Here is a 67,794-nt window from a genome sequence, read left to right on the forward strand (position 1 = left end):
TCATAGGGCTAGTTTTTGATGGGTCAGGGGTCCAGACGGAAGGTTTCTTAAATGGCGTTACTTCAGTGCGTGCACTGCCGTGAAAAAATGTTTGCAAGTGCATTCGTCTACCTAAATTTTGGAGATCATTTAGAATTTCAAATTCATCAACACCATGGGGAGTGGGGACAAAGCTCAGTCCTTTGGATAAAACGCTGGTTTCAGCTTTGCCTAACGTAACGCAGTGTTCCACCAACAAGTGTTCTCGTTTCCTGTGTATAAGCCCTTGGGCTCGCGTTGTTTCGCTTCCGATACCCCTGCTTTTGTATTTATGTTCTTGTGATTTTTATCTGTTGTTTGCATCCTTTCCATCAACCTGTTACCCTCTCATGCCAGAACTCCCCCTTCAACTGTATATATGTACCTGTACCATGTTTACATTTTTGTAACCTGAAGAAGTGCAGTCTCGTGCACGAAAGTCTTGTTTACCATGTGTAAATAAATAAGTTGTTCCTACCGTTTAATATCACTCTTTGATTTTTAATTTTAGGTAACCAACATACTTCCTCTATGCTGCTACGTTTTGGGTCAGAAAGTGCGCTAGGTCTGCGACTCTGCGAGTAACTACACTCTTACAAATGAACTTCACCGCATAGCACGCTGCTAGCCAGCCATCGTCTCGAATGATATCGTTATATGCCCTGATTTGTTGAAAACGGGAGGCGTAAGCCTTTTTTGTGACACTTATGCTGTTCATAATTGTCACAAAAAAGGCGTACACCTCCCGTTTTCAACAAATCAGGGCAGATAACGATATCATTCGAGACGATGGCTGGCTAGCAGCGTGCTATGCGGTGAAGTTCATTTGTAAGAGTGTACTCCAATTATTGACGGAATAGAAATGTGGGGCATGACGATGATAATGGTAGGAGAAAAATATGGGGATGTGAGCCCGCTCACCGCGGGACAAGCTAACCCAGATCTACAAATGAAAAAGAAACCGTCTATAGACTCTTTTCATCTGACGTCACTGTCGCAGACGGCATAGCCTTTCCCCCTGCTTGTGGCAGCCATACTTTTGTGCATGGCGCGTGCACGCTACCAGCTTTAACTGTGGTGCGAGCGCGTGCGAAAACAAAAGTATGGCGGACGGAATGAGGTCAGTGAAAAGGGTCTATACACTGTTAAAACAGAACTTCACCACATAGCACGCTCCTAGCCAACCATCATTCCGAATTATATCATTCTGTGCATTGATTTGTTGAAAATGGGAGGAGGTGCCTATTTGGGACAGATTATCTTGTCCCAGATAGGCGCCTCCCCCATGTTTTGGACAAATCAGGACACAGAATGATATTATTCGGAATGATGGTTGGCTAGGAGCGTGCTATGTGGTGAAGTTCTGTTTTAACAGTGTAGAGACGAGAGCTCTGCTATGCTCTTAACGAAGGTGATGAGTAAGAGTTGTGCACCCTTACGATGAATCGCCAACCATTCGCCCCGCATTTTCACGACGTCACAAGGTCTGCTATCAAGACGGTCCAGCACACTAAGAAGAAAGGGTGTGAAAAGGTGGTAAGTTCTATAGTTACCACCAAGGGCAGCAAAAGGGATAAAGGGAGCAAGAGGGTGGTAAAAGATATTATCATATATCAAACTTGCTACAAAAAGGCGTACCCCCCCGTCGCTCACCGAATCAGTAGCGGTAACTCTATCATTCGTAGGTACACTCTAAAAACAGAACTTCACCGCATAGCACGTAGTGCGCCAATCATGGCCGCGAACGATACCGTTGTCTGTTTTGATTCGAGGAGAGAGGGAGGCGTACGCCTTTTTGTGGCAATTACAATATATCCAAATTGCCACAAAAAGGCGAACGCCCCCCTCTATCCTCGAATCAGGTGCCAGCGCTAATGATAACCCTATCGTTCGTGGCAATAGTTGGCGCACTGCATGCTATGTGGTGAAGCTCTGTTTTTAGAGTGTAGCAGGTAGAACTTTGCAACCTTTTAGGCACAACATATGCGACAACTATTACCTCCTAAAAGGTGTAAATGCTCCACCCTTCTTTTTTTTTTTTTTTTTTCTGAGAGTTAGGGATCTCTCAAGTTGCAAACGGGCACTGTGAAGCAGCGCACATTCGAGAAGAATATGTTCCGAATCTTCTCGCACACCACATGTTGAACACAACGACGAAGGTTGGGCGCATACCTTGAACAGAAATGCGTTGGCCAGTGGGACATTGAGTCCAAGTCTGTGAAGCAAAGTTTCGAGCGGCATCGCTTCCAGTGATTTTGATATTTTTGGGTATATGGTATAGGCAACTTCCTGCCCTGGTGGTCGAAATTATCTGCACTCCTACACTTTTCTTTTTTGGGGGTATAGCAGCAAGCCTCTAGTATCGCTAACTTCCCCCCCTCCCCCCTTGCAGTAAGACGCAGCTGATATAGTCAACTCATGTATCCTAATCTTGCGCATAAAGCTATTCGCGTTGTAGTTATTACTGTTACGTAAGGTATGTAGGTTATAATGACTAGGCAGGGCTTCCACCAGTCGAGCCAACGAGATTACGGGGATTTCATCGGGTGTACCGCCGTGCTCGTATAGTGGAAAACATTTACGTGAACACACGAAGAACGTGACGCCCTTTGAAGTTCCTACCTCAACTCTCTTACTTTCGCCAGAGTGCTCGTAAAAGTGAATTTGACTAGCCCATCGAGTTCGGAGAGCACCGTATACATGAGGGCACACACACATACGTGCTCCTATAATCCCACGTGGTCAGTGCGAAGGTGAAACGGTTCGACCTTGTCAGCTCTGAAGCAACTGCTAAGGACCATTGTGGAGCACCCGGATGAAACAAACCATCGGGGTGAAGACGCAACAATGGGCGTAGGCGGCTTGACGTTGATGCTCCTTCACGGGATCAAGGTGCATCGTGCTGCTTGCACAGCGGTATAGCACAAAGCTCCAATACTCCGCGACTACGTAAGAGTTGCAGTCACAGAGACGTATGTCTGCCAGAGGAGAATGTAGTTCGTACCTTCAGAGTGGGGCATACGGGAAGATATGGCGGAAAAGCTGTTTCGATTTCTTCAGTAACTATAACAGCGCGTTGAGCTTAATAGATTTTGAGGTTAATTATTTACATTTGACACGCTTTATATGTGTATTGCATGCGTAGTTGCAAAGAACAAATAGCGGGCGTTTGTTATTTACTTATTCCTACAGTCACTGGTGTAGCTATTTTCATGACTTCTATTTTTCTGACCATTCTCATCACTTCTGTCATTCATCTATTAGTTTACAGCGTATTGAAAACGAACGAAGATACAGTTTTCTTCCTTTCCTTTTTTTTTTCCGTAAAGGGTTTCTTTCTTTTTCCTGGGATTTTAAGGTAACAAATGTCGACTGGTTTTGTGACCAAAGTTGTACTCGGCTGTGAGGTATAAGTACAGACGCCATATGCACATTTTCGTTGCACAGAACCTACTTCATAGTTTTGAAGATAAACGAGAAAAAAGAAAAAGCGAATCGCAATTTTCACTTCCGGTTTCGGTTTAACGGTGGCGCGAGCACGAGATGCCGAATAGCGGAATTCGATGATTGGCGGAGCAAAAGCTGGAAGCTGCGGAAAGGGGTGAGCATGTGCAGGCTATAGAGTTCAACTACGATTAATTGGATGAAAAGTTAATGAAAATATGTCCGATGGGGACTCTGGCCGAGTACCAATAGACCAGCCTCATTCTCTCAACAATACTCAAGCGGAGGATGCGCAAAACGCCATAGCTTTTGGCTGCGTCATGTCTTTTTCCTGCTAACTAAGGGGAACATCCTGCGGCTTAGTCACGTGAGATTCCGTAGCAGACGACAGGGATGATGGTGTCGTCTGCTGTGAACACAGTACGGGACTCCTGATATTTCGGCGCAGTACGAATGCCCAACATAAGACGCGGCAGAAATTCCCGCCGTGACGAGCTTTCTGCTTTTTCTTCCACAAGAATATTCCGTAGGGGTGTCCGGGCTGTTGCTTTAGATCCGTTACGAGGGAAGCGAAAGATAATAATGCAGTCGACAATGTGGTGGAATGCGATTCTCACATACTGCTTTTATCGCAGGAAAAGTTCGCATATCTCCAAGTCAGCGTTTTTCTTTTCTAAAGCACCACCGACCCTTTTGACGCGTGCGTTGTTTATGTGTTGTCGTAACATGAGGGCGGAGGGGCAGGAGAGGAAGTCCCCCACCTGCAATACGTACGCAGGATAATTGTTACGACGATCTGTTGCATCATTTACGCTTCGACAGTGACGAATTCTGGGGTGACAGATTCTTCGGTTTCTCCCGTGATTAATCGACGGAATGCCTCGATGTTGCTTCCGAAACACCTGCGCTGGCTCCAGGCGCCTTGCCCTATTGAGTCGATGTACGTTCGTGTGACTGTGTAGGGCTCTGATTGAAAGTGTCAGCTTCCGGGTTGCACCACCTATAACTACAGGCACGTGGACGAGCCTGCTATACAACGGCAGGGGTGTTATTGTTGTACTAGATGGACTTTTCGATGGAGCAGTTCGGGACGAACAGTTTGTCCCATTCCTTGTTACACGTTTCTCACCCATTCAAACACGAGGTAGGCGGCATCTTAGGTTACAAGCAAGATAATAAGTTTACAAACATGTGGCGTCACGAGAACACCGGTTCGAGGTTATATTTCGACGTGGTGGGTAAGAAGCGGGAAAAACGCGTCTGCTGATAGGCCGAAAAGGTTGATAAGGCTGATAGGTGCCCACCAGCATGCTTTGCGCGACGCCGAAACATAATCGATGACGTAGGGACACAGGTGGTCTACAGGGTGGTCCACCAACCATGATACAAATGCATAGTAAAAAACGTAGGCCCCGGAGAGACATGTGATCAAGGGATTTTTTTCTGCCAATAAATTTTGCCATATATTGGTAACATTTTTATTTCATTTCAATTGACGGAAAGTTAATTTCTTGAATTGAACTTCGAAATTTCTCAAGGCAACCTAACGTTCTCTTTGCGGAAATGGGTTCCCCGTCGTCATATTACTCAGTGTTTAGCACATTTATCAATGTAACCTCAATGTGTAACCTGTGTCAATGTAACCTCCTTTCTTCACAGCTTTGCGCTCAAACCACGAGCCGTCGAAAAAGAGGCGGAGCCAAGGGCTCATTTCCACGGATTTTCGGTGAATTTATTTCGTCAATTGCCATTGCATTACGAATGGGATTATGTGCAAAACTGAGTAATATGACGACGGGGAACCCATTTCCGCAAAGAAAACGTCAGGTTGCCTTGGGAAATTTCGGAGTTCAATTCAAGAAATTAACTTTCCGTCACTTGAAATGAAATAAAAATGTTACCAATATGTGGCAAAAGTTATTGGCAGAAAAAAAAATTCCTTGACCGCATGTCTCTCCCGGACCTACGTTTTTTACTATGAATTTCTTGTCATTGTTGGTGGACTACCCTGTATACCTATATCGGTCGGGACGGTCTGTATCTGTTGTAACCCTCTCAGCTATATTTGTCAGTTCTTTTATGTGCTGTCACCTGCTCCCGTGACGTAGTGGTTAGGATGATCGCTTTCCACGCCGGGACTGGGAGGTGACACGGGTTCGAATCCTGTCACCGTCTGCGCTGTCTGAGGTTTTCCCTGGGTTTTCCGAAGACTTTCCAGACGAATGTCAGCACAGTTCCGCCTGAAGTCGGCCCAGGACGCATACTAGCACCCTGTCCCCCACTTCTTCCTGCTATCCACTCTCCCTCTGTCGACGTCGGTACGCCGCTTATAGACACGGTTGCTTCGCGGCGTTAACACCGTAGTTAGAAAGAAAATATGTGCTGTCACTCCCCAGGCAGCACCCCATTATTTGTCCGAGGTTGGCCAATATTGGATTGGATTAAGGGAAAGATTAACCCACCGTGGACTTTCCTTACATTCGTTATGTTTGCACATGGAACTCAGAAGTATATAGCACCAAGAACAACAAATAAATGAGTGAGGATGAATGATGAAATTTTCCACTTAATTTTGTGACTCCAAGCCCCAGGGCTGGCCGGCTAGTGCAGGTGATATGAAATAGTGATGTGGTGGATGAATAACAATCCAAGTCCTTGGTATGACAGGGAAAGCAGTGTATTAGAAGGGAGTCTGGCCATTGGGAGGAGTTTGCTCGACCTGTCAATCACAGTCGTGCGCAGCCCCTCATTGGTTTACTTTTTTACCGCGGGGCCGCCATGACATTTGACTGCCACCCAAAATGGCAACGAACGCAATCATTGTGAAGCGGGAATTTCGTGACAAAAATTTGTCACGAACTACTCTGATTTTACGCTGCAGATGTAGATCATCTTATAAGTTTCTCGGAAATCAGTTTCAATTTGCTCCGCTATCGATACCTAAACGAAAATACTATGTTTTGGTACATACATCGGTATAGGCTTAGTGAACATGGCGGTCACAACGAAGTAATGAGAAAAACGACACTGTGGCATCAAATTTTAAATTTCATGACTGAATTTTATGATAATAATCATTATTGACTTTTTGACTCCAACTATAGTCGTGTTATTTAATTTAAAAATCGTACCGACGACAGGATTTTTACCAACAGGTGTTGCTGTCGGCAGCGGTACTACAATGTGGCATTCATCAACATTGGCACAAAAATCGCCTAGTTTTAAAATCACAAGAAGCACCAATTTCATTGGTGCCTAATCCACTTGCCACACAAAATGGCGCTACCCATGTAATATATATATAGGGGGCAGACATTGAGAATAGATTGATGATCATGCCCCGTATTTCAAGACGTCATTGGTCAGACAGCCCAAATTGTGGGTGCTGCATAAGGCATAGACAGGTCCCATTGATGGTATGACTAAGTTTCGTATGTAGCGTAACGTCCTGACGTCCGCTGACCCAGAAGTCAACGCATAAGCCCCATACCTACCAAGCCGACGAAGCTGACATTTGTGGCTGACATTTTCTTTTTCATTCAATAAACCTGAACCCCCCCCCCCCCCTTCATGACCAAGATGCACCAAAATATTCGTAAACGTGAATAGCAGAGGACGAATCAGCTGTTACGACAAAAGCAACACTTAAACCTCGCCAACGCAGAAACAATTATCTCAAGGATGGCAGTTGAAGAAAAGTCACAGAGAGAGCCTGTAGCGGCTGTCGAACCCACATTCCTTACACCCACAGCCTGCAAGGAGGGTCGTCGATAAATCAATCTTGAAGCCATGTCCGACAGTACGAAAGTATTTTGCTCGAAAACCCCAACTTGCACAATCAATGGGGGGAATATGTTTATCGAAAAAAGAAAAAAGAAAGCGAGGAAAGGGTGGTCATGCGTAGGCCGACTTGCTATTCCTTTAACAAAAAAGCAAAGAAAGAAGGAAAACACACACACAAAAGGGGCCGTAGAGGCTGGACGAGAGGCCGGTGGTACGAGGAAAGCTCAAGAGGTCGTAACCGCCCCCTGGTTGTGCAGGACCGGGCCGAGCAGGGTGGCCAGAGAGGCATTACGGGCCTATAAGAACTATGAACGGTTAATCTTGCGCGCTATAGGAAGTTATGAAAGACTATAAGCATGGGCAAGGAACCACACCTCTCTAATAGCGGCCGGTCAGGTGTGCTATATATGGTGCAGTGGTCGGCTGCGTAGTTCGGTTTTGAGTAATAATGGGCAAAGTATCTTAAAATTGTACTTATAGCAAAGTACAAAGTACCTGGCATATCTGGTTCTTAGGTTTGAAGAACCATATTGTAAATGTACTTGAAGTTAGAAAGTCTCTTAGAAAATCGAAGAAAAATACGGAGACTCTGATTCATGTATAAACTTTGCCATCATGGGTCTCATTATTTGCAAATGGCTCATCACTCCTCAAGCCGAGTTGATCATTTATGTAAACTGCAAACAGCTTTTTGGTTACACTAATTACTTTTATTACTCCCCATTGCAAACATCCATTCGTGAGTGGAATGCCCTCCCTGCGAATGTTGTAGCTTCAGAATCTCATGAAGATCTTATGAAGCAGTGCGAAATGTTCTATTTGTTATGATTTGTTTCTTAACTGTTTGCGAGCTATTTGTCTCATGTTCATCCTCTCATATTAACCACTGTGAAGTGGGGTAGTGTCCTGTGGCTACCACGGGGAAACATCCCATGTCATCATCACATCTTCATTTATTGTTGTTGTTGTTGTTGTCTCATGTTCGTTTCTGTTACTATTTGTTCCCTCTTTTGTCTGTTAACCCCGCTCATGTAATGCCTCTTGGCATTTGCGGTATATAAATAAATAAATAAATAAATAAAAAATAAAATACAAAGTACTGGGAAAAGTATATACTTTAAAGTAGAGATGGGACGAATCGGAATTCGAATTGAAGGAAGGTTCTGCGAATCCACGAATCTCGAATCTTTCGAATCCTTTCTTTAAAAAAAAATGTGAAAAAGCGAGGGGAAAAAGCACTTCTACAGAAAAGTTTTTTGAAGCAGAATTTGGTACCTTTACTTAGCGAAAAACAAATTAAATAATAGTTCACTTTCAGGAGAGAGCATACCCATATGCTTCTTAAATGTGATTTATTTAACACATCGACTACAGGAAATACACAAACTCTCGAGTCTGAATTCTTTCCATAAAATTAAAAAACAATCAAGAGCAAAACCATGTTACTTTTAAGAGGAGATATCACCCGTCGCGGCCCCATGTATTTTCTATGGGACAAACTTTTCCATTTTTCTCGATAAATACTCGTCCGATCTTCACAATATCGGTCTCATTTGATAGCTTTTAACAATTATGAGAAAATGGATTTTTCAAATTTTCAATTTTTGCTTGGATTTTTTGTTGAGACGTTGTAGAACGTATGGAAAATAGCCAAAAATTGACCGTGTACTTCTGAAGCGAATAGCAGAAAAAGAAATCATCCTAGGCGACATTTGCTCAATCCATTTTCTTCTAAAATGTGTCCTGAACGTTTTGGTACCACTATCTCGCGTGTAAAGTCAGCCGTTCAAGAGATAAAAGGAAATAACTGAGGGTATGTACAGCGCTTCCTCGGGACAACTTTTTCCGCCGCACGGTGCTGCCACGACGCGGTCTTTACGTCCAGAAGGTATTTATCCGCCAAGTGTGACCCTTATTTCAGCATACTATCCGAGTGTCCCGTTGCCAGGAAAAAAAGGGGAAGGGCGCTAAGCTCCACTACAGCGGGGCTATTCTTTTTCCTATAATGCAACAGTTCCTGCCTGAACTCTTTCAGTCCAGAGCAATGTAAACAAACAAACAAGAAAAACCCGCCAGCCAACCAGGCTTTCGGTGGACTCCGGAGGCGCCAATTTTAAAAAGAACCCAACAAACGAGTTTGATGGATTCGAAAGATACGATTCGCCGTTTTGGGCACTAGGGTTCGGATTCCCGAAGCTCGAATCCCTGCCTAGGATTCGCGGATTCGGTTAAAAAATCCCTAGGGGGGGGGGGGGAATATGGTTAATGCAAAGAAAAAAAAGAGAGAGAGGGAAAGGCTAACCACGGTGTAGGCTTGCAATTCCCAAAAGCTATCAAGCAAACAAAAGAAGATACAAGCAGCTGAGACACAGAAAATTATGAAAAAATACAGCCCTACACTCTTAAAAATGAACTTCAACCCATAGCACTCTCCTAGCTAACCATCATCCCGAATGACAACGTTGTCGCCCCTGATTTGTTGAAAACGGCAGGCGGAGCCTATTTTGTGCCCATTATCCACGGCACAGAATAGGCTCCGCCTCCCGTTTTCAACAAATCAGGGGCGAGAACGTTGTATTTTCGGGATGATGGTTGGCTAGGAGCGTGCTATGTGGTGAAGTTCATTTTTAAGAGTGTACATATTTCAAAGCATATTCGTCAATTACATTGCAACGTCAGTTTGCATAGCGCCACGTGTCACCGGTTAGTGGTGACAAAATTGTTTCGTTTTCGAAAGTGATTCTTCTGGAGCCCAGCTAGTTAGCGCACTTACCCTTGAATATGAACCGTAACAGATGGCATAATTTCCGTTTAGATCTGCACATGGAAACCAGATGTGCCAGTAGAAAGTATTTTTATTTCCCGAGTTATTCATCCGCGCACCACTTGGTACATTATGAAAAAGGAGAACAGCAATCACTTTTCCTGTTCGAAAATACTGCTTCTATATACATACTTACAAACTTACTTATTTCCATTTTTTGTCTTTGAGTTTCCATTTAAGCACATGAGAACTTAATGTGAAAGTACTAGAAAAGAGTACTTAAAGTGCAGTACAAAGTACACAATTGGATACGTGCTTAAAGCAGTACTTCAGGACATGGTACTTCAAGTACTCCCCATCACTGGGTTTAGTGTACTCCACGCTGCATCACACTATATCTTGCTTCGTTGATGAGAGCGCGTGATGTCTTCGCAGCGTATTTCTTTATATTCCGTGTTAGCGCCGCGAAGCAACTGTGGCGATGAGCGGCGTACAGATGTGGACACATGGAGAGAGGACAGCAGGAAGGAGTACGGGGACAGGAGGTGTTATAGTATGCGTCCTGGGTCTGCATCAGGGGGAATTACTGTGCCGACATTCGTCTGTAAAGTCTTCAGAAAACCCAGAGGAAAACTACAGACAGCACAGCCGGTGGTAGGATTCGAACCCAGCACCTTCCCAGTCTTCAGCACGACCTTGGCTACCACCAACGAGAGGGACGCGGAATACCTGACGGGCAATCAGGGAGTTTTGGATTTGCTTCCCGTCACCGACTTTCATCGACTCTTCCGTCAACTGTGCCGTCCTTCAGAAAATATTCGCAATTCCACCCATTGTTGCTAATGACTAGACCTCGGATCTTTAGGTAAATGCTGATTTTTCATACAAGAGCACGAATTGAGTGATAAGGATCTCATGTAAAAACTCCTATTGTGCCTATAAATGCCTATATCGACGTTTGCGCCTAAAACGTCGTTTTCTTCCCGTAAGATGCCTAAATTCATCTTCTTTCGTTCCTTTTTTTTCTGCCTGCGTAAAGGAATAAGACGAGACCTGTTCGACCAACAATGTCGCGTTATATATTCCGTCTCAAATAGCATTGTTTTCACCGCTGCCGGAAATAACGCAAATACGCATTCATAAACCCCCTCCATGACGCGCCACCCAGCAAAACATGCAGAGCTAGCGGGAGAAGTTGCACAATGGTAGCTAGAGTACTTTACCGTTTGGGGTACCACACATTCTAGCTACCATAGGGGCACTGACCAAAATGAAACTATAGCGAGAAGTACGCGTTCCATTGACGTCCGTCGTCCTGGCGCGTGGAGCGATGCAGCGCAACGCATTGCAACGTGGGCTCCGCGGACGGTCGCAGGTATTGCGCAATGCCGAGAATAAAAGCGACCAGTCTGGTTAATTCGTGGATTGATTGGTTTAACTGCTACACCACTGACGGTGTTGTGGTGCTCTGTCAGCCGTGCTGAAAGCAAAGTAAGTACAGAGTTTGCTTCAGCGCGCTCACATTCGGCAGTTCAGTTCCATAAGATGTTCCTCTGTCTAGCGTAAGAATCGTTCTGCAATTTGCAGGTCTCGTGCGAGAAAAAATGCAACATGCTGCTACAGCCACGCACAACTTCAACTGCACCATTGACTTTCGGTCGACGTCCCGCCAAAGCTTTCTTAAGCATTGTGCTCAGGGCGGAAGCAAGAGTGAACTGCACGCCGATTTGTGTACGGCACTTCTTACAGCAAACATACCATGGGCGAAGCTCGAGAACCCCGTCTTCAAGATCATCTTGGAGAAGTACTCCTAGACGAAAATTCCGTCCGAGTCGACGCTGCAAGAAGCTTATTTGGACTCAACATACGAAGGAGTACTGAGTACCGTTCGTTTTGAAATAGGAGAGTCTTGCATCCGGATTGGGGTGGACGAGACGACGGATGCAAATGGGCGGTTTACAGCCAACATGGTGGTCGGAAAATTAAATCCAGATCAATGAAGCCGCCCGTATTTGATATCCTGCAAGCCACTGGAAAAGACGAACGGCGACACGGTGGCTTACTTTGTCAACGATTCCATGGAAGTTTTCTATCCATCTGGAGTTAAGGATGACAAAGTTTTGCTTCTCTACGCTGAAGCTGCATCATATATGCATCGCGCCGCAAAATTGCTAAAAGTCTTCTATCCCAGAATGATTTACGTTACCCGTCTCGCGCACGCTTTGCATCGTGTTGCAGAAGAAATCATAGACATGAACTAGCTGATCTCATCCGTGAAGAAGGTGTTTCTGAAGGTCCCAACAAGGGTGAAGGCCTTCAAAGACAGACTGCCTGACACCCCGCTTCCCTTCGAACCGATTTTGACGCGTTGGGGCACGTGTCTGAGAGCGGTTGAGTACCACCACACGAACTTTGATGGCCTTTGCGCGGTTATACAGCAGTTCTCGAGGGAAGAGGCCGATAGTGTGAAACGCGCCCAAGACATCTTACATTTGATCAAGATTCCTGCAGAGCTGGCGTACATTTCAGCTAACTACGCTTTCGTCACCGGCAGCATCACCCGTCCGGAGTTATTAGGCCAAGCTTTGTGCGATGCTCTCGCTATAGTGTCTGCCGCACAAAAGCGAATCAACACCGTGCCAGTAGGTCCTGTGAATGATAGAGTTGCGCAAAAACTAAAGTATGTACTCCAGAGAAACCTGGGATTTAAAACTTTGCTGTCAGTGGCTGCCGTACTAGGTGGAACTGGATCAGCCATACCAGAAGACGTTCGTCCTACGGACATGCCAGCATTTAAGTTTGGACCGCTATAACGTCGGGGGATATGGAACGCACCTCTTCGGCCTATAAGCTAGTACTTGGCGACAAGCGCCGGAGCTTTACGCCGACAAATCTGGAAATTGTGCTCGTGTCGTACCGCTCCTACAACTACACACCTGATGAATGCTTTTTATCGTTAAACTGTTCTGTGAACATTCCTTACTTGACCCAGTCCGTCTCACTTCTTGCCTTTAGTTCATGCTCAACAACAACAACAACATAGATGAATGGATGATGATGATGATGTGGGATAGTTCATACTCAATAAAGTAGAACACAGCTGAAAAATCTGTACCGGAAGCGCAATTAGCGAGAACCTTCGGGTGACCATTGAGCCAAAGGGCGACAGACTGAATTTTATTGAGCCTAAAATGGGACCCCAATTGCCTTTTCCTGCCTATTATAGGCGCCTAAAAAGGCCTTTTTTGGTGCCTAAAGATCCGAGGTCCACTAATGACTGTCACGCGCGCTAAATATGCACTCTTAAAAATGAACTTCACCGCACAGCACGCTCGTAGCCAACCATCATCTCGAATGATATCGTTATCTTCCCGGGTTTGTTGAAAACGGGAGGCGTATACGCCTTTTTTGTGACACTTATGCTATTCATAATTGTCACAAAAGAGGCGTACGCCCCCAGTTTTCAACAAATCAGGGCAGATAACGATATCATTCGAGATGATGGTTGGTTAGGAGCGTGCTATGCGGTGAAGTTTATTTTTAAGAGCGTGGGCTTAGGGGTGTCTTCAATCCCCGTATCTTCAATACGAGAGACAAAATTTTTAATGTACCCCTCGTTCCTCTAACATCTTCTCAACATTCCCATGATTCCGCCGCACACTCATTACTTCCACGTATTGACGTCACTAATCATATTCGTTGCACGCATTTCCTGGAATGAATCACTCGTCAATTTCTCGCGACACCTCCAGACGACACGTGAAGGGGACGAGATGTTATTCAAATGATGGGAACCATGTAGGGCTTCGTCGACCTTGGCGAGGACGCAGGGGCTGACATTCCTCCGGGAACTCCACGCATACATTTCACGTGCGTATTAAAGTAGCTGTTTAAAGAGGGGAAGAGCAAGATAAATTTACAAGTTAACGGTGGTTAAGGTACGGTGACAAATCGTCGCTGCGTTGAGCAAGGTGCTCATGCGTACAACAGAATGCACTTAGTGGGAACGGTTGTCGTGACCCAACCTTGGCAGCCGGGGAAGAGGGTCGACGATAGATCAGTCTTAAAGACATGTCCACCAGTAGGTAACTATTTTACGTGGAAGGTCCGGACTTGCACAATCAAATTAGTATCGCATTATGACAACTTCTGACGGTTAGTTGCCAAGAAGTCATGGACGTGTGGTAACTTGAAGGGAGGGAAGCAGATACCACTTTACCAGCAGATACCACTTTACCAGCAGATACCACTTTAATCAGTTACCACTTTCCATACTGTAGTTTACCAACTTTCATGGCGTAGTGTTTAGGATGATCACCTTCCACGCTGACGAAGTGACGCCGGTTCGAATCCAGGCACCATGTGCTGTATGTATGTGCTGTATCATAGGGTATCATGTGGCTATGTGCTGTATCATAGGTCTTCCCTGGTCTTCGCAGACTTTCCAGACAAATGTCGTCACAGTTCCCCCATGAAGTCGGCCCAGGACGCATACTAACGCCGCACTCCTTCCTGCTGTCCTCTTTCCATCTGTCCACTTCTGTACGCCTCTCATGGCCACAGTTGCTTCGCTGCGGTAACACGGAATAAAAACTGTAAAATTTAGGTCTCGAGGAGGCTGCAAGAACAAGCACAAATTTTGGTTAAAAAAACAACGCAAAATAAAAAGTTTACACAGTGAGTACGTTCCAGTAAATTCAGTAGCGAAAATACTTTTTGCACTACAGCATAGAATCGTAGCTGATGTACTGCTGTCCGCAACACTGGACTCCTTCGACCGAAGTATGCTGATCGCTATGTATTCCAAGGATCATCCTCAGCATTATCATCATTATAGTGCAACCGACCCTGGCACAGCAGGAAGTCTACAATGCCCCGATTACCATATGTAATGCGCTTGCTAAATCATGACCGAACGTAAAACCAGCCATCACTACCCAATCAGAGGAACTCAAGTCACGAGACTCAATACAGTACCCTCGCCATGTAATTGTACAAGGATATCCCTCTTCCGCTGATCACTGGTCAGCTGACGAAAGCATATCTCATAACGACCAGGTGAGGTTCATTCCGTGTCCAATTGCTCACATACATAGGCCGTGACGTACCGATGATATGCACCGTGCTATATTATAAAGGTCGCACGGAGTCATCAACTTTGCCCTAATTTTTCGCCGCCGGTCTCTATTGCCTACCGCTGTGCGTCCAAAGTAATCAGGAATCCATTCAGACGGCATTCATTCACGAGGGCGGTGGCAGACGTCCCCTACTTCTTCAAGGTTAACCGCTGAATATTTGAAATCGTTCCATCATGGCACTGCCGCTGGTCTTACGTGAAATGGAAAGTACAGCGTCGTATATCATTCTCGGTCGTGCAAGTTGATTCGTAATTCGAGATCAGTACGTGTAGGTTGCGTTGCGACGAACGTTAAAATGTCCATTTCACCGCTAGGGCTCCACGCCCCAGGAAGCGTGCAGGGACGTTAGTTTCTTCTGCAGCATTATACAGAAAATGATGTCTGTCTCGAGAGGCACTACGAATATTATTTTCAAGTTCAAGGACAACTGGCTCCGACCCCGTACACCCTTGGTTTGACTATGGATAAATGCGTCTGGTGATACATTCGTGAACTGCAGACTCTCTATAAAGTATGCCTTGCAAACTGACTAAGTGTCGGAAGAATACATGGACATGTCAAATGTCGGAAGGGAGAAATGTTAACCGAGTGGTTTAAAGGAGGGGCGTCCGCCCGTTGCTGGTAGCCAAGGTCGTGCTGAAGACTGGAAGGTGGTCGGTTCGAATCCTATACCACCGGCTGTGCTGTCTGAGGTTTTCCCTGGGTTTTCCGAATAAATTTCCAGACGAATGTCGGTACAGTTCTCTTTGAAGTCGGCCCAGGACACATACTAATCCCCCTGTCTCCTACTCCTGCCTGCTGTCCTCTCTCTCGCTGTCGACGTCTGTACACCGGTCATAGCCACAGTCGCTTCGCGGTGGTAACGCGGAATCGACGAAACAAAAAAGAAATATTATCTGATCTCGCGCGTTTTTTACAGAAATGTAGTGGTGCTTGGAATGCTCTCAATGCGCGTGACGAACGGGGGCAAACCTGGCTATGTTCTACATGTGTAAAATAAGAAAAGGTTGCTTTGTGGTTCTATCACTCGATTGATTTGAGGGACAAAAAAATGATAAGAAAAACAAACATAGAATGACATATTTTGCTCAAGATAAGCTGATGTACGTCATTCCCCCCCCCCCCCCGTTCTTTTCTTTCTGGGAAACATTACGACAGAACTGTGTTAACGGAGTAGGGGCCGTGTACATTTTCTGCTGCGCAAAGACTGAGTATGGACTGTAACGCTGGTGCATGCACGGTCAGTGACCCATGGGCACAATGCAACAGTTCGCTCGGCGTCTATCAACAAAGAGCGTTCCGGCGCTTTTAGGCAGCCGACAACAAAACCGAGGGTCGAACAGCAGCCATGCAGCAGCAGCCACCAACTATGTTACTCGTTGTCGATTGATTGACCGGATAAGATAAAGGCACCGTGTACACTAGACAGACGTCATTCATCCGTGTAATCAATGACGTCTCGTGGAAGAATGAAGCTCTTCAGAGCATTATGGGTCACTGGCACCATGCATCGATGATGTCCGCAACACATAGTCTCAGCAGAAGAAGGGCTGTAGGTCTCGATGAAGTCTATTGCGGAGGCCCTTGTGGAGCACGAGGAAAATGACTTGTTGCGCACCAAAAGCACCCACAAGACAATCTCTGCGAACATTTATAATTTCTGTGACTCACGCCCGGAAGGGGTCACTCCACCTATAAGGTGCAACAAGCAAACTCGAACGATGCAATGGTTCCGGAGCAATGGTATTGGAGCCTTTTGAAGAGACTTGAGGATTAGGTAATCTGTGTTCTTTCTTTTGCATCCAAGCGACTGTGTTCGGCTTTTAATGCGGATGCGAGGAAGTTCCCAACCAAACCAAGTTCTAAACAATACAGTAGTGACGCTCTCCGTAGGGATGAGGCAAAATGGCGTAAATGCAGGCTAGCTGGTGGATAAATTCCATGATAGGCAAGCTTGTCTTGCCCATCGCTCAGGCTTGCCTATCATGGATGAGGCAAACAACGACAATATGGCCTAATGCCTTCATTACCCCACCATCATCCACATCATACTCGTGCTATGGAGTAGCTGGTCTTCATGTATGTGCAACCAATTTCATCATATTTTTCTTCTTCATCATCAATCAATCAATCGAGTGAACGAACGATGTTCATGCCTGTCATGTTCTTACCAGAACTTATATTAATACAAATATGAAAGTTCAGTATCCAAAAGTAATATATAAATAGCTAAGGGGAGGGTCATGTGGCACGATACCACAGTGAACGAAGTGAACAATGAATATGGGGGGGGGGGGGATATATTTATTAGACGAAAGGAAAAAAAGCAATGGGGTCCAAAATGCAGGCGGTAGCTAGGGACGAAAACCATGGGGGGGGGAATATTTAATGATGATACAAAAAAGAAGGGAAAAAAACGTTCGCCATGATGGACGCTTGATATCCCAAAGCAAAGACAAACCAGCGAGAGGGAAGAAGAAACAGAGACACAAAAAATTATTAGGAATACGAAAACAGACTAAGCGCTGTGCAGACAGTCATGTATACGTCATCAGAGAGTACCAAAGAGTTGAGGTGACAGATAAATTTGCGTAGACGCAGGTTGGCTGTGTTGCGTTGTATAGGTGTTTTTGTCCCGCTCAGGTTTGCCGTTGTAAGGTACAAAGAGTATAGCTTCCAAACCGGAAAGAGCATTATTATGCCTGGCATTACGTGGCGAGACAACTATAATCGTCAGTGACGTCACAGTGGTCGGCCCGTGCATTATTATTTTTTTTTGCCCACCTGGGGTTCTTTAAAGTGCGATGAAATCTCCGTACACTTCATACCTCCCCAATCACCATCATCAAATAAAGTTGTTGTTGTATGCAACGGAACGAACTCAATTGTTGTCATTCCAGCCAGCGACCAGTTAGGGACATGAGTTCGTGTAGCACACCTGATTGGAAATCAGAGACATGAGTTGCGATATCAATTTATGTCCCCAAATATCGTCACATTTCATGTTTCATAGTTTTGGCATGTGTGTCCCATTAGTTATCTTAAAAACGTATCAACATAGATAGTAGATAACAACGGATGTATTCATAAAAGGAGCCTGTTTGGTTGTCAATAAATTTCAGTTTGTTGGAAGTCTAACACAGATTTTGACCTCTCCCCGGTCTGTCCTCGTCTGCAGTGCTAGTTTACCTCGATGGATTCAAACCTACTTGCGAGGTTCACAACCGTTATGTAGTTAGCTTAGGTGTGTGCGTGCGTTATCTTCCATAAGGTGCAATTGGTCCCAGGCAACGCCTTCAGAGACGCCGAGACAACGTCTTCAGGGAGCAAAAACTGCTGTGTTTTCCTGGAACTGAGAATTAAATTGTGCTCAGTAAATCGGTAGTTCCTATAGTGCAGCGGCATTGTTCGAATCTCTTACTGCCCGCTGCTAGTATGATTAAATTTACTGAAGCAACGGCCCCGTTACTTTCAGTTTTTATTTTTTCGTGTTATCTTACTTCCTATTTCATTTTTTTAATACTTTTAGGCACTTTCGTCATTCCGCTACCGGACGAGCGCCCGCAACGGCGCCCGTAACGGCGCCCGTAACATCCGAAAGATCGCTTAGAGGTCACCGAAGTGCCGCTTTCCGGTGCCGTTCCAGCAGTCGCTCCCTTGCGTGGTGGTGATGGTGGTGGCGGTGGATCTGCTTGCCGTAGTCAGCGAGTGGCAAATTGCTGCTTGCGTGACTGACGAACACCAGACGGCAGTGACCAGCGAATCGAAGTACGTAGCTAAATCAAAGCAAAGAAAAAGAAAGCCCGTTTCCGACAGTGTAGTTTATTTTCCGCTCCGCTATCCACGTGCTAACCACTGTATAGCGCGTGCGGAGGTCTCGCGTGTCTCGCTTTCGCCGTAATATCCCGAGAGCGTGGCAAACGTCGGCACTCTCGCCGTTCGCCGTTCCCCGCCACAGTGGTGACACAAACCCGCCATTGTTGTAACTACCCTCAAGCGGGTGCTTTTGGCAAAACTGCCATCTTGTCCTGGTCGCATGTCATAGAAAACGTCATTTTGAGGTCATGTGACTTTGTTTACATGTCGTTTTGCCGCTTATCGACATATTTTCGCCGTCATAACACCAAGAGATGACCGTATTTTGCCAGCGTAAACTATGCGGTGCTTCTTCCGCAACATGGTAGCCCATTTCACCTTAGTTTAAGTACATCGCATCGGCTCGGCAAGTCTTAACGCGCGGTCGTCATCACATCTTTGGAAGTTGTCAACAATACGAGGCTTTATTTGTAAAACTGCGCGTTTTATTGCGAGATTATCGGATAAAAACAATTACCGTGATCGAAAAACATCCAAAACGTCGTCCAGAAACAACAACCGCATTGCTTACAAACGGTTCGGCCGCCGATCACGGGCGCCGCCATCTTTAAGGTCACGTGTGCCTTGACGTTTGCTGTGACGTGCGACCAGGACCTGTCCAGGATGCATTGCGTTCGCCCAGCACGCTTTCGTCTACGGAGCAATACATTGGATGCCACCCCTGTGTTCCCCGCAGAGCGAGCACCTGCCGGGCAATGGCCACGTAGTTTTACACACGCGAATACGTTGGGATAAGGTGGTGCTACAGACCCAAGAAACCTACGTACATGTTTGCCGTCTGTTTGGTCACAATGTTTCTTTTTCTCGTTTATCAATTGTTGCATTTCACTCGAAGAATTCTTGACGTGCAGGCTTCATTTTATGAAGCCCGGCAATACCCGTAGTGATTGATTTGGCGGCGTACGTGTTATATCCGGCTCCCGCCATCCACTTTCCCTATGCAAAGCTTTCGCACGCGCCCATCTGAATACTTCTTGTAGCGGAAGAAGATACAACGCAAAGGTCAGCTCCCTCCGCTCGCTCGAACGGAACAATTTCCTCTGAAGGATGTTATGACAGAGCGCCACGAATGACGCGAACCTGGCGAGGAAGAAATCGTGACCTAGTGGCATGCATAGCGGCAGATTCGAACCTATCTAGTCGTCGAACGTTTTGTTGAGGATGTGAAGTGTTGGCAAATGCGGTACATCTGGGTTTTAAGTATAGTGTATAGCGCACAGTGACCTATAGAAACGGAAACTGTCCTGTCCCGCGCTGGTCCTGTACGCTCGACGTGCCGAGTGTTGTGGCCAGGGAGGTTTCGAGGGTTCAAATCTTCTCCAAATCGTATCTTTCGTAGTGTATGTGGGAGAGGGAAACGAGGACGAAATTGTCTTCCTTCACTTTACTGGCTGTGCCGCTGCGTCGTTTTTTTTTCTTCTTCTTCTTTTTTTTTACTTCTTTCGACTTCGGTAGAGAGTGTCATCCGATATCTTCTCAGTAAAGCACGTAGATCTCAAAGACGATCTCGCACTGCTGACCACTACTCTCAACGATGTGAGGACGACACCGGCGCTAACACTCGCTTAGGCGATGCAATGCAATCTTAAAACATAACTTCTCCACATAGCACGGTGAAGGCCAGTGCACCGAATGATACATTTATCACTCATGATTTCTGCAAGACACAGAGCGCACGCCCTTTTGTGGCAATTAACATAACCGCATAAGTGTCTCAAAGAGTCACACATTTTCCGTTTTCAGCAAATCCTGGGAGAGAACGATTTAATTCGGAATGATGGTTGAGTGCGCTCTTAAAACAGAACTTCGCCGCATAGCACGCTCCTAGCCGACCATAATTCCGAATGACATCGTTCTTTCCCCTGATTTGTTGACCACGGGAGGCGTACGCCATTTTTGTGACAATTATGAACTGCATAAGTGTCACAAAACAGGCGTACGCCGCCCGTTTTCAACAAATATGGGGGAAAGAACGATGTCATTCGGGATGATGGTTGGCTACACTCTTAAAAATGAACTACGCCACACAGCACGCTCCTAGCCAACCATCATCCCAAATGACAACGTTCTCACCCCCGATTTGTTGAAAACGAGAGGCGGAGCCTATTTTGTGCCGTACATAATGACACAAAATAGGCTCCGCCTCTCGTTTTCAACAAATGAGGGCCGAGAACGTTGTCATTCGGGATGACGGTTGGCTAGGAGCGTGCTATCTGGTGAAGTTCATTTTTAAGAGTGTAGGAGCGGGCTATGCGGTGAAAGTTCATTTTTAAGAACTTGGGAGGCACCCGGGTTCGAATCCAGGTGCCGTCTGTGCTTCCTGGGGTTTTTCCTGGGTTTCCCTCAGACGCTTTCAGACATATGTCGGCTCAGTTCCCTTGGAAGTCGGCCCAGGACGCACATTCCCCCAGGGCGTCAGTCGTGACGTTGCCCACCTCTGTGAGACCGGCAACGGCGAGCCCTTTCACCAGCACCACCACCACCACCGTCATTTTGAAGAGTGTAGGACCGTGTTCTGCGGTGTACAGCCAGGAGGCAGATCCCTCGGAAAAAAAAGCATGCTACCGCCACCGTCTGTTCAGAGTTGGGTGTAGCTTTCCAAATAGCACAGCATCCTGGCCCAATACTGGCGGCACTGGTCAAACAATGGTCGAATATTGGACTATAGTATTGCGATATCCGGCATATATTGAGCAAAAATATTGTGCATCTTGCGTTGGGTGTACCACTTGGGTTTGTAACTTCTCAAGAAGACCAGCCATGCAGTTTTAGGAAAACATGATGCCCGCAGCGCCTAGTGCGTGCCTGGGGGGATTACTAATTACTGACCTTTGACAGCACTTCCAAGATAAAAGTATTTAAAATGCGTAACTTAGATACTCTGCTCAAGTTACTGTACGAAGTACACTGCGGTGCTGTTGAAGATCTCGAGCACATCCACCCTTCCCGCTCCCGTACTCTCCGCCTCCCTCAACGAGCTAGACCCCGTCCCCTCTCCCTCACAAAATTGCTTGGCCCCTGGCCGTATCCAGCTCACCAACGCTCTGTCCTCAAGGCTCTCTTCGCCTTTTTGGACGCCACAGGACTTCGATCCTCATTGTAACTGGGCCCATTCCTTCATTCCTCGCTTCACCTCCAGCAATGGGGTAGAGTATCGCCCCCGGCGATGAAACTCCCCACCCATCATCCCGAAATAAACTTGTTGTTTGTACGAAGTACCAAAAACGTACGCAATTGCTTTGGCGAATGCAACATCTGTTCGGATTAGCCTCTCGAGTGGCAAAATAGGACCCGATCAGCAGGGTTCTATGGCGCATATAAGTGCATGTTTTGCACGTTGTGGCATATTTCGCGTGCAAGTGCATGAAAAGTGCATATTTTGCCATATTTCAGGTGCGGGAGTTTACTTCTTATTTTTTTTCATGGGTGGTTTTGCTGGTTTTGGGACGGCGTTGGGTGGTCTTTTGCGAATATTCTGGTCGGAATCGAACGTCTTCCATGTTTCGGTGGGCTGAGGTTCTGCATTCAGCCCCGTACCGTGGCTGCTCTATACTCCACTACGTGCATGGCCGACGGGACGTGCTTCACCTTCGCCGCATTACCGTGACGAAGACGGGTGGCGTTCTTAGATTTTTAATCGGTATGATGCAGTGCCGAACGCAAAGCCACGAAGAAATATGCCTGAGCATGGGCAACATGGGCAACTCGTGCTTTCATGCTGTCCACGCTCAGGCTCGTTTCATGACGTGTTGCATCCACCAGTTAGTCTGCATTTCTGCTATTTTATCGTATTAATACGTAGTTAATGGTCTTCAACCATTGACGAAACTTTTCTCCGTGAAGTTTTCTTCCAACGCCTTCCCAACTCTGTGCGTATGCTATTGACCTCTGCTGGAGACACCCCATTACACAACATCGTTCAGATGGCGGACAACATTGAAGAAGTCTTCTCTATTGCTAGTAAGAGTCTCCCAATTGAGCGGCTCAGAAACGGCGGAACTACGAGTGCAGGTCGCTCGCCTCACAGAGTTTGTGGAACCTATACAGCGAAAGGCACTAAAGCGAAAACAACACTGCCATCACCTCCACTGTTTACTTTGTAGCAGCGCCATCGTCACCTTCACATGAGCGTCAGCGCGCGGGATGAATAAGGTTGCGTTCGTTTATTCGACTCGAACAACTCGAGAGCCGAGAGAGTAGACTTTTGGTGGGCGAAAATGCCGCGGCGCGGCTCTCATGACGTCGCCCACGTGACACTAACTCCCGTTCTAAAATTCGAGGATTCAACACTAGAGGTGCTCAGGAGTCGACTCGCAGCGACTCTCCTTTCGAGGTGGGTCGCTAGAGTCGATGACGTACGATGGCTCTCATACGTCACGACTCCGACTCGCGGGTCGCGCGAGTTTAATAAACGAACACACCCTAAATCATCTCGGGCCAGTTGGAATCTGGTTACCGATCACCACGGACCTAGTTGCCTTGCTCTCCTTAGATTCCTACAACTGGTGACCCGGACGATTGACCCTGCCTGACCTTGCCTTAGCCTTCCTTCCCCATGTCAACCGGTGGCCACAATCCCCCCGCTGCCATCTTCCCGCCGCCGTCAGCGTCAAACTCCCACCTTTCTGGGACCGGAATCCCGCGACGTGGTTCATTCAGACCGAGGCCCTGCAGTTCCACCTCTCAGGCATCACATCGCAGCACACCAGATTTTATCATGTTATTTCGTCCCTTTCACCCACTGCCGCCGAGGAACTCTACGACATCATCGCCACTCCTCATGCGAACACACCATACGATCATCTCAAGAACGCCCTCCTGAAGCGCACAACGTGCTCTGACCGCTCCCGTTTGCGCCTGTTGCTGTCACCCGAAGAGTTGGGCGACAGACGCCCCTCGCAGTTATTGCAGCGCATGACGCAGCTGCTCGGAGATGGTGCCACTTCGTCTTATTTCCTCCGAGAGTTTTTTCTTCAACGACTCCCACAGAACTTACTGGTGTTTACCATGTCAGCGTACGAAGACACTACGGCACACCCGTCTAGTGCCGTCGCCTGTCTTGCCGTTGGACTCTCGTTTCGACCACCTCCATGTTGACCTCGTCGGCCCACTACCTCACTGCCAGGGCTTGAACTACATTCTCACGATCATAGATCGTTATACTCGCTGGCCCGAAGCTGTTCCGATTCCTGACGCTACGGCCGCCACTGTTGCTGCCGCACTGACCTCCACGTGGATATCCCGTTTTGGCGCGCCCTCTGTCATAACAAGCGACAGGGGGCGTCAATTTGAGTCCAACCTCTTCAGGGCCCTCACCAACATCTTAGACGCCAAGCGTATTCGCACAACGGCCTACCACCCCGCCTCCAACGGGCTTGTCGAGAGGCTCTACCGACAGATCAAGGTTGCCTTGCGCGCCTCCCCTGACATCCCTTGGCCCGAGACTCTTCCCGTCGCTCTCCTCGGAATTCGTACGGCCTTCAAAGCGGACCTCGGCTGTACCGCTGCGGAGCTAGTTTATGGGACCACTCTTCGGCTTCCAGGAGAACTGCTGTCATGCCCGCAAGACCGCGTTCCCGACACCACAACAGATTACGTTGCCCGCTTGCGCACCGTTATGGCCTCTCTCCGACCCGTGCCAACCCGCCTACCGAACACCACCGCCACCTACCGCCATTAAGACCTGGAGACGTGCTCACACGTCTTCGTACGTTGTGACGCCGTGAAGAAACTGCTCCAGCTTCCTTACTCCGGCCCATTTCCCGTAGCACAGCAGACTCCTAATAATTTCACTGTCATCGCCAACGGCCGTTCAGTGTCATCCAGATGTGCTGACTACTCCTGCACCCCTTCCTCAGAACTCTGTCAGCTTAAATATGAAGCCCCAATCCTCAACACGCCACCATGTCTCCCAAGCTCCATACGCAGCACTCTCTGCAACCGCCAGATCGCTAGGAGGGGAGTCTTGTAGCAGCGGCATCGTCACCTTCACATGAGCGTCAGCGCGCTGGATCAATAAATCATCTCGGGCCGATCACCACGGACTTAGTTGCCTTCTCTCCTTAGATTCCTACAACTCAAATAAAATGATACGCTCCCATTTCGAAGAATTTGCAACAGACCTCTTATTGCAACTGTAGGGTGGGACAAGCCTTTTCAGAAAAGCAAGCACCACCTGTGGCACACAAGGGCTCATGAGGAGCTTCGAGCGCCTTGAAGCATTGCGAGGCCGCCAGAGGCGAAGGTACAGGAAGAACAACACTCCTAGGGTGCGCAGCACTTAACGTCAGCCGGGGTAGACCATAAAGCGGTGACCCTAACTTTCCAGACTTTCTCGACGAAAAACCGGCTACCGTCACCGTTTTTCCGGTGAGCCGACGCGAGCAATGGGAACGTCAGCGATTTCTCGACGACAGCGATGGACAGAAAAATCCGGCGAAGAGCGGAAGCGGCCGCTAGACGGCAGCCAATAGGACCGCTCCACGCGCTACCGTTCCACGACGCGCGGACCGTCCGGACGTGGCGGGCATTTCGGATGCCCGTATGACCAACCTGGGAACTGGGAAGAATGCTTTCGCCCGGCGACTGCTGTCTGAGGGCGCTTTTGTAGCGCTTGCTTTGCGAATATGCTTTGATCGCAATAACTTCTTCTGTGTGCGACTATAACTTTACTATGTGTAGCAAAATATTTATCAGTTAATTTGAAGTCAATATATAACACGGACTAACAAACGCCCGCGAGGGCGCCTCCGTCCGCCGCAGTGGAAATCTGTGCATGCGGTTCGTCCGTCGAGTTGTCGTGCCGGTGAGAAAGTTGGCTGTTTTTCTTGCGAGAAATCGTCGTACACTCTTAAAAATGAACTTGAAAATGAACCGCACAGCACGCTCCTGGCCAACTATCATCTCGAATGATAACGTTATCTGCGATTTGTTAAACGATTTGTTAAAAACGGGAGGCGTACACCTTTTTTGTGACATTTATGCTGTTCTAATTGTCACAAAAAAGGCGTACGCCTCCCTTTTTCAACAAATCAAGGCAGATAACGATATCATTCAAGACGATGGTTGGTTAGGAGCGTGCCATGCGGTGAAGTTCATTTCTAAGAGTGTATGCAGTTACTGCTTAACCGAAGCAGACGACAGAGAAGTGTCCCTCAAAATTCCCATGCTGCTTGGCGCCGCGCGCTTGGTGGCGCGCGCATCGTTTTAAAATTGTTTATTAAGCAACAACACGGGTTTATTCGTACACTGTTTCTCGTGACGTGACGTCACAGGGGACACATCCGAATGGCCACATCGCTCTTACTGTGTGGAATCAGTTCAGTGCACGTTTGCCACCTTACCAACGGCATGGTCGAGTGGGTGGTAGCCAAGGTCGTGCTGAAAACGGGAAGGTGATGGGTTCGAATCCTACTACCGGCTGTGCTGCATGAGGTTTCTGCTGGCAGACTTTTCATGCGAACGTCGGCACAATTCCCCCTGAAGTCGGCCCCGGAGGTATACTAACCTCCCTATCCCCCAATCCTTCCTGCTGTCCCCTCTCCCTCTGTCCACGCCTGTACGCCGCTCATAGCCACAGTTGCTTCGCGGCGCTAACACGATATCGAAATCCATCAATTAATCATTTGTCACCTTGCGGTTTCTTTTATAATACTCCTAGAAAAGAGCGTGTACGATGGGATAAAGTACGACATTTGTGTCAAAACATTTAGCGTCAGAATTTTTATTTATATATTTGTTTGTTTGTTTGTGTGTGTCTCAATACTCACGATTTGCGTGAAACCTCCCATACTGCCCCTACTTTGACATTTAACGTGAGCCGAGACTATACGCAGACACACTGACGGAACCACAGCTTTTTTTAAAAAATTCCCTCCACATGTTTACAAGAGGAGTTAACTTCCACAGAGCACGCATATTTGCACACTGACGATATGCAGCTCGCTCCCACAGATAACAACCCTTGCTTCGATTATGCTGAGGATGATGATGATGATAGGGGTGTCATCGCGACAGCGGATGCTGGTGAGAATCTAATAACGAGCTTACAGAACGAAGCCAGGAAGTCCAGTAAGGTGGGTAGTGAGTTTATGGCAAAGCGTTGGTCAGCTGGATATGACCATGGAGCAAGTAACTCCGTCGAGCGGTGCGAGGGCGAGAGTCTAACTGATTTAAATGCGGCAATGTAGAAATGAAATGCAGCAACGGAGAAGGACGCGTGTTCCAGATTTCCCCATGTCACCACAGTGACGGCAGCATGGAGAGTCCACTTGTCGCGAGCGAAAATGTGACTGAGCAGTTACAGCGGCATTGAGTCGCACTCGCATCCGACGCATTAACGCAGTTGGTTCTCAACTTATATCTTATTCGAGGAAACCCACGATCGTGCCAGCACGACTTCAAGGACTACTTGACGCAACTCATACAATACTATAATAGAAGCAACTGTGCAGAAGTGGGCCAAGCGAACTACATGTCGTACAAGCAGCAAATTACAGTCGAAACTCGTTAATATGACCATGGCCGTTTCCGCGGATTTTTGTCAAAAGCGGATTGGCATATTAAAGCACACCACGTGTTACAAATTGGAAAATTACGCAAACTGGCATAATGAGGCGTTTTAAGGGAATGTATAACGCTTTATTTTTTCGAAAAAGTCCGATAAATACGTTCACGTAGTGTAATTCTAAATCTGACGCATATCCGCGTCTTCATTCTGGCAGTCAGCTCTGTTCCTTTGCGCTTGTTCTCAGATGGTGGTGGTGGTGGGTGGTGAAAGGGCTTGCCGTTGTCGGCCTCACGTAGGTGGGCAACAACACGACTGACGCCCTGGCGGAAAGTGCGTCCTGGGCCGACTTCTAAGGGAACTGTGCCGACATATGTCTGAAAGCGTCTGAGGAAAACCCAGGAAAAACCCCAGACAGCACAGCCGGCACCGGGGATTCGATTCACCGGGGATTCGAACCCGGGTACCTCCCAGTGTCGACGTGACATGGCCAGCACTGAGCCACGGGGCTTGTTCTCAGACATGTTCGATGAATGCCGTATATGACTGTAGCAGGGACCAATGACACAGCGGTATTTTAAGCACGCCAGACAAGGGACATCATGAGTCACCCCGAAAGCGGGCTCGCGTTTTGGACGTTATAGGGCAGGAAAACAGCCGGTTCGGTGACCAACGGGCATAGTAACGAGGGTAAAGTACACGTGTTCGCCCCTAGTTGTGCTGAAACTACCGGTCATTGTCATCTAAATGAAATATCACATTAACTAAGCAAAAGTTGCGTGCGGAGGCCATTGGGAGGAAACGGTTTCCGAGGAAAATTGTCGAGGAAAAGGACGCTTCTCCTAGCCATGTCCCATCATCATTCTGCAGCATTAAAAACGTCGGAGCTCTGGTAACCTGTCGTCTCGTGTTCGTTACTGAGAAGGGGAATCGTAACACACTGAAGTGTGGTACTACATGGTTATACAGGGTGTCCCAGTTAAATGCGAACATATCTTAAAAAATATATATACGGGGTGTCTTTTTTTTATACAGATTTTTCATTAAAAACTATAAGGGCTATAGACATGCTGTTTTCACTTCTATCATCTCTGGGCCTGCGGACGTTCTTGGTCATATGTTGCTCAACCGTCAAATGACTAATTATCTAAAAATCGTTAATTAACTTTTTAGTTATAAAAGCTACAAAGTTGTCCCAATGAGAACATCTGTTACTTTCGGTGACCTGATATCGTAGCCGTTTTCAGAACAAAAATCCGTTCGGTAGATCGTCCGCAAAAAATTCGTGAAGGAACACCATTTTTTTTCTTTATTTTGTTCCTTGCGCATCTTCGGAGACCTGTCTTTCCTTCACCCTCAACGTGAGAGGGTGAAACAGTACACTGTTGCATCTTGCGTAGTGGAAAATATTAAAAGAAAACGGAAAATGCAACCCAAGATAAGGGCGGTTCTGATAGCGTCACCCGATACATGTGTCTTTGTTCACGCATGAGACGGCACTGTGGCGACATCTTCCACGCATGAGGCTCCTCCACCCTCTCACATTAGGGGTGAAGGAAAGACGCGTCTCCGAAGATGCGCAATGAACAAAATAAAGAAAAAAATGGTGTTCACCAACGATTTTTTTGCGGACGATCTACAGAACGGATTTTTGTTCTAAAAACGGTTATGATATCAGGCAACCGAAAGGAACAGATGTTCTCATTGGGACAACTTCGTAGCTTTTATAATTAAAAAATTAATTGACAATTTTTAGGTAATTAGACATTTGACGGTTGAGCAACATATGGCCAAGAACGTCCGCCGGCCCAGAGATGATAGAAGTGAAAACAGCATGTCTATAGCCCTTATAGTTTTTAATGAAAAGTCTGTATCGAAAAAATACACCCTGTATATCACTTTTTCTGATATCAAATCAATTGCAATATAGCATATGCTGAAGGGCACTGCTTAAGAGGGCACTAGCAAACTCCTAAGGTAATGTCTTAATTAACTTTAAATATAATTAACTTTTTAATTATAAAAGCTAGGTAGTTGTCTCAATGTGAACATCTGGTCCCTTCGGTCACCTGATACCGGAGCCGTTTTCAGAACAAAAATCCGTTTGATAGATCTTCCGCAAAAAATTATTGAAGGAACACCTTTTTTTTCTTTATTTTGTTTCATTGCACATCTTTGGAGACGTGTCTTTCCTTCACCCTTAATGTGAGAGGGTGAAAGAGCACACTATGGCCTCTTGCGCCCTGGAAAAAGATTAAAAGAAAACAGAAAATGCAACCCAAGATAAGGGCAGTTCCGATAGAGTCACCAGATACATTTGTTTTTGTTTTGTTTCTGCAAGTTAAAGCTCATCTTCGACGCATGAGGCGGCACTGTGCTCCTTCACCCTCTCACATTGGGGGTGAAGGAAAGACGCGTCTCCGAAGATGCGCAATGAAGAAAATAAAGAAAAAGGTGTTCCTTCGCGAATTTTTTGCGGACGATCTATCGAACGGATTTTTGTTCAGAAAACTGCTCCGGTATCAGGTGACCGAAGGAACCAGATGTACTCATTGGGACAACTTCGTAGCTTTTATAATTAAAAAAGTTAATTTTTGAAAGTTAATTAAGACATTGCCTTAGGAGTTTGCTAACGCCCTCATAAGGAGTGCCCTTCAGCATATGCTATATTGCAATTGATTTCATCTCGGAAAAAGAGATATATACATGTTTTAAATATATGTTCGCATTTAGCTGGGGCACCCTGGATATGCGCGAGATTCGATTAGTAACATGAGAATGAATGAACTGTTTCGCGGAATAGTTCAGTCGTCGACAGGTTGCTGTGCAGTGTAAAATGAAAGTAGGAGGAACTATGTACACACACTACTCTGCAGCACCGCACACAGTATCACGAAGATAGAAAATGGCAGAATACAACTTAACTAACAATAGCAGAAACCATGACGTGAGAGTACAGCCTGTGAAATAAACAAGAGGTCGTCAGAAGCTCCATAAACAATTGCAGAACCCAGCCGCGTTGCACCGGATCATAACAATGGCCTATAATTGTACAGCTGTCAGTTATCATCGTTACACCCAGAAAATGCAAGACAATATATCTTGTCTCGTTAATCTAGAGTGCGCATGACAAAAAGTTAAGTATCTTGCACCACAGGAACGAGCCTTTCAGTAAGGCATGAAGGCAGCTAGACCAGCCGAGCCTATATGAGTCGAATGTCTGTCTTGGGTAATGTCGCACGAAACTGTTGCATTGGCCATATAACTAAACGGTCTGTTTATTACTTTTATAGTCATATTTTTTCAAAGTCAAGTGTTTGTTACTATTGCTAAAGATTACTAGCCTGGAGGAAATCACGCGCAGCGGGTATGGTATTGCCACACGGTAGTGACAGGTCAAAGCTGCTTCGGAAACGTATACCTTGACGAGACACCTCTGACAGATCGACAGGTTTGCTTGGTACTGGCGCAAGCTTCCTGTTGATCTCCGCGGAATTCCTGCGAAGGTAGGGCGGTGATAGTAATATCTATCAGCAGGTGGCTATTCGAACGGGAGATCGCCAACTTGCCCAACCCTTCATCAGCAGCTAGAAGCTGCACAGAAAGTACTGTCCGCAGATAACTTTTTTTATTTCACCAGACAGCATCATAAAAACACAAGTAGAAGCGCTCAATGTCACGCGTTTAGTTAAAGTGAAGGGCTTCGTCCTGCTGAGACAGAATCCGAGACAGATCATCGGAGGGGCAACAAACAAACACTGATAATTATTCGTGAGTCTTCGAACAGTATTGGTCATGTTTTTCGCTCTCAAGCTTCAAGGATAAACAAATTGTTCTCGAGGAAGGCCCGACCTTCCTGAGAACAAAACGACACTGAAAAACGGAAAACAAAGCAACCCATTTTTTTTTTCCAGGATGACTTTGTTTCGACAACAATCAGACGGCACAACTACCATCTCTGTCTTCAAAGAGAAAGAAGAACACGCTCTCGCAACAGGAATCCCCTGTCTGACAGCACCGCCACCTACACCATATCAGACGGAACGTCAAACGTCCCGTCAATCACGACGTCAGGGCCGAACCAAGAGAAACGAAAGTGGCGGGAAGAAAAAAAAAAAACCCTCTCATGATCTGCATGACAGCAGAAGAGCCGTCGGGGAAAGAAGACGCACTCTGAGGGGGAGAGGTCACTCTCGCTCGCCCCAAAATCTGGAGCATCGGAAGAAAGTGAAACTACGTTGCAGCTTCTCACGTAAGTCACGTGGTCCGGGGTGCATTCATATAAAATGATGCGCCGGATGCCAGCATCACAAACCTTTCCCCCCACGAACCAACCACTAAAGGCAGCAAGCTCTATACCAGCAGAAGGTAAGCTTGCAGTGGCTCAACCTTTCTGGATATACACGAAAAAAAGGTGGATACCTGGTGTGGAAACAGGTAAGTATATGTGAATGCGTACGGTGTCCAGTGGACGTCGAGAAGCACCTTCAGTGGGTTGGAGACTCAGGCGACGGGTTCAGCATTTGAGCGGTGTGGCACGCCACTGTTAGTGTTTCAGAATGGCTGGATACCTTAAGCATAATCTCTGATGTCGATGGTTATTATTCTCTTGTTTCTGAACCATACATTGACCGAGGCTTTTAGGGATAAATGTAAAATACATAAAAAGAAAGTATAGATGGCGATAACGGTGGTGTAGCCCCACCTTCTCCGATGGGGTGCTCATAATGTGAATGGGAAATGTCAGGCTATCGTACTGGGGTGAAAGTTACAGATAATCTCGTGTATTGGAGTTAGACAAAGTCTCCCTATTGAAGTATTCAGACGATTGCTCGTCAAGACTTTACACCGTTATCGCATTGATACCATCTACAACAGCATACATTGAACCAGCCAGTACCTAGTATAAATTCTCCTATACGATCTATAACTGAGCGCACTCACTACAACGTCTTTGTCTCAAGTCTACTACTAATTTGACCATTCAGATTACAAAACAAACGCATTTCCTACGAGTCTTATCTTCTGCTACCGAGGGTGCGTGCCGCTATCGACGTTTGTCTTGTCACGAAAGCTGGTACTCTGCTGCTCAGCAATTACTTTATGGTTATACCTGGAGCACAAATTTTTATTCCGCTAATTCCTTCGGACATAATTCTGCGCTCATGAACTTAGGAAAGGGATAACGAGAGGATAGAGAGGCAGGCAAAGGAATGGCCGTGCAATCATGCAGATGTTAGCATTACATGCATCATGTATTTTCAGGATATAAATTGAGCTTATATCATGAACTTAGAAGAATATAAGACATATCCATCAGTATGTTCTAACCGCGCGCTCCCCTGGAATTACTAGCTGTTGGTTGTGCAAAGTCTTATCGTTAGCTCATGCCTATCTGGTCTGGTGCCCGCTTCTTCATTTTCGAATGTATTTCGAAGTGAACTGAATTATGACAAACTGTATTTCAGTAACGACCTCCCAGCCGCTCTCCTACATACAGCCCAGAAGCGTTAGGGTTTTTCCCAGTAGTGCCTGTATCTCATAATATTCATAATGGCGAATCTGGTATACAAAAAACGCAAAAGCCGTGGTGACTGTGATGTGCCAAACACGGATGATGTAGTGAACTAGTTTATTTGACGTTTAATTCAAAATTCCGTCGTGCGAACGGCAGCAAGCACTAGCAGTCGAGCCGACAAAAACAATAGTGGTTTGTTTGATTAGCGATTTCGACGGATAAACCGCTGAAGGCGCAGAATGATACCATTCTGTGTGGAAAGCATGGGGCGTACGCCTTTTTGTGACAATTAAAGTAACTTCATAACTGCCACAAGAAAGTGTGTGCCTCTCGTTTTCAACAATCCGTGACAGAGTACGATGCTACGGTTTGTTATGAGCGTGCTATGCGGTGAAGTGGTTTTAACAGTGACACAACAGAGATGTTATCGAGGAAAATTGATTATCTACGGATATTGATAATGACGCGATTGGTATTGACGCTTACGATTCATACCTAATTAATTTATTTATTTTATTTATTATATTTATTATTTATCTATTATTTTAATTAAGTGAGTGAATTAAGTAACCGTGCGCCTCCGCGGAGGAGCGCGATTGTGCCAGCGCATTTTATCCGGCGCGGATTTCAAAACCTTCTATTTCCATCCGCAATGCGGAATGTCCCGCGGATATCAGTGTATATAACCGCACCCGCACACGTTTCTATGCGTAATGGCGAAGGTGAATGTATGAGAAGTGATGTGTTTCATGCGGCATCACTATTGTCTTTGCAACATAAACAGACCGAAATCGCTGAGCGGCCTTCTGGGTGGTCTCATAGTGCTGCGAGCAATGAGGGGAAGAGCCGCTACAGGAACTGCAGTGTTTGATATCATTTCCTATACACTCGTCATACAATGATAAAAGAGATCGTAGCACATTCTTTAGTATTGCATGCTAAGTTTATGTCTTCTCGGGTGTTTTCTGCCAGATGGTGCGATACTTAGGTTTAGCACCACTGCAATACGTAAATACAATTGAAAACGTAAAATGTCTTGCGGTCTCACCCGTAAATTATATAGTTAAAGTGGCCAGGAAGAAAGTTTTTGCTTGACAAATTGAGCTCCAATTCGTTTTTGCATGTAGCTCCGTGCAGGAATGCGAAAGTGTGTTTTCCAGGCAATATTTTCCGTGCTCATTAAGAGAAAACATTGGGATACGGATCGTAATATTCAGGGCTGTAGGCACCAGGCAACGGAATCTCGTAAAACGTGTAATTTAAATGGAATATCGGCTAACAACAAGAAAAAAATATGTAATGACAATGTCACTGGATGTTCCACAGCTTAACATGCAGTACGCTACCCCATTAACTATCTCCCTCTCCCTTTTCTGTCACTCCTTACACTACCCAACTACCAAGTGAAGCTGGATTTTAAGCGTCCTTTTGCGTAATTAGAGTTTTTCTTTCTCGTAAAGACTATTTACATTTTTGTCGCACCCGGACCACGTCTGGATATTTTTGTTAGGGTTAAGCACAACACAACTCATACACCGATGAAAGATGATAGTCACTGAAAAGGTTAGCCAGCTGTAGGACTCGAGCCCACGTCCTCTGGATTGCCGGTCCAGGGCTCTACCAATTGAGCTAAGCTAACACGCCTTCTCAGCGACTTCCAGGGTGCGTCATCTGAAGGGACAAACCAGCCACACTCTCTCACTCATCCTCCTTTCACTCTTACATTTTTGCTTACTCATACACACATTCATACGACAGGATCGACGCAGGCAGCAACTGTTGAACATGAAAAAACAGATGTTCTGAGGCTGGAACAACATAGAAGGGGCAAATACATACAAAGCCTCAATTTGCCAAAAGCCTCAATTGAGGCTTTGTATGTATTTGTCCCTTCTATGTTCCAGCCTCAGAACATCTGTTCTTTCATGTTCATACACCGAGACCCGTGTTCACTGAATAAGTCAACCTCTTAAATCTCCAATGCTGAAACTCAGCCTTGCCTTATCTGGACGTGCTATATCGCCCTCCCGATACGGCCTTTTTCCCGTTATTTACATTTTCGTTAGCTCGACCTCTTTGCGTCACTCGATGCATTATACGCTTATCTCCCCTCATTCGACATTATATTTTCATAAGTCGACTGGCATTGCACGTCTCGGAGACCTTGGCACACTGAGTCAGCTTCCTTCGCTTTCGATGCAAAAGCGTATTTAAAAATACAGCTGTCGTCACACCCGTGGCTTCCTGGCTGTAAGACATTCAAATATGGGCTCTGCTCAGCAGCGTTGCAGGCCAGAAAAGTATGTACTATAAACCTGGGAAGCAAATAGTCCCCACATGTGCAGAGTATTACTGCCCTATAAATCTCTACCCTATACCGACTTTACAAACTATATCCTACGAATTATGTGTGCTGCTTCGTCTGTATCGAAGTTAATGTGCATTCCAAAGCACACGTAGTACAACTGTTACCCGTACAGTCACATTAAGCATGAAGGAGCTAATAATAGATGAGTGCTCTCAGGGAGTCGGAAGTGCTTTATTCCACTAATATTCTGTATACTTATGTTTGTGCTTGTGTTTATGATATGCACACTTATGCTTTGATCGAACTATGTGATCGATCAAAGTTATGTGAAGTCAAGTAAGATTTCCCTCTATAGAACAAACGTGCATGCCACCGAAGGCACAAACCATTGTTTTTCACCAAAGTATCGTTTGTGCAACATGTCTACCTTCGGTTGCTAGTCGCATTTAATTATCATAACGGGGTGTATAGGAAAGCTTAGTACGCATCTCCGCTACCGGAGAAAACATATAAGACGATGTACGTGTGCAATTCCATAAGCTTCTTTATTTTATCTAATATTGGCAGTCTCTAGACGTACACGCACAATCTACTATCAGACTATTGCATCAGAATATTTTTTTCGTTAAGGGAATAGCAAGAAGCCGACTCGTTAATGGCTAACTGTTCCCTTCTTCGCTTACGCTTACACTAAACATATCACCTCCCGACATGCCATCTAAAGTTATACACCACAAAAACAGTCGACCTATCGTACCTCTGTACTGCACTCTTAAAAATGAACTTCACCGCATAGCACGCCCCTAGCCAATCATAATTTCGAATGATATCGTTATCTGCCCCGATTTGTTGAAAACGGGAGGCGTGCGCCTTTTTTGTGACGCTTATGCTGTTCATAATTGTCACAAAAAAAGGCGTACGCCTCCCGTTTTCAACAAATCAGGGCAGATAACGATATCATTCGAGATTATGGTTGGTTAAGAGCGTGCTATGCGGTGAAGTTCATTTCTAAGAGTGATGTGCTACTCTACATGACCTCGTAACTTCCGAAACTTACACAGCTAGTCACAACTGCGAATTCGTCCAATATAGTATATAAATTTGACGTAAGCTGTCTTTAAGTACGGGGTATCGTTCGTTTACAGTTTTCTTCCGTCTTGACCTTTGTGAGCCGAATCAAGATAGGCTAACGAGTTTATCCGTTTCGAGGTTCGGATCTCAGTGGAGGAAGGGTCCGGATATCCTAAAACCCCTTCAGTTTCTGCCGCCCCATCTGTTTCAATCGACCTTAGGCAGTGTAAATAACATGCTGCCCAAGACTAAGCCCTCCTCGGAAAAATCCTGTATCTTCCCCTGTCCTGCACTTATAGGAGAGCGAAAGGTTACAAAATTCCCACGTGACATGCATATTCGCGCTTTTAAAAACGTGTCCCAAACTTGGCGTTGATATTCGAATGTCTTTCTGAAAGAATAGCAGAAATAATCGTGAGAGAGAATTAGCCTTTGCAAAAGTGTTACGAAGCCTTGTAAATTTAGTGGAATCGAATGTCTTCTAGAAATAATGTCGTTATGTCCATTGCTAATGATGATTGTTAGGGTGGCAGTTAACGTTACATTTAAATAAGTAAATAAACATATATCAGCATCGCGTCGTTCGCACCAGAACAGTTAGCTCACACATATACGATTGTCTCTTATACAATATGCACAACGAGGAAGAAAAAACAAACAAACGAAAGTACGGAAGTCTCTCTTCCCTGCAAACGTGCAAGGCAGTAATAATAGCTCTCCATACTCGCCATCTGCTTCTGTTCAAAGCCCTTCTCAGATGACAGCGTCTAATGTCCGCATACACGATGTATATGTCTGGCGGATTCGGAAGAAAAGAGAAAGCGAGGCAATTTTAGCCGCCGCCTCAGTGGAAAGCGTGACCGTTTTGCTTACGTCCACCACGATTGTTCGCCGAACGCGTTGCAGTGTTGACCCCAAACCCCGAAATAGTGTCATCACGCGTTGGCATCGCTGTGAATTACGGTCTGTGGGAATCTCTCAAGGGTGATGGCGGCAAGGAGATTCAGGAAGGACCCATCATTGTTTTTTTTTTTTTATTATTCTTTTTCGGCTGAACGTTGTAGTTTGCGCTCTTCTTTTTTCAACTTGCAACTTCCTCGATGGCATTGTTGTAAAAGAGCCGAGCTTCGTTGCCAGCGCACGAGCGCCTGCACCGGGTGCAAGTGCGTCTCACGATGCCTGCTCGAGAAAGCGGTGTCGTTTTCAGAACAATCTGACGATTCATCGAAAGGTGAACGGCCTTGTCCTGAACTTCCCAAGAAAAGAGACGGACGCTGAGAGAACCAAGAGAAACGCCGATTCTTTCTGTTCTCTTGTTCTTCCCTTTGTTCTTTCACTCTTCTCCCTGCCAACTCTGCGGTAAACAATCCCGAAATTCTGCATCCTCGTCATCCTCCCCCCCCCCCTTTTTTTTTAGATACCCACAAAATTTAGTGTTCAACAATACACACTCTTAAAAATGAACTTCACCGCATAGCACGCTCCTAACCAACCGTAATCTCGAATGATATCGCTATCTGCCCTGATTCGTTGAAAACGGGGGCGTACGCCTTTTTTGTGACAGTTATGCTATAATTGTCACAAAAAAGGCGTACGCGCCCAGTTTTCAACAAATCAGGGCAGATAACGATATCATTTGAGATGATTGTTGGCTAGGAGCGTGCTATGCGGTGAAGTTCATTTTTAAGAGTGCAGAACATTAGTTCAGAGAAATTAGTGCAGAGACACTAAAATTCGGGGCAAAAATTTCTCTTTGTGGAATAAAAAATGCAGTTACGTCGACATCAACACAAAAGGAACAGCTATCCTATCTTTCCTCTCTCTCTCTGTCCTTCTCAAGAACCGCGGCAACGCGGAGTGTCCTCGGACTGGTCCCCTCAAACGATCTCCCGCTGCGATTGGACAAACACTTCTGAGGAGACCAATTGGAGATCGCTCCCCGTTGTCGGCCTTCTTAACAAGGAGAGAAAGAGGCAAACTGCAAAATTGCGTTTTTCCTCCTTTTCTCTTTTTTTTTTCTATCGAACATAAATTACGAACAATGCAACGGAAAAATCTCGTTGCTTTTAAGTTTTGTGTCGAGGTAACGGCCATCCTTCATTCCGCTGTGATAAATTTTTAAACTTTAGGCTCCCCTTTTTAAGCGGAGTGTCCTGCAGTCACGGAAAAAAAAAATCTCAACCTCAAATGCTCCACGGGTGATCTGAGCGCATTCAGAAATAGAAATGCGTAGTTAAAAACAACAAGGATCGAGCGCCGGTTACGTCTAGCCGAGTCCACAAGAGAGGAAGTTCACTGCTGCCGCTATTTTCCACACGCAAGGTGACGGCATCTCCTCTTCCTCCTGAGTGCCGGCCTATTTCAGAGTACCACACTCTCCGTAACCGGAAAAGGGTTCCCCCAAGCCCCCTGGCGGCGGCGGCTCTCAAACAAGCAGCCATGATTGACGTGGCTTGTGTATACATTAGGAAACAAGGACCTGGGCTTAAATATATACATATGTTTGATCGCGGTGTGCACACAGGTCAATACTCGTCCAGTATACCTATAGCGACTGCGGTGGATGCCGCGGCACGTCTTATAGGTTGAGCGCACGTGTAGTGGATTGGCTTTGTGCGCTGCGCTTCATTTAAAGTGTTACCGTGGAACACGCTAGCACTTTATCACACTTATCACGTGTTACGTGCTTTGACTACGTTAAGCTTTATGGTATTGTATGACACCTCACCTGATATGACTGATTAATGTAAAAGGCTGTAATTCCCAACCATGTCAACTTTCATTACAATTTTCACAGCAAAGGGGGTAATAATAGAATGGTTGAGTGCGCCTGTTGGCACATAGCTAGATGAAGAAATTGGAGCTGTAAGGACAAGGGCCATAAAAAACACACCTACACGGTCCAGCCCCGGTAGCCGGGGAGCAGCACACTGGGAGCAGTGGGAGCGGCCACACAGTGGGAGCAGCCTGTCCCGTGTGTTCTTTATGTCCCTTGTCCTTACAGCTCCAATTTCTTCGTATAGGGAGTAATAAGCACGTAGAAAATAGACCTCTACCCGAGAAACGTCATCATAACGTTGGTAGACAAACTGAAACCGAAACATATCGGAAGGGGAGGCCTAGGTTCCACGAATGGGCACTTGTTCGCTGCCTCCTACTGAAAGAAAAATAGAACAGAAGGCCGCGTCCCTTTCAGGGACCATCGTAGTCCTCAAGGCTATGGCTTTCGGGCGCGACCTTGTTCGCCCCTAGCTTCGACCGTAGTTCAACTCTACCAAATTGGTGGCGCTGTCGAACACTATGACGTCATATGTTTACAAACAGGGAGAGGTCTATTGGCGCCGCGAATAACGAAAGTCAACAGGTCGTCAGAGCACGGCAGGTGTCTTCGCCAGCGAGGTATTCAGGAATATAGACGTTACGACGGCTTGTCTCTGCGCAGGGGAGAGGGCACAGTTTCGAGAAGTCACGAGACGAAGTTTCTGTCCATTGACAAGGCCGCAATAAGGAAGCATTCGTGGATCGGCATAGATCCACAGACGAAGCCACGTGCATCCCCTTCTTTGGGAGAGGGACGAACAAGGGCGCTCCGCGGGAAATGGCGAAAAGTGGGAAAGTGTGGAGCTGCGCAGATGGCTGACCTTCTTGCATAGCGTGTGAACGAGGATCTCGTTCGTGTGACGTCAGAGCTCGAAGCCAAAGTGTGTGTCGCCGACAACGACAATTAGAAAATTAATCACGTTTCCTTAACACTGTGAAGTACAGTATAGCCGTGCATAGGGTAACGAATCGCTTATACGTAAATGTCGAAACCCCGTTCAATTTCAGTTACGCACAGCGCGACTTGTACAACACATGAGAGTTGCCAGAATAGGGAGTGTAATTGGATGGGGCTGCAAAGAAATTATCGGTCCTGTGTTTGAAGTGCATGCCAGTGCATGTGTTTGAAGAAGCTTACACTACGTGTAAGCTTCTTCTTAGACACCCGTACAAACACACACACTAATTTACTTTTACGTGCAAGTGGTTCGGAGTATAACCAGCTTATCACTTATAGAGGGGCTAACATCTCCATATTTTCTCACCACCTCACTTTACTCCTTGTAAGACTATACCCTATGTCCTGCATTATAGCATTACACATTTTGTGTCTCCACACTAGATCTTACATCTAGGTATTACGCATGTTTGGAACGCGTACACGCATTACACTCGGAGATGTAATGCACAGTACGAAGTCAAAAGAGTTCCAAACCTGTGCAAGTCAGGGATTTTATCCGCACCTCCAGGACCCTCCCCCTCAAATATCTTACAGCACCCCCGAAAAATACCTCACGAAAAGGCCTCGGAATAGCTCGAAAAGCTACCAGATACGGGTGTCACCCACACGAGATGAAAGTCCCGCGGAAATTTTCAGGCACATATGGATTTTCAGTGCCACTTGCACATAATGTTTTTGAGTAAAAAGACATTATCTGGCGCTACAAACTAAAAAAAAATGATTTTTTAAATTGTACTTCATATCCTAAATTAACAAATGCCTTTAGTGAACACTAGGCTCTTCCACGAATTTTCGAAAGAACCCGAAGAACTTCATAGTTTCGGGTTCTACAAGAGTAGGTGACGTCCCCGGGAGTTCTGTCTCCTAGCAACAGCGCTCGTCTCCACTCTCCGCTTCACTGTGTAAGACTGCCAGCAGCTGTGGCGAGGTGACGGAAGTGAACACTTCGAGGAGCAGTGTTGCCAGACGCGTTAGTAGAATGTGCACCCCTTGACGTCATACTTCCCAAAACTATAAATGTATTTTGTGACACGTTCGCGTCACGTGACACGGTGATTGCAATGACAACAATTCGGTAGGATACAGCGGACATGAGATTCACACCGAAGCGGCACCCTAAGTTTCCTCTTTAACTGATCGTCTGCGTGTCCTCCTCAGTGACTGAGTGATGAAATCGTTCGAACGAAACATAAACTCTCCATATTGAGTTCATCGAACGCTCATCATAATTGGAAGACACAATAATCGATACATCGTACCGGTAATGACGCACACGTCAAGCGCCGAATAAACATTTCTGACCTCGCGCGCTGACCTTTCCTTCAGACTTTTTACGTGTCATCAATTTCTCATACCTGCGCAGGTATGCAAGAAACGAGCAACACATATAGAAGAGCCGAACCTGCTAGGCCACTCGGTGCGCGTGCGCGTTAGAATGTTTCCATATTGAAAATACACCGTTTGACATTGAACGTTCCGTTTCCGCTTGGAAGTCATCGGGGATGCAGCGTGACTGGCAGGTTCCCGCAGGAGATGTATGTTTGTGAACAAGTGTATAGCGCATATCGGGTCAAATACCGGAACCCTTCGAAGGAACACTTCCTGGATCATGCTAAATTTCATCTTCCGATATCCTCGCGCTGTTCCTGGCAGGTGTAATACGCGTTTATTGGGACACGACTCTTTCCAAGCATACGTGTGCACCGCATTTGGAGAGCCTTCAGAGCGAGCTACATGACCCTTGTTGTTCAAGGAAATTTATCGAACGTTATCAACGCTATTTCCAATTAATTGTGGAGACCACCTATCGCGATGCCAAAATGCACAAGGACATTCTCAAGTGTAATGTTGCATGATTTATCATCTATCCTTTATCTCCATGAAAGCCGGTCTATCAAATCGGAATGGCACGAGATGTAAGATTGACGTACGCTATCAGGTCCCGGAGGGCATATGGTCATCTCGGTCATCATACACTGTTAAAACAGAACTTCACCACATAGCACGCTCCTAGCCAACCATCATTCCGAATGATATCATTCTGTGCATTGATTTGTTGAAAATGAGAGGAGGCGCCTATCTGGGGCAGATTATCTTGTCCCAGATAGGCGCCTCCCCCCCGTTTTGAACAAATCATGACACAGAATGATATCATTTGGTATGATGGTTGGTTAGGAGCGTGCTATGTGGTGAAGTTCTGTTCTAACAGTGTAGGGGGGGGGGGGTCGTTCATCATAGCTTAGCGAGTTTTAGACGGAAGTCAGGCGGTAGTCATGACTTTGTAGAGTACGACTAGATCTTAGTGTCGCATTACAATGTGACTTGTATAGTGTCCTTCCCCGTCTGATTATCAACCTCCCATGAACTCTTTGATTGTTACGTTTAACTTGTAACGATAAATAAAGTAGTGAAGACAGCTGGGCAACTTGGCTAGAATTGCTGTCTTGTATCTTTTCAGCTGTTTGTCCTTTGTTTCTAATCTGAACTGTAACTGTAACTACTAGTTACGAGACGAGTTAATTTCCTCGGCAGAGTAACTTGTAAGTTGTAACAGTCCAGCTCGACAAAGACGAAGAGGGGACCGATAAGAAGAAAAAAGGTGGAACGTTGGTATTTGGGATTTGGAGACGAGCTGATTAAAAAGGAACATTACATGTGGGAGTGTTTGCTGGAAGGATAGCTGTAAAAATATAACTCACGCAGTTAATTTTGAGACGTAGCCTGTTAACCCTTATATCACCACCTTCTATGACCCCTAGTCGCCGATTGTTGGCACGAAATAGTAGCTTTAACTTCATTCTCATGATACATCTTGTTTTTTGTGTTTGTGCGGCTCGTACCTCCTGTTTTTCATCGCCCCTGTATCGCCCCAGGCGATCAATCATCAACTCCCCAATCATCATCATAAAAATAAAGATACTGTGCAAATCAACCTGCTGTTGATGTATCATAAGCAGGATCAAACTTAAAAATCGACGGATGAAAAAGGGAGCTTGAACCATGCTGTATATTATTTTGCGTTATTATTACGTTGCAATGTGGAGATATGGAACAATTCTTGAATGCTCAGAGGGGGGAACGTAAGCTGTGTACCAAAGGGCAAAGGGGATGTATTAATGACCACGAGTTTTTCCAACGTTTCAGGATGAAGCTGCTGCCCGTGTTCCTCGCCGTAGGTAAGTCATGCCTTTCCACGTCATCCGTTGTCGTTAAGCATAAATAATGTTTGGATTATGATAGTCGGCAGCTTTACGTCTAAAGCCAAATACGCAGAGATTAACATTGACGCAGACATAATGCATAGACATAGACATAATGGACAAATGTACGCATAAACCTTCCATACGTGCCTGCATGTCTCTGAAAAGTAATGCTGAATTGATGATTGCTTGTGGATTTGTGTCGCAAGACAAGCATGAGCACGGGCGACGCCACAGTGGTTGGTCTGTGGATTAATGACGGTTCGTTAGTGCGGGCAGACATCTCAGCACAAGACACATCGTATTTAACGTCCCTCGCCGACGAGACGACCGAAGACGGCGTGTCTGAGTAAGCAGCTTGTAGAGGCCCGTCCTCGGCTCGATTCGATCCCGCAACAATGGGCAGAGGTAAATAAGATTCCAAACAAAAACTGGGCAGTCAAATATCTTGATGTGAGAGGCACGTTATGCAGGGCATCGGCCAAAACGAAGACCTAATGAAAAGAAAAAAGACCATGAATCTTGCTAACGAAACAGCACTTACACAGCACTTACAGCACTTACAGCACTCACACAGCGGAACAACTGATCTGGCCCTGAGTACACAGAAGTCTCACGGATAACACTGCGTTCCTTCCGCCCATTCAGTGACCACACGTTTGGATTCGTCATGTCGAAAGAACTATTCATACTAGCTCACCTAAAACGCCATCTACACAGCGTAGCGAATCGCATCCCCAACGCACTGTGTTTCTCAAATAGAGACTTCTCCTTTCAGGAGCAGTCATTGTCAGCAGCGCCCTGGGAGCGAGGGTGAGTCTCTTTCGAATGCCTTTCATCAGCATAAGATTCGTTAGCGGTGGCGTTCGTCACGCTAGCTGTGTGAACAAGATCACTGTGCACTTACGTTTGCCGCCGCGACCTTTAAGTGCGGTCCTTGTCTTCGGAAGCAGGCCGAGCGTAACCGCCGGGACGTCACTGATGATGTCACCTGCCCGCTTGAATGGGTCCTCGCTTGCGACAATGCTCCGTAATTGTTTTCGCGCCTTTCGCCACTTAAGCGCGAGGCAGACTACTTTGTGTTGGAACGTACTGCGGTTACCCCAGTCCTTCTACTCTACTTTGAACTGGGCTGTGCCATCAATGTGCTTAGTGGTATCGGAAACGTTGGCTGGGTACCGGGTATTAGGGAGTTTCAGAATAGAAGTGTTTTATAATAGGTTTTAGAATAGAATGTTAGGGTGATAGACAGTTTTAGAATCAGGTACCCATGCGTCTTGGGGGCCCCAAGGAGATAGGGTCGTGACCGCCTTTAACCCGAACACCGTTTTCCGCAATGCTCAGCAACAACTCGCCTATTTCTTTGAGGCCCTACACCCGGGTACCTTATTCTAAAGCCCTACCCTATCAAAGGGCCTTAGGTTAATAACCAAATAAGGGATCATCACTGCACGTGCCTTGAACACTAACAGTGTTTCACCCAATGCACAGTGACTACTCCATAATCCTTTGAGGCCCCGAAGCACTTGGGTGCCCTATTCAAAAAACGTTCTATTGTCAGTAAAGTGTTTCGCTAACGTGTACTTAAGAGACTGGAGGTAGCTGAGGAGACATCATTTCCTAGCTTTACCAGTCGTGTGCTTGTAGGTAACGGTTCTGGTGCAGAGGACCGCAAGCAAATTGAAAATCCTACACCTTCATATTTCCCCCTGCTACTCCTGCTATCATAATCATCGTCATCGTTGAAGGTAGTCCTCAGACAAAGCACCATACAGTCAACAAACCTTGAACTATCTTTTGAACTATCCCCCATCTTGGACTATCCCCCACCCTCACCCCTACCCCTATCGCATTGAAGTAGACTACAGAACTACAAAGCAGTCTGCATCGAAGACCAAGTGGTATTTTGCTATGTGTGAGCGACGGCGAAATAAGTTGAGTGTTCATACAAGCTCTGGCAGGACACTGAGAGTGCAATGTCATGCGGACATACCGCCTTCAATCACGTGGCCAGCCACCGGAAGCCACAGGCTTTATTTGTAGGAAGAGGCTTTTGAAAGCTTCTATGGGGATCGGCTAAGGCCGACGGAATCACGTCTTCATGTGCCTACTTCGTGAAAAAGGGACAGAACTCATTGTACAGGCGTCCTTTGAAACGAAGGGGAGGGGGGGAAAGGAATGTCGAAATTGGCCCGCCGTACATTGGATTGTGGTGGTGGTGGTGGTGCTAAAAGAGCTCGCCGCAGCCGGCCTGACAGAGGTGGGCAACGTCACGGCTAAAGCTCTGGGGGAATGTGCGCGAACAACAATTATATTCTGACGATGAAGTGGGGAGTATGGTGGATGGTGGTGGATGAAGTGTGCAGAAATGGAAAGCAGCGTGTGGCGAGCCAGGTTTCCGTTTCAATGTCGTGCTTATATGTTTTGCAGATTAGTTTCCAAAAGAATTCGCTTGACATTTTAAAGAGAAGTTGCACAAGTAAACACAAATTTGCGAAGGACAAGGATATTGGGATATTGAACCAAGTTTCATTTTTAGTACTAGAAGGTGTATCACTTTCACGGGGCTAGGCGAATGAACTCGCAGTAACAACAACAACAACAAAAAATAAGTTAATGATAATGAATGGGGAAATTCGCCACGTAAGGTGCGGCCCTCTACCCCAAGGCACAATGGGGCAGGCTGAGATGTGTCCTGATGATGAGGTGATGAACGATGCAGTAACAAAGCTATCGAACATCTCGCAGAAGTGTGGCTTTGTCACTCTGTAAAGTAAGTTTGAAGCAGCACGTAGGGGCTGGAACAAAAAATGTCAGGAGGAGTCGAAATTAGGATTACAACCCCTGGGGCACATATTTGCACGAAAAGTACGAGTGTAGCGCTCAATTCTGGTGCGCAAGGGAGCACTCAGACTCGTTGGTTAGAAAAGCTCTTTCCCTCGGCTGCCAATCTGCGACGTCATGTCATCGGTCCAATAGTGATGTGTTTTCTTTTCGCGGTTGTACTTGGCGCTACACGTCCCGCATCTCAAGCAGACCAGTCGAACAGTCGCCTTGCCACAGCGCCGTAGGTGGGACAGGTTAATGGAATAGAGAATAAATAAAGAATTTTTTTTCCTTCACACAGCGCCCTTCAGGAGGAGGATACGGAGGCGGGGATGTATTCTTCAACCAGGTAGTAGCTACACCAGAGCCGGTAACAGATTACGGAGATGAGAAAGGGTATACTGCTGGTGACCTTCCTTCACCCCCTCGTGGAGGACATGACGCTTACTCACAAGAGTCTGATGATTATGGAACTGGAAAGGGTGGTTATGGTGGACCTAGCACCACGGGCCCCGGTTCCACTTATGGTCCTGCTGGCACTGACTCAACAACGGGGCCAGGCTATGGTAGCACGGGTTCGTCTGGACCATCAGCGCCTTATCAGCCAGCCGGTCCATCTGAGCCATATAGGCCTTCCGCTCCATCAGGACCTTCAAGGCCATTTGCACCTTCGGTTTCGCACGGCCCGTCAGCGCCATCCAGGCCTTCCAGGCCATCCCCGCAATACGGCCCTGAGGCGTCAGGACCTTCAGGACCATCTGGACCATCTGAGCCATACAGGCCTAGCGTGCCATCTCGACCACAAGGCCCATCCGGACCATCTGAACCATACAGGCCTAGTGTGCCATCTCGACCACACGGTCCTTCTGGACCATCTGAACCATACGGGCCTAGTGTGCCATCTCGACCACATGGTCCATCTGGACCATCTGCGCCGGCTAGACCTTCAAGGCCATCTCCTCAATATGGACCACAGGAATCAAGCGGTCCGTCTGGTCCCTCAGGACCTTCCGGACCTTTTGGCCCTGCTGGACCATCAGGGCCATCCGGACCTTACGGGCCCTCTGGGCCATCAGGACCTTCTGGACCTTTCGGCCCTGCTGGACCATCAGGACCTTCCGGACCTTACGGGCCCTCTGGGCCATCAGGACCTTCCGGACCTTACGGGCCCTCTGGGCCATCAGGACCATCAGGACCTTCCGGACCTTACGGGCCCTCTGGGCCATCAGGACCTTCCGGACCTTACGGGCCCTCTGGGCCATCAGGACCTTCCGGACCTTACGGGCCGTCTGGGCCATCAGGACCTTCCGGACCTTACGGCCCCTCTGGACCATCTGGACCTTCTGGACCATTCGGTCCATCTACTTCCTTCGGCCCAACTGTACCTTCAGGTCCATCTGAACCATTTGCTGCTCCAAGACCCACTGGACCCTCAGGGCCATCTGGACAACCGGCACCTGGTGGACATGATGATGGCCAGTATCATGACGACGGACAATACCATGGGGATGATGGACAGGTATGGCCAGCCATTCGTGGAACTCCTGGACAAGACTACCCTGTCTACAGCTCCGTACCTTCGACTGGATTCTCTTGCAAGGGCCAACCTTATCCTGGTTACTACGGCGACGTCGATGCACAGTGTCAGGTAGAACTTTCACCTTGTTTCTAGCAACACTTAATTCCCTCGATAGAACATTAAAATGGTACCTTTATGCATATTGTCACTTTGCTTTTCCCCCTTAGGTATTTCACATCTGCCAGGAGGACGGCAGACAGGATGCTTTCCTCTGTCCCAATGGTACAGTGTTCAACCAAAAATATTTCGTCTGTGATTGGTGGTACAACTACGACTGCAACGAGACCCCTGGACTCTACGAACTTAACGCCAATCTCTACATCGTACCTGAGGGCGGATATCAAGGAGGTCAAGGCGGCAGCTCTGCAGGACCAACCGCCGGATTCGGCGGAGGACGGCAACAAGGATTCGGCGGTGGACGTCAACAAGGGGGATTTGGTGGCAGCACTGTCGGCCCTACCGGAGGTCAAGGTGGCTTTGGACAAACCGCTACACAAGGAGGATACGAGCCAACTACCGGAGGTCCAGGAAGGACTCAAGGAGGTTTCGGCCGTCCATCTACTGGTGGACCATCAACAGGTGGCCATGGTGACTTTGGTGGACCAACGACAGGGGGAGCATCTACAGGAGCCTATGATAGACCCAGAGGTTTCGATGACGGGTCTCAAACAGGACGGCCCGGTAGCACTGGCAAACCTTCTGACGGATACGGAACCGGTACAACTGGAGGCTATGGCCAAACTCAAACCAGCGGTGAATACGTAGGCACAACCGGTCCAGGATTCAGTGGTCAAACAGACAGCGGATACGGAAGCACAGGCACAACTGACTTTGGTGGGCAGACCGACAGTGGTTTTGGTACAACTACCAAGCCTGCGCCTGGCAGGCATAGTGGGGGGAGGTCGCGCGGTTCAAGCTATGGCGGTCCCTCTGGCGGCGGTGAAACTTCCGGCGACTACTCCACGGGTGAGGATTACAGCACAGGTGAAGGAAAGACCACGGATAGCGGATATGGCAGCACAGGGCCATCGACAACTACGAGAGATCTCCCATCACCTTACGGGAGCACTGGTGCTGACTCCGACAAAGGCCAGACCAAATACCCGAGTTACTATTGAGACTTTGCTAAAGCATTTGTGATTGTGTAAAATACTCCGTGTGTGATGGTGTTGAGTTCAACGTGTGTGCGTGTGTGTCACTCTTTTGAAATTTTGCATCTTTCAGTCGTGTATGCTTGTGATCATTGTGAGCAGGTTTACTTTTTTGCCTTCCATACATTAGAATGTTAAGTTACAATAAAGTTTGTTTCTGTTACTTTTGTGCGTACTCTGCCATCCATACTCAGCCGCTAATGAACGCCACGCAGACGGTATACGGATATAATGCTGGAGCATGCAGCTACACGTTTAGGACGCAGAATTTGAAGATTATGAATCATACTGCATCATAATGTTAGTTTACTGGTGCATTACAGCGAAACAAATATATATTTTGCCCTTTAAGCCATCAGGAGCCCTTTGAGGAGCCCAGACTTCACAACATGAGGCTGTTGCTTGCCGAATGTCACAAACATACTTAGCTGACTAGGTACTAAAAGCAGCCGTGTACTAAAAGTGGAGTAAATAGTAAGGAGAAACGGTGGTGATGTGGTGTCCGCTTGCCGTAGTTGGCCTTACATTGGAGGGCAAGCGTATCGACTTGAGCGAAGATAAAGATAACGTCAAGCAAGGTAGTCCATCATAAAGCAGGCTAGCTGGTGGATAAACCCCATGATAGGCAAACATGAGTCATGGGCAAAGTTTGAGCCATCGTGTTGTGTTTCGTTTACGTGTCTTTGCCCATCGCTAATGTTTGCCTATCATGTAGCTCATCATAAGCAGGGTGACGAGTGGACCTGGCCTTAGACCATGCGAGATCTGCCTTCACTTTCCTTCAATTGTAACTACTGGATTTGCATTTTAAGTCCGGTATTTCCTATGCAACAGGTTAAGTCTTTAATCGCCTCCTGAACCCAACTGCGAAAATAATATTCGTGTCAGCCATATAAGCTAGGGGTTAAGACAGCCACGATCTTGCCAATGCTTCGGTCCTTGAAGCAACGGTTGGATCAGTTTCTACACATTTCAAGGGCTCGGAGCCGTAATGTACAGTTCCACAATAGGACAAAATCTGTGCGATATTTGGCCTTGCCGTCGCTGGAACTCACACGGGCTTCTATATCGCGTATTTACCCAGTGTTGTAAATTAAAAAAAAAAGAAAACAAAAAAAATCATGAACACACATACAGTGTAGGCGCATACACCTTTTACACGCAGCAACCTTTTATTAATAAGCATTCCCGGAAAATGCGTGCATTTCACGCTAGGGCACCACATGATCCCTCGATTTGCAACGGAACAGAGATATTCATGTTGCCGCTCTCGCCATACAATGAGCCGTCTGATCCAACCTTTTGTAGCGTGAAGGGCAGGGTCCATAATTCACGAGAAAAGGAGGGCCACTGATGAGCGTGACACGATCGGCGTAAAACGTGCGGCTTGCGGAACCACTTGACGTCCGAGCACGAACAAGGTCGTCGGGAAGGCTAAATGCGGACACGCGTCTTGCGGCTTTGTTGTCTCTCATTCGGTGCAACGAACGGCCGCTCCTGTGTTGTTCTCCGTGTACTGCACCGGTTCCGCATGAGACGTTGACTCGTCTGGATCACTTTCGCCACCTACTCGTCGCGCGTCCACTGACAGCAAATAAGACCGCACTTCGCGCACAATGGCACGCTGTCTATTTGGACGTGACCGCCAACGTGGAGTGACTAAGCAGTTTTCTGTTGTGATACTCCTTCGCTTCAGTGTGCGGTAGTAGACCTAGACCATACTTTCGAATATAGGCTACCGAACCGCTTTCGGCATCCAATGAAATTATGGGTCGTCACAACTCATGTCCAGAACCCTGTACACGTTTTGATTATTTTTAACAGATCCCACTCTCACCACTTCTTCATACACACTTAACTACTCAAAATTTCACTACTGCTTAGGCACACTGTGACCTAGTTGTCCGTGGGCCATTAAAACTCGCATCGTCGTCATCATCATGAATTGCGTTTGGAGAGCGCGCGCTATTTTTCGAAAATAATGGGTACCCAAACTCGTCCTAACGTGAACTTGTGGCAGCCTCGCGCAGCGAGATATTTTGCGATAGAGCTAGATTAGAGGCTCAGAAAAGAATGAGAAGAAACACACATCCTTTACTGCAACATATATTTAACGACTATATTTGGGACCAAAATGGGTATTTTTTTAGTTCAATGAATTTCGTGCACAAAATAAATATTATAAGTACTTGACTTGGTGGGTATTCAAGAGCAAATGCTTGCTTTTTGGGCTGTGGTAGGGAAAACCCTATTCTAAACTCACGTGTTGCCTTCGCTTGCATCGACCATGCGCGCCGTTTATCGGGTACGCTAAAATGGCGCCCCCTATTCTAATTCTCCCTTCTATCTCGTTGAAGTGTCGAGTGCTTCAATGCAGTGGGGCAACCGTGTGACGGACCAATACCGTAGCCACGCGGCAAACGTAATGCACTTAAACGAAATGGCAGTAACTTCACCTCCTAACCTAACCATCATCTGGAATGGCGTCGTTGTCTTCCCTGATTTGTTCAAAACAAGAGTCGTACGCCTTTTCTGTTACAATTATGTCCTGCATAATTGAGGCCTACGCCTGCTGTTTTCAATAAATCAGGGGACATAAAGATGTCATTTGAGATTATGGTTAGGTTAGGAGGTGAAGTTACTGCCATTTCGTTTAATGCATCAAGTTTGCCTTGTAGCTACATTCTTAAAAATGAACTTCACCACATAGCAGGCTCCTAGCCAACTATCAACCCGAGTGACATCGTTCTGTTCCCTGATTGGTTGAAAACGGGAGGCATACGCCTTTTTTGGTGACACTTATGCAGAAACGTTAGTTGACACAAAAAAGCGTACGCCCCACGCTTTCCACAAATCAAGAGTGATAGAGGGATCACTCTGTACAATGGTTGGCCGTCAGCGTGGTATGTGGTGAAGCTTTGTTTTAAGAGTGTACTCTCTTAAAGAATGAACTTCACCGCATAGCACGCTCCAAGCCAACCATCATCTCAAGTGATATCGTGATATGCCTTTATTTGTTGAAAATGGGAGGTGTACGCCTATTTTGTGACAATTATGAAAAGCATAAGTGTCACAAAAAAGGAGTACGCCTCCCGTTTTGAACAAATCAGGGCAGATAACGATATCATTCGAGGTGATGGTTGGCTAGGAGTGTGCTATGCGGTGAAGTTCATTTTTAAGAGTGATAGGGTATAAGACTCAAACGAACAGTGAAGTAGCAGAAGCATCCGTAAAAATGTACTTAGTGACTTCGTAGCTGTCTCTTTAAAGGTTGCATTTATTGAAATTCAGCATAGACATTAGCTTAATCTGAAAAGTATCGCCAGGCATCACAACACAAAACTCCACGGTCACCCTCGGAACACGCGCAAAGTCGATCATTACAACTCCTCACGGCGTGAGTTGAAGTCCACATTCTTTTCCAGTGTGTCATACACACCGGTGGCATTTTTTCATCCTTGCTCATTAACGGCGAGTCAGCATTGACCAGGAAGGTCGAATGACCCCACTAGCAATACCCTATCGCTTCCTGCTTCTAGGTGCTTAATGACGGGAAAGCTCGTAGAAGCGAGTGTAAATTGCAAGGAAGCAACGCTTAGAACATGCACCTATAGGGTAATCGCTCAAAGAGGAGATAGATGATGACCACCCGAGCCGTACTTCCCTTCAAATAATGCGTTATAGATGTCGTCGTTGTTGAGTAAAGATAAGCCGTTCTTGGAAATGATGAGCCAGTGCTCCAGTGAACGGTACCTTTTCTTTTGCTCCCTCCACCGAGCCTTTACATAGCAGGCGCATACATTCAAAGAAGTTGCTAAGGACGTAGATCGTTGATGCATGCGGCGATATTATTACAAAACATTTCCGTGACGCAAGGCTGGTACCTCCCACACCACAGGGATGATCGAAAACGGCTAAAGGACGATGGATGGTGGCAACAACTTTATCTATTTCAATGATGACGATTGTGGGGTTTCATCGCCAGGGGAGGATGGTAGAATATCGCAACAGTGTGTGTGTGGGGGGGGGGGGATATATTTATTAAGAAAAAAAGGGGAGGAACGTTCAGCCAGACGGCATGTCGGCTTGCTATTCCGAGAAAAAAAAAACAGATCGAAAGAAAATTAAATAAAAGTTAAATAATATGAAAAGAAAATAATTGGGAAATAAATGATAAACTAACAAAAGGTGAAAGCAAGATTAGATAGATTAAAGACAAAGACGACTCTAAAAAAAGAAATGATGCGGGTAATGCGTATGAGGGTGAGAGATGAGGGTGGCACACTGAAGAATGAGGACTTGAGTTCACAGGTTGTTCATGAGACTGTGTTGCTGAAGAACGTCAAAACTACTTTTGGCATAGACCGCTGTGTGGGATGTCGTACTAGGCCGAGAACAGTGGCGAGAGAAAAGTATGTGCACCCCAGCTGGAGTAGGCGTCGTCTGAGCGTGGCCCGAGGAGTGTCGAATCGGCGGCAGTCGAGGAGATGTGGAATATCAGCTTCGCAAGTGGGGTATTTGGGCGAGTGGAGAAGACTCATTTTATAGAAAAGCAGAGGTGTTCTGGTGACATTGAGTCGTAGGCGCTGTAGAGTGGACGCCTCTAGGAGCGAGCAACCTCTAGGTGTGTGGCAACGAAATCCATCGACGGGTCAGTGGACCGTAGATGATCGTTTGATCGGACAGCGCCCTCTTGAAACTGCCGAGTGCCGCTGTGGCGGATTCGGCGTATCTGTAATCGACATGCTGAGGCTGAATGTGGTAGTGGACAGTTATTGACGGGGACGTCCCCGTGTGCCCGACGTGCTAAGGCGTCTGCGCGGGTGTTTCCGTGCAGGCCGGTGTGACTGGGTATACCCGTTGCGAACGCAGGCTGTGACCCGAGGATAGAAGTCGGTTGTATGTTGCGACTATCATGGTGTCTGGGCCGCCGATTGCTCTGGTACAATAATTTGCCGGAGCCATCTAGCGCCACCTTACTGTCAGTGAACAGAGCCCACGCGCATGTGCTCATCCGGCAAAGTGGTTCAATGCGGTCAGTATGACGAAGAGCTCTAACTCTGTAGATGAGTTTCGTATAGCGGAGTCTCTGTGCCACTTCGATGTTTTGATGTGGGATGTAAAAGGCTGCTGTTGAACCGCCTTGAGAAACTGATCCGTCAGTGTACACAGGGCATCAGTGGGCTTAAAAATACGTACCATGGCGATATACTCGACACCGACAGTCAGTCCTTGAACTATGTTTTCCGCTATTCGTGCGGTTCAACGAGCAGTTCGTTCTGTGTGACGGAATACCATCATGGATGATTCACGTAGAGACCACATTCACAGCGCACATATTCTTGGGTGCCGGAAAGTGACGGATGAATACTTTTTGCTCAACACACAGCACCCGCGTCCCTTTAAATACTCTACTACTGGTGAAACGGTGTCCAGCAGAAAAACAGTAATACCCCTGTTACACGGGCAGCCTTAACCGCGGTTATGCTAGCTGAGGTTACGGGTGACTGCGGTTTGCCGCAGTTACATGGTGAACGCAACCACGGTTACCCGATTAACCGCAGTTAGCGTAAACCTCGCTGCCATTAGCTGGCGCTGTAGCCAATCGAGTCCATCGAGAAGGAAACAGGCCTGTGACTGTGTGCTTGTCGCCATTATCTGTGTGTGTGTGGTGAACACAAGCGCGAAAACATTGCACACCATTCCGCGATGCATCTATCACTCTCACTTCTTCGCACGGGGGCGAAAAGACTTGTTGTTTGTTTGTTTGTTTGTTTTAGCTGCACGAACACATTCAAACAATATAGTCCACGACATCCACTACAACGTCACATTCCGATGGGTGTACCTCGAAATAAAGTGGTCGAAATCCCCGTTACAAAATAAACTACTGTAAATAAATGTTATCTGACTATAAAATGCGCCATCGCGCGCATGAAACTGCCAACAGCGAAATCGCTTCATCGCTTAATCGCTTCATCGTCGTTACGGTCGTTACAAGCTAATGAGTGGCGGGAAATTCAAAAAGGCGGGAGGGAAATTTAAAAAGGTGGGCACGTGATAAAACACGTGCACGGCGCTCTTCGCGCGATACGTGAAGGCCATGGTACACGTCACGCGCAATGTGTCACGTGCCCACCTTTTTGAATTTCCCGCCACTCGTTAGCTTGTAACGACCGTAACGACGATGAAGCGATTAAGCCCCCTGGACATACAAATTCAAACATCGAACTTGGACTTTAGATATATGGAATTGCCACAAAAAGGCGTACGCCCCCCTCTCTCTTCGAATCAGAAGGATAACCCTATCATTCGCAACAATGGCTGCAGCACAGCGTGCTATGCGGGGAAGTTCTGTTTTTAGAGTGCGGGAATATCGAGGTCCTCCTCCTTGTTCGCATCCGCACTTTCACCGCCAGCACAGATATCCCCATTATGACACCTGTCAGCTCCGACAGCCCGGAGCACTCCAACAAGTTTAGTTTTGCTTGCAAGAGTCCTTCGGAACAGTACGTTTAATATCAATCACGGAAGTATACGAAAGAACAACAGGACTGAAACCTAAAAACAGTGCCAACGGAGTCGCTGCACAAGTGCCCACAGTCAGGCCGTGCACGCCTATCAATGCAATTCAGCGTCGCTGCGGAAGGAAATCGGCCATTGTCAAGAAGTCAGTGAACTTGGTACGAGAAGTTGCTTTGTAGTCTGGTATGACAGGTTCCGAAGAGTGAAAGCTCATTGGCCTTCGCCTAGACCGAGAGAAGTGTACACGGCAAAGGTTGCACTGCAAGTATAAGGACAATGGCAGTGCCTACTGCTCCATATTTTCAATGTGTCAAGTGCTCAATAACAATTCGCCTACACATGGTTGCCAAAAGTGAAACGCAATCAACTACATGACGTGTCAGCTTTCAATCAATCGTGTGTTTTGTGTTCCTGTTATAATCGCGAAGAGAGTGTCATATTTGACATTTGCTCTTAGCTCGATCCTCCTGCATCAGGTATCGTCGTGGTGAAAAAATAAAATATCTCAACTCCAATTCGCGTTCTGACATGTTTGCAGCTGATTACGACAGGCGAAATATCAGGTATGTCTGCATGGACCTGTACCAACATAATTGAAGTTGCTAAGGCTGAACCTCCTAACTTTTTTTTTTTTTCAGAATCGCCATTGAGATTTATTACTTGCTTACAGAAACATAATATAAAAATGTCGTTCCTGCGGCCAGCCTTGCGTAGATGGGCGATCGTTGTTCATCTGTGACACATCAGTATAGGTGTTGCTAATTAATCCTTTCCGAACACAGGAGCACGGCGTGGATAACTAATAATGCAACGTATAGAAGTAAATTACAGACGAGAAGACCATTTGACCCAGTCGGTGAATGTCATACAATGAAGAATTTACGCGCAAGTGCCAGAAAGTATGCTTGCATACCCTTGTCTCTTTGTCAGTTCTATACTGGTCCATTTGCTACATCTAACAACCCATGAATGCAGAGTATATAGTGGGTCATAAGGCTTTCGTGACCAACCTTTTGGGTATAATCTTTTTCCCATATGGCCCACTTCTACAGTTATTCATGGTATTTTCCAGGAAATGGGGGGATATGTTTATTTAGAAAAAAAAGAAAGGAAAGGTCGGCCAGACGGAAGGTCCGCTTGCTATTCAAAAAAGAAAATAAAAGGAGAAGAAAAAGAATGAAAGAAAAGGAAAGGAAAAGAATAAGAAGAAGAAAGGGAAAGGAAAGAAAAAGAAAGAAGACAAAACTAAAACTGAAAAATCACACACACGGTCACACAATCACAAGGCCTTGACAAGGTTCGAAGCGTGGAGAAAGAGGAGGAGCGTAGAGGAAGGGGTTTCGTCAATGTCAAATGCTTATTGGAGTTTTGTCACACACAACAAGTTCATAATACATTCCTTCTCATAGTGTGCAGCAAAATTCAGACTTGTACGTATTTAGAGTATTGTATTTAAAATACTGTATTTTAAATACAATATGCGGTATTTTGGTACTCTACTCAATACTTTTTGTTTTGTGTATTTGTACTCTATTTAAAATACATTTTATGGTATTTTCTACTCAATACTCTAATTACATATTTTGGACTCCCTGTCAACCTTTCTGTGTCTCGTCTTTCCATTATCTTGCTTGTTCAGTGGAAATTTCCTGAGTCCCTCGGACTTGACCCGGACATTGGCCCTTCTTGGAAGTCTCCATTTAGAGATCTTGCCCCGTGTGTATACTAATCCTTGGCGAGGGAGGGTTCTATTATGTGTGCCCTGACGCGGTAACGCCGAATTCTGACCTCGCAGAGCAGGGACCTGCTAGAAGTTTGCTTTGTTCTGGGTCACACATACTTCGTGGAGTTATGTGGTATCTCTTTGTCACCTTTTTGGGACTTGTGTTTAGATGACTCCTATTCCTATCACACAGGGACGGCTTGCGTAATACGCCGGGTTTAGGCGATTCATGTCACATAGTGGCGACTTGCCCCATTGACCAGTGACTGGTGACTTTTTGCGTTCAAGGATAAATAGTATCTTAATTGTATTTCAAATACTTTTTGAAGTATTTCGTACTCTATCATAATTACTTTAATCTTCATGTATTTATACTCTATCTTAATTACATTCTAACGTCAATATTTATTATCTTATCTTAACTACATTTTTGAGTATCTTGTACATGTAACTCGAGTATATACATCCAGGTACGCAAGTTCCACAAAGGTTCAATGTATATTTTCCTGGATTTTCTTTCCGACGCAAACAGAAAAGCGTTACAGTATAAAACTGTTACGGGATGTTGTCATTCCCGTGGAAATTTCTGCAACCGACAGTCTGCACACTTCGCTTTTAACCGCGCCCTTTCAAACATTTTCCATTAGCAAAATCATGGAAAAACCATGCAAAGGGCAACAGCAATGGAGCATCGTACCGCTATAGCGGCTGTGAATGGCCCATCACGTCAACCCATTGATGGAGTTTGTCGTCGCTTGTCACCGCAGTCGTAAAAAAGAATCCCTTCTCCACCGCCGACGACCCAATGTTGCACCCTCACTTTCCTTCAAAATGAGTCGGCTAAATTCACCAAACTGCAATGTCTGTGGCGCGGAAGCTGGCATCCCACACCAGATCCTGCATTGTCAGCAGCACCTTCACCATAGGAACACCCTCCGTTGCCGTCTGCTTCGGATTGGCTGTAACGACTTTTCGATGGCCGCTGTCCTTGGACCTGTCCTTGCACCCGAACCAGCGGGCTGTCACTGCCGCTATCCTAAGTTTTCTCCGAGCCCCAGTAGTCGTGAACTGCATGTGACCGTTGTTCTAGTGTCTCTTTTCTTCTTTCTTTCTTTCCTTTCTTTCTTTTCCTTTTCCGATTTTTAAATATTTTTCTTTCTTCTTTTTTTTTGGAATAGCAAGCCGGCTCTTTGCCTGGCTAACCTTTCCTTTCTTTTTTTCTTAATAAACATCTACCCCCCATCACGTCATCAACCCACGTTCCTCGAACATCCCTGAAGACGCCCCAGTGCACGACTTTTTCACGTTCCACTTTTCTTCACATCCATCAAAAGCCGAAATAAATTTTTCACTGTTCGTCCACCTGTCGAACTTTTATGTCTTGATCTTCTTCCTCACCATATTTATGGGCACCATGCGGACCAACTTCCTCGTGTGTAATGCACCGTAAAAGCGCATCTTGAAACGGGGTCTCACGCTGACGAGGGCTCATTCATTGATCAAATACGTGTGGGCGATTAGAGTTCGTGAAGCCACGGTTCTCTTTGCCGCACACCGCCGTGTTGTCCCTCGGGAAACATATTTATCGAGTCCCCAATTGTACGGCGTTACGAGTGATGCGCATGAATAATGTGAGTGTAATGAGCACCTTGTTACGTATTATTGCGCATGCAAATATTCGTAGAAAGCATGGTAATACATGGTTGTGATTAATGGAAGGAGGCCTGATCTGGGAGGACAAAAAGGTGGAATTATGTGTATACCTGATGAACATACCCGTGCGCTATAGACACACATGTTCACGTAGTATGTGAGGCTAGCAGATGTTATTGTCATTAGGGTCATCTTCCGAGGAAAGTTCTGCGTGCATTTCTCCGATGATCTAGAATGACCAATGCAACATCTCTTCCTACAAGCTAGATACAAGTCTGTTTGTAGCATTTACTCCGAGAAGGAAATGCCGAGTTGGCTCCTTCATGAGCGCCACCAAGGCAACCAAATAAATGGGGATGTTACCTTAGGATTTTTAGGATCTTAGGATTATTTAGAATAGAATCTTAGGGAATTGAATGTAAAAAAAATGTATCAAAATAAGGAGTAAATACAGGGTGTGTGCAGAAAAACATGACCCGCATTTTTACATGTAACTCGTTGTCTACTTAGCCGAGAAACTTCCGGTGGCGCACGACGGCGTATTTATGCGTGCGAAAGCTACAAAAAAAATCCTGGAAGCCATACTCAGTGTAAAAAAATAAACAGAGCGCGAAAACATGGGCTTCCATGCATTAGAATAGGGCGGTCATGACAGTGCATGGTAGTGTATTTCGGTCTCAGGAGAGTTATATGCAGGCACCGCTAGGGGTACTGCCGATGAGCATCCATGTGGGACATCGTTTCGATTTATGCACCGATAGCTCCCCTAGCGGTACTTGAACACAACTCTCCTACGTCCACCGTGTTGCCCTTTCACATACACCCTGTTGTCCACCATGTTGCCCTATTCTGATATACGGAAGCCGACGTTTTCGTTGTTCCGTTGATTTTTTTAGCTGAGTATGGCTTCCACAATTTTTCTGGAGATTTCGCACGCATAAATGCGCCATCGTGCGCCACCGGAAGTTCGTTAGTTAGGTAGGCAACAAGACATGTGCCTAAATGCGGGTCATGTTTTTCTGCACACACCCTGTATGCTTTTGACGTGCAGGCTCAGTATTGTCCATAGTTGCAATGAATGATGCACCTCACCTGTCGTGTGTGTGTTTGTGTGTATTTTCCATGCATTTGATTCCCATATCACTCATAGCAACCCAAAGAGTATATGTAACATGTTGTCGACTGTATGAAACTGCTAACCCGATAGTTACAGCACATCTATATACACGTGCATTATCTCACTTGCTATATGTGTTCCGTCATGCGCACGTGCGTTCGTGTCTGTATGTGTCTCATTTCCTTCGTTGCCATCGCACAAATATATTAACCCACATGCACTGAAGTAGAGTATCGCAATTTCTGCGGTGAAATACCTCATGTCATCGTCACATGCTGTTCTCGTCGTTGTACATCATCTTTTTCTTCTTCTTCTTCGTACAATCAAAAGATGTGGCGAAAGTGAAACACCTCATCGTCGTCATGTATCTGTCCTTGTTGTTGTTTTAGTTCTATACAAGTATTATAACAACACAAAGCTACTTTAGAAACAGGCAGTGAATGGCACATCGCATCATCATGCAATGCATACGGGTGAATGTACGCGATGTAATGCTCTTGACTATGCAAGGCATACTAGGTAACTCTCTTACATACATATAATAACGGTGCTACATCTTCACATATATTCATCTAGTTCATAACGAATTACCACTGGTTTAATACTAAAATGTGTCGATCAATCAGTGTACTCGTCTCAATGCTTCTCGCGAACCCATTGCATAATCCATAATTTCACTTAGTTACATGTAATGCCCATCCGGGGCCCTTAACGCGTCTAAAATAAATAAATAAATAATTAGTTATGGACTCGTGGACTCAACTCAGCGCTCATCGATTCGATTATAAATTATAATCTAGTCGCTATGCAAGGTAATCACCAGGTGAAGGCACTAATAACTATGAGCATCGGAGTTGCATTAAAAGCAATTAATTATCAAGAGGTACCCGACTGAACTTCATTGTTAGATAACTGAATCTCTAAATGTTTATCGTATTTCATTAGCGTTCAACAAAGGTATATAAGGCAGAGTTGTGGTTGAAAAAGGGATTAGATGGAGATGTTAGTCGCGATAACATTGTTTATTTACAAACCGCAATATAATTCCCTTCTTACTTACGTCCGTCTTATGGTATTTATTGCTGCTAATGTATAATATTACATGTATCCTTTTTCTTGCGTAACAGTCTGTCAGATCAATCGCGTTCATATCCTCAAAGCTCGTGGAATATTCATGGATTCTCAGACACTCTTACAGATATCGTGGCCGACAAAGTATTTTCAGTCTTTGCGGTACCTGCAACTCATACCAGGGTCCCTGTCTCGTATAACTTTCTTCAACTATATTTCTACTACCATTCTTATTCCATTTTCATTTTTCAGCGTAATACTCTTCGACATACGCTCATTAACCTCCAACCCTAAAGGGCGACCGAAAAGTAAAATTTTCTGAACGTCGTGGCAACAACGTTTCCTCCGTCGTAAACCCACTCTTTCGTACGCCCCACTCTTGACGGAAACGAGGAAGGCAAACGCTCGATCAGGTAAGAAAGGGCCCTTGCCATCACCATAAAAAGAGCCGTGGAAGAAAGCCCTAAAAAGCCACTTGGCGAGAAAATTATAGCACTGACCGCTCTCTGCAGGCAACCCAGCAGGGTTAACGGATATCTGTCTCGAAAGACTCATCAATATGGCCACGGAAAGGGACGATGACGAAGGCTCAGAATAGTAGCCCCATTCTTTTTTCGTGGGAAAGCAGGCTTTCGTTTCCGGCTTCCACAGATATAGCCTGACTTTGTTTCATCAATCTTCGGTCGTCGTGGCTAGCAGAGCCGATACGTGCACGCGTCGATGTATATGTCTGGCACTGCAAGTGTCCGTTGCCTTCCACGTATTCATGCTTTGCATTCGCAGTATACGGCCCGCCGCATAAAGAGCCACGATGAAAGACTTGATCGTCTGGACCGCTTGGTGTCTCGCCTGGTTAACGAATCGTCTGCCTCCCCGTAGAGAGGAGGTGAGAACGAGTGCGCGAGGGTCCCGAGCGGACTCCTACGGAATGTCACTTTAAGTGAAGTTACATTAATTGATCATAATTTACTTCCTGATGGGTTATCAAAATGTGAAGTACGCCGATTGCCACTCACCTTAATCGGAAGAATAGATACCGGTATGTTAGTAACACAAAAGGAACAGGGATTCGCCCGTTGCGTCGGTAGTGACTTATAAACGAAAGGAACCGCAACTTACACGTTCCCGCTTCCTCTCCTTCTCAAGAAGGCCGACAATGTGTCATGGCGGGAGATCGTTTGACGAGACAAATCCGAGGTCTCTACACTCTAAAATCGGTACCTTATAACTAGGGCCTGACTTTTTAGGGTTAAACCCGTACCCGCCCGATATTTACCCCCCCCCCCCCCCCCGAACGAAATCTGTAAAAATCTGTAAAATTCAACCCGAATCTACCCGAAAACATCCGGGGCTCGTGGCACACTCATAAGCGTGCATTAAAATAAAGTTTGATAACGTTGCTAAACATTAGTTCCATGTCAAGACAAATTTTTATTAAACAAAAAAAATCACCCGAATACACCCGAAGTCCTGACGACAGAATATGCTGTAACGAGATTTAACCCGAATACACCCGAATTTTGAAATGAGAAATATCGCCTGATATTTACCCCCCGAATTTGGCCAAAAATAAAATCCGAAAAAGTCAGGCCCTACTTATAACGTACCTTGTATCGAGCTGTACCTGGTAAATATCAGGTACGTCAGTGCTTTGTCGAAGTTGCTTTAATGGGTACTGGGCTAGACAAAGGATCTCGCTTTGTATGTATGAGGTACAAGCATATTTATGGGGTACACGGTCAGTTTATGAGGTACCGCGACTTGTACTGTATAAAGCAGTACCTCTTGCGCAAAATCTTAGTGTGCTTTCCGCTGCTTTCAGCACTTCTTGCGTTCAAGTAACGCCCCAAAGGGTTCGATGCAGTCAGGTAATGCATGTACATCGCACGGACTCGGAGGTAAAGATTAGCTGTTGATTTACAACTATGATTGTTTCATTCACGGCAGATGATAAAACGTTTCTTGTCTATGTCGTCAGCTGAAGAGCCTCAACCGCGGTACTTTCGTTTAAATTGTCTGCGTTTGTTTCAGGTATATTACGAACACAGGCTAGACAGTGAGGAAGGAAAATGCCGTTCTGTATATGTGATGTTTATTGCTTATTGGGTATTTACATTGATAAAATAGAAAGATATTGAACTCTCTCCGTGTGTTCGTGAAGGAGGCAGGTTTTCCTTTGGCCAACGTGAACACTAAATCCGGAACAGACAAGCTGTCGACGAACCAACAAGCCACACCTTCCAGTGGTTTCATGAGGTCAGGCGGGTCAGTTTCTTATTTTTGTTTATCTTGCCTCATATCTAGCGAATCGAACCCCAAGCAGCACAATGTATACTGAAAGTCGAGTGCAATGGGGGTGGCCGGTATGTGTCTTATCAATGTTCTTTAGTTTCACGAATCGGTTCAAGGTCTTCCACCTATCCGTCCACCCCTGTTGCACTCGACTTTCAGTACATTGTGCTGCTTGGGACCTGTGATACCTACGGAAGAAACACGCGTTATAAGTGCAGCCGCGTCCGCGTGTTAAGGTTATTTGTGATCAGGAAGCCGCCGTCTTCGCACGGTGAAGTTGACCGGTTAAGGGACATGGAAAGACCGGGAAAGCGTACCTGCTCATGGTAAGTTGCTCTTTAATGTTGTTCACTTCCGCTAGAACTAACTGCATGCCGCTTCCCAAAACGTGCATGTGAAGGGTGAGCGTGGTGAACGGTAGCTTGCCAGAGTGCGTATGCGATTGTATTGAGGGTTGTAACAACCTAGAACCGTTCCACGTCAGTGTATTATTACAGGCTTGTCTAGTGCTGAAGGTTACCCTCCCAGTTGTAGTGCTGAAATATTTTTCGATGTAGATACAGTGGCGCGCACACCTCCCTTAACCAGTGGAGCGCGTGTCATCGGGCGCTGATAGACAGCTGGAAACGAGATTGGGATGATCCACTATCCCGTTGAAGGGAGGGTCGGTACGCACAACGGAGATGTCGAAACGCGAACTCATCGGCTGTGCGTACCGACCCTCCCTTCAAGGGGATACCCAACCTCGTTTCCAGCTGCCTATCAGCGCCCAATGACATGCGCTCCGCTGGTTAAGACAAGTCTGCGCGCCACTGCACCACCCCGTCTGTCAATTAACGAACACTACTACTCCATGGCATGGCCACCTTCAATGGATTCTTTCGAATCCAGCTGTCCGGGTAAGGAATAAAATGATAATTCTATACTGGAGCGAAATCTGATCACCTTGATACTGCTTTGCTGGAAAGTCAGGCACCAAGAGTAGCCAGTCGGCAAAACATCCATGGGTCAGAATGACGTATTCACTTAACGGCGTAGCGATGTAGTTTGTCATGTTAATAATGTAGTTTGTCAACACTAATTATTCATACGATCGAAATAAATCAAGCGAAGTGATCGGCTTGAGCTGTTACTGCTCAAGCAGACAGTGTAGTTTCATATTTGTTTCTCAGATGATACTGGAATTCGACGTCAGATACCGCAAAAGCTTTGATCAAGCAACGGTGGAGATTACCAACATTTGGAAAAAGAATCGCCGACGTTCGTCGATGTGTACGTATTCTTACGTCAAAAAAAATTCGAAGTATGACCTGATCTCAAAGGTGTGTGGACGGCTTCCTTTGTTTGAGTAAATCCTTTTAGAAGGCAGAAACATGAACTAATTGCGGCGTTCCTCTCCAGATCGTCCCCGAAGAGGTAGTCTCTCCGGGACCGAAACTCTTTTTCGGGCTGGAGAGCCTTCTTTGGGGTAGTGACGGAGAGGCTATGCAGCTGGAACCGTCGGGCATGCTTGAGTTTGCGTTGCTCTACTTGACAGTTTACTACGTAAAAAAAACTTGACATACCCAGCTGCTTTTGGCCAGTCGTTAGGCCTGCTGCAAATATATGTTGTGGGTGACAACGAATCCCCCGAAGCTGTACAGAATTCTATCCACTGCTTTCGCTGCTGTTGAAATCGCTGAAGGTAAAAAAAAGAGCGGTTTAGTAGTCAGATCGCAATTGTCTTTGTCCCGCATGTGCTTGCAACACGTTGGTCACCTTCGCGTATGTTACAGATGCACACTTCGGCGAGTGTGGATTACCACTACCGATACCAAAGCGTAAATGCAGAATACATGATGCGCGTCGTGCATTTTGCTGTGCGTGCTATACGTCACGTACGGATTATGTCACCACAAACATGTTCCTCTCCGTTTTGTGTGGACTGTATACTTCTTGGACAACTATACCCCTTAGATGGGCGTACCTCTTAGACGGCAGTACTTCTTAGACGGCGGTACCTCTTAGTCGGCAGTACTTCTTAGGCGGCCGTACCTCTTAGACGGCAGTACCTCTTAGATGGTTGTACACTTTAGACGATGGTACCTCTAAAATGGCTGTACTTGCTAGACGTCTGTACCCTTTATACGGTGTACCTGTTATACGGCATTACCTTAAAAGTGTTGTACCTTTTAGGCGCTTTCGTACTGCATAAAATAAAGGGTACGCTATTGCAAAAATGTACCTTATAAACGAGGTTTTTAAGAGGTACAGATTTTAGTGTACGTATTCTCGCGCTTATTGAGAAGGGCAGGGTAAGGGAAAGCATAATTAGATTGGTGGTGTCTTTCGCTCATAAATCACGAACGACGCAACGGGTGAATCTCGTTCCTTTTATATTGGTATCAAGGTAACGCCATTTTTCGCTCCGAAGGGAGAAATTTTTGCACTTCAGTACCGCTTTAATTAAAATACGCCTCTCGGAGCTGCGAGGTCTTAAGTTCAATTGCCATTCTGTGTTACTTTGCTACTCCACTGAGGGGCATTAACGCAATGTTAATGGTTAACGCAAAAGGGCGTATGCCCCGCACCTTCCGCAACTCGGGAGTGATAACGCATTAATTCTGCGCAATATGGCTGACTTTCAGCGTGTTATGCATTGAAGTTCTGCTTCAAAAGTCATTTACCCACGCGTTCCTCAAGGGACGCACGTTGAGAAGGTGTGTCAACAAAGTTTCATCACACGGGGTCATCTTCGAGTCTTCGTTGCAGCGGAAGACAAACAATCGTGGGAAAGAAAAGGGAAACAATGTCGCACCGTCACACATACACAAATTGTTGTTGCCTTCACCGCAACACTTTAAACTCTAGGCGCGATTTCTGCGACGGCGCACGTGATGCGACCAATGCCCAATGAGTGAAGACAATTGAATGAAGTCCCGCTTCGAGAGCAGATTCAGCAAAGCGCTCGGAACGCGTGCAGGAAGCGGAGCAAAAATGATTATTGTCATGTGCGCAGTGATGCACGCAAGCGGTCGATTGCATAACATGCATAATGCATTGGGTGACAAAAGGTATCCTCAATGGTAGGTCGAAGAGAAAAGAATAAAAGGAGACTCAGGATATCTTTTCTTGCGCGCTCAATACCTAACAAGCGATTGTCTTCCCTTGTGTGCGTGGACCGCCTGGGTTTTAAGAGAATACATATTTAGCTTAGCTTAATTATGTCGTTTAGAGCCATTAGCGGCGCAGTTCGCGGCATAATTACTGGGACGAAATCTGTGCAGCGCTCTCCAACAGCAACAGATACGTGATTACAATGTACCCTACCCTATACCCCATTCCATGTGGGTAATCACTGCACATACATTTTCGGAGATAAGGCACAAACAAGTGATGCGACACCCCAGGGAACGATGCTGCGACGATTGCATACAATTAAGGTACAACAAAATGAGGTAAACGCGATAATGAGGTCGGCAATATGTCAATACTAGGTAATCAATTCTTTCGTTGTAGACACCATAGAACGAAAACATGGAATTTTTTCGATGAAATGCGATATCACTGTTATAACAGGGGGGTCGAGGTAGCTTGCCGTTGTTGGCAGCACTCAAGTGGGCATCTTCACGACTATATATAGCCAAAAAAAGGAAAGTGAGATAGGGGAGTTGAGGACTTCAAAGTGATGCAGAGGCAGGATGACCGATACTGATGGGACGGAAGCACACTGTAGGTGAGAGGTGCACTAGAGTGGTCTTTTCGCTAGGCCCGTTTCTTGAGGAAAGCGCACGAGGCCGTGAATCTTTGAAAGTCGTTCCGCACAAGAACCTTCGGGGAAGAGGACGTCCTGTTAAAACAGAACTTCACCACGTAGCACGCTTCTAGCCAACCATCATTCGGAATGATGGTTGGCTAGAAGCGTGCTATGTGGTGAAGTTCTGTTTTAACAGTGTACAATAGTGTAAATCAGGGTGTCGACGATGTTATTATGAGGGTTCAGCTGGATTATCGCCCCTTTAATTTGTAAAAATTGCTTGGTCCAGCCCACCAACGCTCTGCCTTCATAGTACTTCTGACGTTTTCGGACACTGTAGGACTTCAGTCCTCACTGTGAGGTGACTCATTATTCCATTTCACCAAATTACCACAAGCAATGGAGTAGGGTATCGCCCCTGGTGATTAAACTCCCCAACCATAATCACAAAATAAAGTTGTTGTTGTTACAAGGGTTTTTCGGGACAAATTTTAAATTGCGCCATTTTGCAACCGTATCCAACTGGAACCATGATGGAGCGGACTACAGTTAATGACTTACAAGCCCCCGCATACTTACAAAATAAAAGAAAAGATTACTTATACGGTTGATGGATTCATTTAAACCACCTTGCCCTGCCATACAAAAAGGAAATCTAGAAGGCGACATGCCGCACGTAGCATCTCAGCATTCAGCATGTGAATTGGACTAAGA

At 46.2% G+C, this 67,794-nt stretch overlaps 1 protein-coding gene across 1 annotated transcript; it reads left to right on the forward strand.

The window, feature by feature from the left end:
* Positions 1-31,727: 31,727 nt before the first annotated feature.
* LOC135400309 (collagen alpha-1(I) chain-like) lies at positions 31,728-49,127 on the forward strand. The gene is made up of 5 exons (XM_064632137.1): positions 31,728-31,781; positions 43,352-43,383; positions 44,186-44,220; positions 46,535-47,881; positions 47,980-49,127. Exons 2-5 carry the CDS (start codon positions 43,353-43,355, stop codon positions 48,928-48,930), a joined length of 2,364 nt encoding a protein of 787 aa, XP_064488207.1. The 5' UTR covers positions 31,728-31,781; position 43,352; the 3' UTR covers positions 48,931-49,127.
* Positions 49,128-67,794: the final 18,667 nt, after the last annotated feature.

Source organism: Ornithodoros turicata, chromosome 7 (genome assembly GCF_037126465.1).
Source record: "Ornithodoros turicata isolate Travis chromosome 7, ASM3712646v1, whole genome shotgun sequence".
NCBI lineage: Eukaryota > Metazoa > Arthropoda > Arachnida > Ixodida > Argasidae > Ornithodoros > Ornithodoros turicata.

Coding starts and splice junctions, on each gene's coding strand:
- LOC135400309 (XM_064632137.1), top strand. CDS start 43,353: ATGAAGCTGCTGCCCGTGTTCCTCGCCGTAG. Junction 43,384..44,185: donor GCCCGTGTTCCTCGCCGTAG/GTAAGTCATGCC, acceptor TTCTCCTTTCAG/GAGCAGTCATTGTCAGCAGC. Junction 47,882..47,979: donor ACGTCGATGCACAGTGTCAG/GTAGAACTTTCA, acceptor TTTCCCCCTTAG/GTATTTCACATCTGCCAGGA.